At 40.7% G+C, this 72,089-nt stretch overlaps 1 protein-coding gene across 2 annotated transcripts; it reads right to left on the bottom strand.

The window, feature by feature from the left end:
- Window positions 1-30,519: 30,519 nt before the first annotated feature.
- On the bottom strand, window positions 30,520-71,139 carry LOC147631817 (uncharacterized). Of its 2 annotated transcripts, XM_086808346.1 has the most exons (4): window positions 69,991-71,139; window positions 69,804-69,892; window positions 31,038-31,529; window positions 30,520-30,945 (listed from the first exon to the last, which is right to left on the bottom strand). In XM_086808346.1, the coding sequence occupies exons 2-4, from the start codon at window positions 69,807-69,809 to the stop codon at window positions 30,853-30,855; spliced, it is 591 nt and encodes a 196-aa protein (XP_086664472.1). In that variant the 5' UTR covers window positions 69,810-69,892; window positions 69,991-71,139; the 3' UTR covers window positions 30,520-30,852. The 2 variants fall into 2 exon arrangements, with proteins under 2 accessions (XP_086664472.1, XP_086664471.1); XM_086808345.1 differs by lacking the exons at window positions 69,804-69,892; window positions 69,991-71,139 and adding an exon at window positions 31,800-32,790.
- Window positions 71,140-72,089: the final 950 nt, after the last annotated feature.

The following is a 72,089-nucleotide window of genomic DNA, read 5'->3' as shown; positions in this document are numbered from 1 at the left end:
CTTTAATACCGAGAAAAATACCATTGTATATACCGACGTCAGTACCAGGGTATATACCGACGCTGTAGAGCATAAAATCTTTTTTGGGCAGAATAGTGCTACCTGGCTGTTGCCTAACTGCCTGCAATGAGCAGGATCAACAACAGCAAACAGACAGCACCATTCTGTCTAAAATAGAGCACAAAAACAACCGTGCTCGTTTGCATATTTTCCTGATCGACAAACAAGAAATTAAATTAAACATTAATACTCAAGAATGTTTTGATCATATTTCATTAGTTTGAAGGTCATCTTACATCATGGTAATGCCTCCCAATTAACGGTCTCTCCTTCTTCTTCAAGCATCTCAAACAAGGCCACAAGGCCATGTTTGTGAGCGTACTTCTCCTCTCGCCTACTTGGTGGGCGATTCATGGCCAACTCCTGCACACACGATTAACAATTATAACTTTTAGAAATCAACATTTAGCCCACATACATACATTTAAATAAATAAAATTGCTACAAACACTTACTAATTCATGGCGCATGGTTTCGTAACCACCACTCCCGAGATGAGAAGCCCCTACTGTTTGGAGTCTTGCCCTTGCCGCCTCTCTTTGTTGTTGAAACCTGTCTGGTGTCTCGGTGAGCTCCTGAGCAATGGCTGCCCACTCCCTGTCATCTAGCCAAACAGGTTTCTCCTTCCCCTCTCTAAATGCGTCCCTCGCCTCTGACCTACGATGCCCCATCAAAATGCAAGCTGTATATTGTATCCACTCATTAGAGACGATATTCATAGGGTCAGATGGGTGGAACTCTTGCTTTATCTTTGTGCTTATATAATTTTTCTTCCCCTTGTCTTGCTGATCCCATTTAGTCATGACAAAGTCATGAAACTGTATAGTGCACAATTGTCGAATGCGTGTCTTCATTGCCTTCCCTGCACTATCCATTATTGGTGCCCCATCCCTAATTGTGTAAATCTTGCTGTTGTCATGGTCATGTGCACCCCAGGGAGTGGAAGGTGACCCTATGGGTGTGCTATCAACAGATGAGAGCGAAGGACGACGCTCACATGGTGGTGGTGTCACAGCATCTGTGGCACTACCACCACAACAACCTCCCCCTGAAGACCTACTACGTGAGCTCCGTCTATGTGAAGAGGTGGTAGATCGAGCTGTAAGAGGAGTGGAAGGCTGTGTGGTATGAGGTGTGGGAGCTGCTGTTGTACCCACGGGTGTGGGAACTGGCGTCGGGAAGCCAGATGGTGAGGCAGATGTCCCTGCTCCAGAACCCCAATAACTCTAAGCCATGGCTCTCTGCTCTGGAGTCATGGACGAAAGAAAACCATATAACTGCTGGGGACTCATGCCTTGCGGTGTAGGATTAAATGAGAAATCTGGACTGTAGTCGTAGGGCGGTGAGTCACCCATGGCCTGTTGGACAAAAAACCATATGACAAACTTGTGCGAAATGAAAATTACACGGTAAACAATGAATGAAAGAACCATAAGACAAACATTAAGAATGATAAACAACATTGGTAAAACTATATCAACTTGCTCCTACAGTAGTGATTATGATGGTAAACATTAACAATGGTAAACAATGAAAGGACCTTCAATGTCATAAAACTATTACAAATATGTCATAACTATTTGCATAATCATTAAGATACATCATTTTAAAAATCATTATCTATTCTATCATCCTCATTAAGATCAGTAGCCCCAAAGAGATCTATGTCTATGTACATTTCAGCATCCTCATCATTAAAAGTCCCTTGATGAAGGATGTCTTCATCATCTATGTCTTCTTCCTCAACTTGTTCTTGCTGCTCTCCATTACCCTGTGCATCCACATCACCTTGTTGTAGCTCAAATTCTTCAAAAATTTGCTTACTGCGGGGGGCGACTTGAACCACAAACAGCCAGCGTGGATCTTTTGGATCCGCTTTAAAGACAACCTGCTCACAATGCTCTGGGTGCACAAAAGTATCTTGCTGATCGGTCCATACCTTTGTGGAGTCCACTTGGATGAGGCCACTCTTGTCTCTACGTACAGTTGCATGTGGCCCATTCATGATTACCTTGAACCACTTCACATCAAAGATAAACAACTCAAAACTTCTGAAGCCAACCTTTAATATATCTTGAATGGTTCCAAAGTAATCAAGCATTCCAGTAATTGTGTTATCATCACTTGCACTTGCACGACTTTCTTGAACAAACTGTGCTGTGACACCACAATCAAAGGTTGCTCTTCTTTGGTCTATTCGTTCTACTCGAAAATGACGTCCATGTGACCAAAACGCCCCATATTTGTGATACTACAAATAGCACAAAAAGTTTGTTGATGGAGAATCAAACACAGAGACATGTAGAGAAAAAAAAGAGAGACATGTAGAACTTAAACACTTACATGCCAATCGCATCCTTTTGTAAGCTCCTCCTCCTCCTCTGTTATAGGTAAACCAGCACGTTTGGCTTCTAAAATTGTAGCTTCTAGCCATCTACCTGTGGGAAAGTCCGGAAGAGCTTGCATACCTTCTGGATATGGGAGATTTCTTGTAGTGCGATTCCTTCTGAAACTCAAACAATCTTGTACTTGCTGTCGCTTGAGAGCTTCATATGTCTCAATCCACTTCTCCATTACATGAGAGTTCAAGATGCAAAATTTGTTGATTTTTTCCCTCAAAGTGTTATCCATCTTTCTCTTAATGCCTTGGCCTTGAGGTTCCTCACCAATGACTCGCCTGTTGGACTCTTGAGACCATAGTCGAGGTATCTCTGGATCTGAGGAACTTAAATATTCAGTGATGTAAACAAGGGACTCTTGTATCAGCCACCCTTCTGACATAATACCCTCTGGGCGAGCCATTTGGCGAACAAATCCCTTTAATGTCTTCATAAACCTCTCCAAAAAGAACATCCATCTTGAATGGACTGTTCTAGCAACTGCAACCTCATCTACAACATGAACTAGCAGATGCATCTGGATTGTTAATAAACTTGTAGGGAAAAACTTCTCTACCATGCAGACTGCCTCTATGGAGTTTAAACGCGCTGTCTCCAAAGTGTCTCTCTTTATCTCTTTTGAAGAAATCCAGCGCACCAATGTGCCAATCTTATAGATAGTAGCTCTAATGTCTTCAGTGAGGCAATCTTTTATTGCTATGGGTAGCACAAATTATAGAAACTTGTGCCAATCATGACTCTTGAGACCACTAAAATCATCATCCTTTGTAAATGCACTTTTCAAGCAATGCATACAACCTGTAGGAGTCCGAAACTCTGAAATTGTCCTCTTGACTTGTTGTTCCTCCATCTTGCTAAAACCCCATGGGGCTCTTGGAAGTAGCACCTTTCCATTGGGTCTAGTGCGAGCCCACAACTCTTGCATGCAACCAATCTCTTCCAAGTCATCCCTTTGGCCTTTAGTATCCTTTTTTCCTGTCATGGTCTTCCACAGAATGTCAGCTACATTCTTGAAAATATGCATCGGGTCAAGCAAATGGTTTATAAGGAGATCACCCCAATAGGGGAGTTGGTGAAAGATAGAGAGCCTCTTCATCCCAGGACATGCCAAGTTGCCACATTCCTCCCATTTGATCTTCCAATCGCTTGCCTTCAATGCACTTGGAGGAGGTCTTCCTAGATTACCATCCCGCAATTCATGATTTTCTGGAAGATACCTAACATGTCCTTGGTAGACATTCTTTCGTAATGCTTTTGAGTCATCAAGCTTGCTATTGATTTGCACCTGAACATGCTTTTTATCCTTGGGATGATTGGAAAGTGCCTGAGAACCTTTATCGGGACAGCTTCCCCCTGAACATCTTCTCTATATCTGTTAGAGCCACAATGGGGACATTCTTGCAAATGCTCATATTCATGGCGGAAGAGGCAACAATCATTGCGACAAGCATAAATATTATTGTAATCCATGCCTATGGATTTCAATAACTTCTTCGCATCTGCACGAGATGGAGGCATCTCGTTGCCAGGGGGCAATATCTGATCTTTCAAAAGCTTGCAAGTATGGCAATATCTGATCGTTACTATTAAGATTTTCTCAAATACAAGTTGATAATTTATCATTTCAACAGTAGGTGTAATCTCCAAAAAAAGACCTTACTTGAATAGTTCAGTGACACTTGTATTAGACCATCCAAAAATTGACTGCAAATTTAGCATCGTAAGAGATGCACGCAATACAGATATGTTGGCACCATTGTATAATGGAAGGCGTGCAAGTTTACGCATGGCCTCTTCCTCTGGTTCATAATTTGACCGTTGAGAATGTCGTGGTTGATGATCTTCATGTTCATGCTCCTCGAAGAGAGCTTCTTGTTGCTCGATGAAGGCATCCAACATTTCTTCCATTGGACCTTCTTCCATTTCCTGACATTCTTCCATTGGACCTTCTTCCATTTCCTGACATTCTTCCATTCCCTCGGGTGCTGTTAATTGAGCTCCATCTGTCACTCCCTCCTGCGATATCCTCATCCTTTGTTGGGGACGAGAATTCACAGGTGCAATGTTATCAAGATGCGAGTGCACACTTGCTTGGTTGTACGATTGAAACCGTAAATTTTGCAAGCGCTCCATTGGAAGTATGCCAGTGTCATGAACATGCTCGTTGCAAATCCTTCGTTTTCGAAAGATTTGGTACTTACATCGCATGCATGGACACGCTATTCTCTCTTCAAGATTGAGAGGCTCCATCTAGCAGGATAACATGTATATGCAGCTCATTAAACACAAATCATTATGCATTACACAAAGCACTATGTAAACCATGAAACAGGGCTTCTTTTTCCCAGCCGCCGCGAGAGAGATTTTAAAAAATAACATTTAAAGCGTCAAACGGGCATAGTGAAATATATGTCCGAATTAGGATTTTGACGGCTCTATAGAAAGCTAACGGAAGATAGAACCTACCCCTAAAAGCATTTTGATTCAGTCAAAGTGGAAGTATATTCTGTTTGACTTCGACCAAAAAGTCAACATGACTACTTTGACCGAGATTGTGATATCCGATTAAGGGGTTCTATGGCTCATTTGAAAACTCTCAAGGAGTAGAATAGAGTCGTGTAATCACTCGGACCTAATCCCAAAAACCCTAGGACTGAATTAGGGTTTTGTAAAATCCCAAAAATTCCTAAAATTCGGTCCCAAAGCTCAATCCGCTACAAATGATTGGTGTTTCTCCCCTTGGTAGTTGTGAATAACTCTTCAAGTGTATCCATGGGGTAAATCTCCAATCAATAAGCTTGTTTGGCTCCCTTGTTGGAAAAATTCCACCAGAGTCTCCTTTGTAATTGGAACCAAATCTCAAATAAAAATGCAACTTCTCAAATCACAATGCAATAATCTTTGTATCCCACAATGTCATGAAAGATCATATGCACTCTTTGTCCATCAAAGCATTTGCAATATCCACACAATATGACGGAAAAGGGGCCCCATTGCCCAAATGCATCCACAAAGTCGATGGTGAGGATTGTTGAGGATGCGCGTTGAAGCTTACCGATCTCCCGGCCAAGCTCTTCTCACCCCTTCACTGAGTTTTCCTCCAAGGTGAAGGTTGAGGCCATGTCTTCATACCGGTGTACCTAATCCCCCTTTGTACCGCTTTACCAAGCAATCACGGCACAAAGAGTTCAAGCCATTCTCCCCTTGGCCTCTCCAACCAATGCCAAGGTACCCTCACACATTGCTAGATTCTATAGAAACTTGAAGTGGTAGCAATGGTGAGTGTAGGTACAAAATGATGTGGATAATATCAAATGATAGAACAAGTTTGTTGGCTTACAAGTATTGAGCATGACTCATGCCCTTTTACAATTTAGAACTCATCAATAAAGCATGGACTCATGTCTCAATCCATCATCCAAAAGCTCCAACACAAACCAACAATTCACAATGCCCTCACCATGGCATTTGCATAAGCATTTGTTAACCACAATCAAGGCATTTGCAATTGCATTCCAACAATCCCTTTCACATAAGCCTTATGCACACGCTCTATGCATAAGCCTTATGCACACGCTCTATGCATAAGCCATATGCACACGCTCTATGCATAAGCCTTATGCATAAGCTCTATGCGTACGCTCTATGCATAAGTCTTATGCGTACGCTCTATGCATAAGCCATATGCGTACGCTCTATGCATAAGCCATATGCATAAGTCTTATGCATACGCTCTATGCATAAGTCTTATGCATACGCTCTATGCAAGACTTATGCATAAGCTCTATGCATAAGCTCTATGCTATATGCCTTATGCACTATGCTAACCCTTAATCCCATCACCCAATGGTGTAATAAACATGATCTTGTTTTACATGGATAATAGATCTTACCTTGATAACATATATAAACTCTATGAATAAAGAGAATACCTTATGCATAGAAAAACAGAGCATAAGACTTATATGTTATATGTATAAGAGAGTAAAAACATTCAAAAAGCTTTCAACAAGAAGGCTATGCAAGCTCTATGTACAATGTCCATGCAAGCTTTCAAGAAACCTATGCATAGAGATTTTATAAGCTTGTAAGAAACCTATGCATAGAGATTTTATAAGCTTGCAAACTCTATGCATAAAGCCTATGCATAGAGCTTATGCATAGAGATTTCACAAGCTCACAAGCTCTATGAATAGAGCTTATGCATAACGCTTGTTTTGCAAGAAGGCTATGCATAGAGATTGCAAGCTTATTATAGGTTTTATGCATAGATATTAAATTAATCCTATGTGTAAGCTTACAAGAACCCAAAACTAACCCTAAACCATAAAACAGGGATGCAATAATTCATAGAAAATAGCATAAACAAGAAAAATCGAAAGAGGATCTACCTCTTTTTTGCAAAGCTGAAGGAGGAGAGGATTGGTGAAAGATTGGTGAGGTGAAAGAGCTGCAAAATAAAATATTAAACAAACTAATTAGTAAATTAAACATAAGAAAAAGAACTAATACAAAACCCTAAAATCTCTATGCATGCATTAGGAGATCTATGCATACATAGAGAGCTCTAGATCTCAACATGCATAGAGAGCCAAAAAAACACAAAACCCTAAACGTCCTAATTCTTAAATTAAAAAGTAAAAGCAATTGCGAGAACATATTAGGAGAAGGAGAAGAGGAGAAAAGAAGAAAGAAGGAGAAAAGAGGAGAGAGGAAAAAAGAGGAGAGGGAGAGAAAGAGAAGAGGGAGAGAAAGAGACCTTCTTGACCTGTAATGCGCCTTCCCTGCGAAAAAACCAGAAAATAGGCTCTCGGCTGTGAAAAACTTACGAGCGCCGGTATATGCTACGGAATATGCGTCGGAATATACGTCGGTATATGCTACAGAATGTGCATCGGTATACGCGACGATATGTGCGTCGGTATAGGCGTCGGTATACGCGACGGGACACGAAAATTTGAAAAAACCCCGCCCTACTTGTCTCCTCCAACATTACGACGGACATACCGACGTTCGACATTTACGTCGGTATTTTAGCTTCGGTATGCCCTCAAGCTCTTGTAGTGTTACATGGTTAAAGAAATATTTGAGCATGCAATTAGAAATAAAAAATGGCAAGATGCCACAGATAAGGAGATGGCGCCATTGAATGCAAATGCAACGTGGGAGTTAGTGAGTTTTCCTAAAGGAAAGAAGGTGATTGGATGTAAGTGGGTGTATAAGGTCAATCATAATTCGGATAGTAAGGTATATAAGGTTAATCATAATTTAGATAGTAAGGTATATAAGGTTAATCATAATTTGGATAGATTAGTGTGAGTAGGTATAAGACAAGATTGGTTTGCCAATGGTTATGCATAGACCTATGGAATTGATTATGAGGAGATATTTAGCCCAGTAATGACAATGGTAACCACCATGAGCACTGTCATTGATATGATTTTACATTAGATGAGTGTGAATATTGCTTTCTTGAATGACGGTGATTTACAAGAAGAACTATACATGATGAGGCCACCTGTGTGATTGGGTTATGGGAGTGATGCACACAGATTTTTCTAATTCCCGATTTCCATTTTACAAGGTTAAAAAATTGAAGGTATGGTAAACCCTTTTAAGATTTTGACAAAACCCCCTCATGTGACATATCCTTAAATAGCTCTCAAAGGGTAGGTTCTAAATACACATTCTCTGAGAACTTTAGAATTGGTATGCTCAAGATACACCACCAAGTAGATTGAAAAGAAAATTCCTAAAGTAATGGGATTTCCCAAACTCTCTAATATGGTTTTCACTAGATTATGGGAGTGATGTACACCCAAATTTTGTGTGCAGGTTACGTAAAGCCTTGTATATGGCTTAAAGTAGGTAGCTAGAGCATGGTCAAATAAGATCAAGGAGTTTCTTATTACCATTAGATTTTAGATATCTAAAAAAGATAGATATAGAGGGATCATGTTGTTAGCCATTTATGTGGATGACTTGATTATTTCACTGGTGATAGTGATGCTAACATAGAGGATGTTAGGATGCTAACATTGTGAGACCCCAGCCCTCGCTGCACATCGAACTCCGGAGTGCTAGCAGCAGAAGTAGCAACCTCTTGCGTAGGGCAGAGCTTCCCACTCGGGGCCTCGCCCCACAAATGTCCAAGCAAGGGACTAGTCCGGCGGTTCTTCCAAAACCGAAACCGGAAAACTTTCCTCGCCTAGAAAGCACGTGATTCCTCCAGGAAAATCTTCTAACTGGAATTTATCTAATGGGGTAAAGAGCCTTAACTATCCTTTGTATTCCGACCGAGCCCGCGGGTCACATGGCCGAATCAAGGAGGGACTTGCACTTGGTTCATAGAGATCATCGCTTTTTTTCCCTGAAGTGAGGCGGCATAGCCGTTGATTCTTTCCCATAGAATAAGAATTACCATGTGACTTATTTTAACTATCATAACTTGAACATAATCAAACTTTATTGTAAAAATCCACCGATCTAGCCTAAACCATGGGTTAGCCAACCTCCCAAACCACTGTATTGGTGGGATCCCTCTTTAGAAAAAATTGGTTGTGTTTTGTCCCAGGTACCAGGGAAAAGAGTTCCCTAGTCCCCTAGCCAGCACTCTTGCAAAAATATAAAATAGACACACCACTTACGCACCCAATATGAAATTGCCTTTTTTCAAATTCAACTATCTTCAAGATAGAATTGGAATAAAACCATATTGTTTCCATCATAATCCTCAATATTCCAGTTCCATTGTTTTTACAAACAAGTGTCATCTAGACTCTCCGTTGAAGACCAACTAGTCAACCAGCGAGATCCAATTTCATAGTTTCCAGTTCACTTAAAGTTCTCACCAATACATGAAGATCTCCCTTGACATACGCATGAGTATCCTAGCAGCCCCTGAGCCCGTGCATCGCCTGGTCTGAGAACCCTCTAGGATCCTCCATGGTGTCCTAGCACTTCACTCACCGCTTCGTCGGCCCTCGCCCATCGTACCAGAAGCGCACCATTTTTAATCGTACGAGGCTAGTCAAGACCTTGGCAGGCTTTGCCGTAGAGATGTCCTTCGATGACTCCCTGCCAGTTGTTGCAACGTAAACTCTCCTTAGATTAACAATAAACCAAATGCTTTCTCCACAGCATTCTGGCGTAAGACAGTCCTTTACAAAAATGGAGTTTCTATGCAAGTAGGTTTTTCCCATTGAGTTTGATTTTCTCTCACGAAAAGCCATTTCACGAGAAAACATCTCTAGTATTGGTTTCACAAGACCCCTTTTTTCAAAACCCAGACTTTCTCAATAAAAATCAAGAATCTCGTATCTAGGGTGATCCATCCATCAATTACAACGAATTTCTAACTTATTTCTAAACGATTTCGGTTATTAAGGGAAATTCTCTAAATCAAACAGTTTTTCCTTCTTCGTACCTAATGAAATGGGAATGGTTACAAGTCTGGTTTAATTTACGATTCAAGAGATGGGCAGGCATCTTACTGACCCACCTTTCTCAAGTGGTCATGGTCTAGCATTGAATTACTTGAATTTATTCCTAGATTTATTTCCTAAAGATATTTCTCCATTTATCTCATAAAATTTTCTTCAAACAAGGTGATCGTTCTACTATAGATCCATGACATACATCCTAAGAAAACAGAACTTATTCCTTCAAACTCAATATCTAGTGCTCACAATCACTTAGACAACTGGAATTTTTGCAAAACATTCATTATTCATATAAGGTTTATAATATATACATAGAGAAACATGGCTCCAAAAAGTCAATGCCTCAATCATACGCATGAAGTGGCAATACTGCGCTGTGGACATGCCGCGATGCAATTGTGCCCTTACTGCCATTGGTGCTACAATCCTACTCCTCAGAATAAAATAACTACTGAGAAGCTTGAAAATATGACAAGTGATTCTAAAATCTGGAGGTGAGGGGTGATAAAGTATAACAATCCTACTCCTCAGAATAAAATAACTGCTGAGAAGCCTGAAAATATGACAAGTGATTCTAAAATCTGGAGGTGAGGGGTGATAAAGTATAACACCACGAACCACCCCTAGTCTCATCAAAACCATAGCTAAAGAGATGTTTTGACTCAGCCTCTGTTGTTTGCTGATTGCAACAACAGGCATGGACATATTGCGCTGAGAACCACATATGCTGTTGTCTCTCCATTGGGTCCAAAAAATGTAGCTCCTGGAAATGATTAGCAAGACTCGCCTTGCTCGATCAAGAGGATATGCTTAAAAGCAAAGGCAGTCATATCTTGATTCTGGGTAAGGTCGTCGGGGATACCAGATAAGTACGGGGTGTCCATCTATAAAATCCAATTTATCAAGTATAAGTCTTCATCAATGAAGCTTAATCTGAACGGAATTACAACATATGAATGCACCTTTCTAAAATTTAATTATAAATTCCTAACAAAATTTGTCTTCGATTCTTGAGCTTTCAACAAAGATCTGATACCAGTTGACCCCTGCCCTCTCTGCGCATCGAACTCTGGAGTGCTAGTAGGCAAAAGTAGTAACCTCTTGCGCAGGGCAGCTTTCCACTCGGGGCCTCGCCCAATGAATGTCGAGGCAAGGGACTAGTCCGAAAGTTCTTCCAAAACCAAAATCGAAAAACTTTCCTCACCTAGAAAGCATAGGCGATTCCTCCAGGAAAATATTCTAACAGGAATTTATCTAACGGGGTCAAGAGCCTTAACTATCCTTTGTATTCTGACCGAACCTGTAGGTCACATGGCCGAATCAAGGAGGGACTTGCACTTGGTTCATAGTAGAGATCATCGCTATTTTCCCCTAAAGTGAGGCAAAGTCGTTGATTCTTTCCCATAGAACAAGAATTACCATGTGACACTATCGTAACTTGAACATAACTGAACTTTATTGTAGGAATCCACCGATCCAGCCTATCATGTGACTTACTTTAACTATCGTAACTTGAACATAACTGAACTTTATTGAATAGGAATCCACCCCAACTGGCCCATGGGTTAGCCAACCGCCTAACCACTATATTGGTGGGATCCCTCTTTATAAAAATTTGGTTGTGTTTTGTCCAGGGTACCAAGGAAAAGAGTTCCCAGGCCCCCCCAGTCACACCGGCACTGATGCAAAAATATAAAATAGACACACCACTTATGCACCCAATATGAAATTGCCTTTTTTTAGATTCAACTATCTTCAAGACAGAATTGGAATAAAACCACAGTGTTTCAACTTTTTTAGATTCAACTATCTTCAAGACAGAATTGGAATAAAACCACAGTGTTTCCATCATAATCCTCAATATTCTAGTTCCATTGTTTTTACAAACAAGTGTCATCTAGACTCTTTGTTGAAGACCAGCTAGTCAACACACTTTCATAGTTTCCAGTTCACTTAAATAATTTCTCGCCAATCCATAAAGATCTCCCTCAACATACGAATAGGTGTCCTAGCAGTCGTTTTTGCGAGCCCATGCATTGCCTGGTCTCTCAGAACCCTCTAGGATATTCCTAAGGTGTCCTAGCGCTTCACTCAAGGACCACTTCGTCGGTCCTTGCTCATCGTACCCTGGAAGCGTACCATTTTTAACTGTACCGAGGCTGGTTAAGACCTTGGTAGGCTTTGCCTGCGAGAGACATCCTTCGATCTGACTCCCCCCGGCAAGCTGTTGCAACGTAAACTCTCCTTAGATTATAAATCAGACGGTTATCCCTTCCTCGTACACTATTCAAGAGATAGGCAAGCATCTTATTACTGACCCACCTTTCTCAAGTTTATGGTCTAGCACCGAAAGATATTTCTCCATTTATCTCATAAAATAACTGTGATTTCTAATCGTAAGGGTAAACATCCAATAATATGAAAATCTATTCTACTAAAAGAACTATAAATAATTCTACTCGTAAATAATGGAATTTAACAAGGATATCTCTTTTTCTAAATGATCCTTGAATAAATATACATATATCATTTATTAAAATATTCACATAGAAATATTCTTAAATATTTTCTCCATTTGAACCTAGGCATCAACATGCCATAATTATCTACATAGAAATATGATGAAACTTTCTCTTTTTGATACCAAAATTAATTATGCATATTCCTATTTAAGGATACGATGAAAATTCCTCTTTTGAATAAACAAAAATATTTATGTATATACATACCATGAATAAACATATTTAAAATATAACAAAAATCATCTTTTAATATTTAAAATGTCTATGCATAGAATATCGTGCAAATTCCTCTTTTTGGCATCTAGATATTTATTTATGCACATACTATGAATGTATATTTAAAAATGTAACAAAAATCCCTCTTTTAATATTTAAAATATTTATGCATAGAATATCGTGAAAATTCCTGTTTTTAACATCTAGATATTTATGCATGCACATACTATGAATGCATATTTAAAAATGTAACAAAAATTTCTCTTTTAATATTTAAAATGTTTATGCATAGAATATCCTGAAAATTTCTCTTTTGCATTATTAAATTTATGCATAAACATAATTACATAAAAATATGGTGAGACTTCCTCTTTTAATATAAAAATTCTTTATGCATAAACCTAAGCATAATTACATTTAAGCATCTTGCTTATTAAAAACAAATATCCAAATATAACTTCCATATGAAAATAAATTCATAAATGTTATCCTAAGCTCTCTTTCATCATAAATGAAAAAATATAAAATTTCTTATCATAAAAACAAGCTTTAAATAAATTAACCTCATTCTTAGTAGGTTAAAAATCATAGAAATGTTTAATCTCCATCTCTAGCTTGTTAGGCTTAGAGTTTTGGGTAAGAAAATGAGACTAGAATTAAGGACTATCCTTCCAAGAAGGATTTAACCATAAAAGTGAGTATTCTTTCAAAAAGAGAGATTACAAATCAAAAACCATACTTTTCAGCATCAGAGATTAACATTAATTCATTTAAACAACATAAATCAATAAGGGCATGGTTTTATGAAGAAACCATGAATTAGAATGCTTCCCAAGCATGTAGAGAGGTTGGGAAGAAGATTACCATCCAAGAAGAGAGTAAAACATCATTGTTTTAGGCTTACCCTTGGTTTTGGCTTGATTCTTTAAGAAGAAGTGTAGTTGTCAAAGAAGAGGCTTGGCCACCAAGTAGAAGAGGGTAATCTCCAAGAGAAGAAGAGGATTAGTGAAGCTCCAAAGCTTCACAATGGAGAGGCAAGGTAGAGGGATAATGGAATTACACTAAAATGAAAATTACACTAGCATGTAAATACACTAAGATGAAAATACAAAGGAATGGGGTTCTATTTATAGGTAAGGGAGGCCACCAACCAAGTCCAACTGGGATCTAGAGGCTTCCAGCTTCAGTTTGATCCAATTTGGACAAGTTTTATACTAGCTAGGTCCTCTTTTTTTTATCTAGTTTGAAAGAGGTGAGAGGAGAGATGAAATATCTCATTTTTTAAATTAAAAATTGGGAAAATGATGAGGATTCTTGGCGCCTCCTTCATGAGCCCCACTCACCCTCCTGAGGTGTCAAAATTTCCATTTTTATACTATTAAGTAACAGTACTAGTCAACTCTTCATCTTATGTGAGAATTTACTCATTTTTGGTGGATTTTCTTTTATTCTTGCATTTTATTATTCAAAAACTTGGATTAACCCCATTGGCCCATTAGAACACTCTTTGGACCTTAATCCATAATTTTCTGAAAATGGGTACCCTTAGGCTAAGGTGTCCAATGCACATATTCAATTAATTTCTAATGCATATTAGAAAACTCTTTTTAAACTTCTGTTTTAGGGGAATTCATCTTAAATTTAAAGGATAACTTTTTATCCAAAAATATCTCAAAATTGTATTATCTCTCTCTCTAGAATATTTTCTCTCTCTAGACCAAAAACAAAGGAAAACAATGTTTTCTTGCATTCTGAATTAGGGGATGATTACAGGGGACTGAAAGGAGATCTTATACATCTTTAGGGGCTGAGGAGGAACCTTACAAACATACACAATATGAGGATGCTTCTAAAGTTAAATTTTGGGAGAAAGTATTTGGATGAGGTATGATAATTTTTGGGTATAGAGGTGGTGAGATCACCTCATGGAATGTTGTTGTTATAAAGGCAATATGGGTTGGACATGTTGTCTAAGTATGTTATGATAGTATGTAACCCTATTTAAATGCAATTAGAGAAAAACATACGATTTTCATGCAAATATAGATGATATTTTTGAGGGCCGCACTATGTATAGGTGCATTACGCCAAAAGAAGGCAACAAAGATTGGATGAAGCATTACGCCAAAAGGTGAATACATTCTACATTCTAAATAGTCCCATCATGGAGAAGTGGATTGGGAGATACAAGGATGCAAGCAATAGACGAAAGGACGAGAGAAGAGCTTCCAGAAGAGCAAACAGATGCTTTCCATTCTTGCCTGGCTTAGAACCTCTACCGAATGTAATCAATATAGAATGGCTTTGTATGGCAATATTGATGGTATCAAAAAATGAAGAGATGATCAAAAGAGAAGAGCATGAGTATGCACGAGGATGTGACCCTCAAGTAAGTATATTCTTTATCTCTCTCTCATGCTTTGATCGTTATATACTTTGTTTAATGTACTACACTACATGTCATGCTTTTGTTTAATGTTAGTATAAACTATATAATGCAATATGGTTAGAGGGAAGGCAGTTTCGCATAGAGCGTGTGGATTCTAAAAGAAACACATTTGATTGTAGTGTGATGGTAACTTTTGAGCAAGAAAGTCAAGTAAGTAGACATGATAACAATGTCATAGAGGACAATCTTGAGTACTGTGGAACTATTCAAGATATTCTTAAGATTGGGTTTAGAGCTTTAGGTCTATTCATCTTTGATGTCAAATGGTTCAAGGTGATATATAGAGGTGCTCAAGCAACCACGAGCAAAGAAACATTCAAATGGGTTCTTTCAAATTGATTCCAACAAGATTTGGAATGATGAGAAAGATACTTTCGTACTACCTCAACACTGTCAATAGGTTAGAAACCCAACCAATCACACCGGTAATATTGACGTAGTATAATCAAAGTGTGATCCCTTTTCTTTGTGATTTTAGGTTGTGTTTCACGCCGATCGAATTGATCCAAAGTGGTGGTATGTTATATAAGTTTTCCCTCATTCAAAATGTATCTTTTAAGATCAAGATGTTGAGGCCGAATCTCTAGATGAGGTGCAAGTACTACCTCAAAGCGATGAGCTTTTGGAGGACCCTGCTATGTTTAACATTTGTATATATATATTGTATGTGTTCTTTTATAATAGTAAAAGGTCTTCAATGTGATGTGGTATGAGGGAAGGCATTTTCACTTAGAACACATGGATTTAAAGCGAACAACTCATGATTGTGGAATGATGGTGAATTGTATATATATTGATTGTATGTGGTCTTTATAATAGTAAAAGGTATTCAATGTGATGTGGTATGAGGGAAGGCATTTTCTCTTAGAACACATGGATTCAAAATGAACAACCCAAGATTGTGGAATTATGGTAAATTTTGAGCAAGGCAATCGATTAAGTGTGCGACATATCAACATTGTCATCGACGACCAGCTTGATTGGCATGGAACAATTGAAAAGATTTTCTTGGAGTTTCAATTAACAAATTAAAAAATTAAATATTAGATATCAAGTGATTGAAGGTGGTATGTGGAGGTCCTCATCCAACCGTAAGAAGGCATCCAAGTGGGTTTATGGCAATCAACTCTACTAAGATTCGACAAGATGAAAGAGACACATTTGTACTACATCAACATTGTGAAGAAGTAACCATCAAGCAAATCTCTTGTAATGTACTCACATGTGTGTGTAGCTTTCTTCTCCGTGAAAAAGAGTGCTCCATGGAAAAGCGAAACTGTGCACAAGAAGTCCCTTTCATAAATCATGTGATGGAGGTTCAAAGCCATAATCAAAATCCATGTGATTGAAACAATAGTGTTCCACCAAGATAATGCGTGGTTGAAACAATGAGGTTCAAAGACTTTTAAAGCCATGATCAAAATCCATGTGATTGAAACAATCGTTCTCCACCAAGATAACGCCTGATTGTAGGCACATCTCCAAGATGTAGCATTTTTCTTTTCTTTTCTTTTGGCAAGTTCTGGTGGGAGAGAAAAGGTAACCACAAGGATAAGTGCCGAGAGTAAAATTCATGTGTAAAATTCATGAGCCGTGACATTGGGTTCCTTGTTCCTTCACTTTATCAACAATCAACATCACTATAATTTTGTGGCTAGATTCTAGAATGTTTTAGTATACAAGAGCCATCAAAAGAGTTGTATTCTTATTGAGGTCTTTACTATGTGCACTTAATTATTGGTGTTTCGAAGTTCAAAGGAAACCCCATGAAGGTTTAAGTGTAGCCGATTATCATGATCTTACCGGACCTCCGCGTCCCAATTACTTAATTGATTATGTTCTAATTTATTGCCTTGTCTTCTTCATTCTCATAATTATCACTTGGAACACGATAGTTCCATTGCCTTAATTATTATTGGGACAATAGCTTCCAGCGATAAAGCACAATCAACATCAACATCCACATCACTCATCGCCGCTCATGTTTTGCTCTCTCTAAAGTTGTGAAAAAAATGATATATGTGCCCAACCAAAAGGCGACATTTACTTGAGTGGAGTTGTTCGTGAAAAAAGCATGCAATTTTTAAAATTCAAAATGCAAAATATGAAAAAAGCAAGCAAAATATTTACTTGAGTGGAGAGAGGAGGTTGGTGAAAAAAGCATGCAAAAATTTAAAATTCTACTAGAGAGGAGAGGAAGGGGGGCAGGCGTACTTGTTTTTTTTCATGCGTTATTATTCCATTCCTAGTTGCATACCAGAATTTCACTTGGCTATACACACACCATACTACTCACCACACACACACCTGAATACCATAAGGAAGTACGTACCACCCTTCCAAATACTGACTTCTTTGTAGATAGTAGACAAGCCGTGGGACGAACCCCACAAGCTAGTTGCTCGGCTGATTGCAGTGAACACCCTGCATAGCTTTAGCAGAACTGGGCATCGCAAGTTGAGTCGTGAGCTTTGATGTCTATGGTAACCATTGTCCCTGATTCAAAGCATAAGCTTGAAGGGCACACATTACACATAGTTGTTGTTGTAGGATCACCGAAGAGGAGGGTGGAAGCAAATGCCATGATAATCGAACAACTGGTGGCGTGAGGTGTGCGGATGGAAGCCTACATGCCCATGTACACTTAAACACACCCTTAGTATAAGGTGTCCCTAAGAGGATTTGAACCCAAGACCTCTGCCGAAAGTCCAAAGTCTTATCCCCACTAGGCTACGGCCTTGGGGACAAGTTGCTGCTTTTATTTCACTAGCCTTAAGGTGGTTCCCATGTTGTGGATGTCACTTGGGGTTCCCTTGGTCAGTATGGCGAATGGCTACACTTTAGAGAACTCGGTGCTTCTTTTACCTTGTAAAACAAGTTTCTCGAGGATGGTGCAAATATGCATAGTGTCTTCTTTACTCGGGATATATGATTCAACTTCATTCAAAACTGTGTAAAAATTATCCATGTCGTAAAAAAAAATCTAATGAAAGAGAATGCTTGTGTGTGTGCACGCACATTTGCATGTGTGGGAGAGTACATGCCAATGACCATTTTTAAGTGTCTACTTCAGTTGGAAGATACCTTTATATAAATAACTACATAATGCAACTATATTCAACAAAACTATGTGACAAATATCCTTCCTTGTAATGATTTTAGATCTTTTTTCTAAGAATGCTTGTGAACAAATTTGTGTGTGTGTGTGTATGTGTATTGTTAACACGACCACCGACATGCATCAACAATGCACATTTGCATCTATGACAAGCTCAGTGGAAGTGTGGTTGCTCTCACAAGTGGAGACGAGGCATCTACAATAAGCGAGGAGAATGCACAAGAAGTGCAAAGACGCTAAAAGATGTACACACATAATGGGCATTACCTAAAACATCCTTGTCCACCCTTACTTATGTGTTATCTGCCTAAGCGAGAATTAATAACTTGTTCCAATCATTGTATTGTATAATTACACTTAATCATATGTTGAAGGGATGACTGAGCCAAGTGAAAGAGCCGGCATCCACTCAATGTATGCTTAGACTAGCCTAGACAAGGTTAGATAATAAGTGAGCCCAATGCTTTATGGGTATGGACACCCAAACTTATAACTCATGAATTTCTCTAATGAGAAAGGAACATTACCTTGAGTGTTGATTAAGAGTGTGCTCTTGCTCCTTGTGCTCTAGGTCTCTTACCTTGAGTGTTGATTAAGAGTGTGCTCTTGCTCCTTGTGCTCTAGGTCTCTACCCTATCCTCTTGCTCCTTGTGCTCTAGGTCTCTACCCTATCCTCTTGTTCTCTTGGTGGTGCTTATGTGAGGGTGAGTGTTGATTAAGAGTGTGCTCTTGCTCCTTGTGCTCTAGGTCTCTTACCTTGAGTGTTGATTAAGAGTGTGCTCTTGCTCCTTGTGCTCTAGGTCTCTACCCTATCCTCTTATTCTCTTGGTGGTGCTTATGTGAGGGTGAGTGTGTGAGAGTTCTACCCTTTACCTTGTTAGTCTTGCCATGTCTTGCAACAAGTGGGAGAGTGAGAGTGAGCTATTGTCTTTGTGCAGTGGAGCATGGTCTTGCAACAACATGGAGTGCCAAGGTCTACATAGAAAACTTTCGTGGTCCCAGAGCAACACGATGACTTTAGCCATGGTTGGAGAGTGTGCTACAACACCATGTTGTTGCTACACGCAATGTTGGCACTCCCTTAGCAAATGTAAGCATGCACTTCTTCCAATGATACCTCAGTTTCTTTGTGTGTACTCACTGACTGGTAGCACATATGTAATTTTTTGTATGTGTAGGATCAACGACTATCGGATTATATAGATTTGGATGTACGAATATATAGGGCCACAACAGTTGAAAGTCTAATTAATAATATTGGGCAATGAGAGCCTAATATGCCATATGCATTTGTGTCTCCTCCACAATGACCAAGACCAATGCCACCGCTGCTCTGTATCCACTGCCAATCGACAGGGAGTGGATCCACTTTGGAGATTCGCTATCCCTTCGGTGGTAGCAAGCTACTGACTCTCCCCAACAAGAAGAGAACTCCCCCCCACAGCAAGAGTAAGCTTCCCCTACCCAACGATAGTATTCTGCGTCAGCCCATTCACCTTTGACGCAATGTGTAAATTTATATTGACAATGTGTAAATTCTTTGTATTAATTTCTCTTGACATGTACAAAATTTTGTCATGTCAAATTTTAACAAGGAATTTTTGTATCCCCATGTTGCAATGATGATCTATAAGAGAACTTTCTTTACGGTAATGTCTTTACATTAAATGTTCCTTTTGTTTTCCACGGTTCCAAATTCAAGCTATACTAAGTTTGCATTGCTAAAATTTCAGCACACATTACTATAAGACAGATATGGAATAGGGTTCTATATTCGAGCTAGACAGACCTTCTATATTAAATGTTAGTACAACACGATTTACGTTGGATGTTGGCAAGGGGAAGTCTTATATCGTGCTGTACTGACTTACACTATTATAGATGTAGCAAGGTCTATATTGCACTAATATGCAACAAACGGGCTTATACATAGAATTCAAAATAATGTATGCAAATAATAGCTTTAAAAAGATGAAAGAAGTAACATTTATAGAACAACATGTAGACCAAAGATAACTCTTGAAATTTTATTATTGATGGAAAGTTTATAATCTCATGGTTTCCACACAACCTCTAGGATATGTGGTTTGATATAAACAGAGCAGGTTTTGGAAGCTTCACTCCTGCTTCTCATTTTTCTATCATCTAACTTAAAATAGAAATCCCTTGGTGCATCACTACACATCAATTGGATCTCTTGTGTAAGAAAGGCCAATGGCCAGTGGCCAATGGCTTTCTAGATTCACCACCAACGGGTCTCGACCTTGTAATTGGATTGCAACATCGACGATGGAAGAGTGAGTTCCATCATGCATGTCTTGATCCAAGCTTTGCCAGACACCTCTCCATAGTTGCCATCTTCAGTAATAAATTTGCATGCATAATGTTTGCCTCATAATGTAATACCTAGTCATAAAAACAATCAATTCTTAAAAGTAATGGATGTCACCTTAACAGAATTTGCTACAAACACAAACTTTATATTTTGATTTCACCTAAATGTAACATCTGGTTTGTTACTTTACATTCAATAGTATCTTTTACAGAGGTCCTCTTTACATCCCATCCATCCCCCAAAGATTGTTTCATCCAATAATTATCAAGGGACCTCACTTGATATGTTAACTTTGTTTTCTTGACACCCTCACATGATGCAAACATCTGTGCAGCAAAGGTGGTAAATGGTATAAACAAACTCAAATGAATGTCCTTAGAACCTGCTGGTGGTTTCATTCCTTAGAACCTGCTGATGGTTTCATTGCTGCATGTATATCTATTCTTATCTTTTTCTTGTATGCTTCAATGATGTTGCACAAGGACCTCGATTGCACCATTTGGCCACTTGCAGAACTCCACGATCCTACCCTTCCAATGCTTGTTAGGATCACCAATATATTTTCATTTTACATTGAATGCTCCTCAAAGTGCTAGGTCTCATCGTGATCCAGTCTGACTTCCTAAACCATTGAGGGATCCAACTGCTGCCATCAGCATCCTTCCTGTTGAAAAGCTCCACACTTTCAATGCCGCAGATGTGTTTTCTCCTAGAGCTCATATACAAAGGGAAAGAGAACATTATTACCATTCATTGAGCTCTAAAATTTAAATAACAAAAAAAAACTTTAAAGAAATGTTGTGGCCTTATATTATTTTAATGGGCTCTTAAAAGGTCCATTTGGAGCCTAAATTTCCCCTAATGTATATATGTGCTTAGGAGGCTATTTATGTATATGCACAAGAATGAACTTATGCATATACATGAGCTTATGTATGTATATGTACATGCATTAACTCATCCACAATCATGATTACAAGCCATTAAAGGTGGGAAATAACCCTTTTACAAGTGCCCCAAGTCATAAGAATTCACCATCCTAGTGAATTAATGTAGCAAAGAGACAAAGATGTTGTCAATGTTGAGGAACATGTGAGTGTTGTTGAACACTAGAGACATTGAGGCTCATGAGGTGGCGGAACCTTGGAGAGTGAAGACCCCCAACTCTCTTAACAAATATGTAGAGCTCATCAAAATTCACCTCTTGTGGGAAAGTACTGTGGTGTCTCTAAATTATCTCCTAGATCTGAGATTGATGAGGGGAGTGTTCTCTCTATCTCACTTTGTTATTAAATTTGCTACTAACAACTTTGACAAATTTTATGTTTTGTAGGTCTTGCACTGATCCTCTCCTTCGGCTTTAGAAAAAATAGGTAAGCTCTCTTTTTCTTGTAATCGTTGATGCAAGATCTATGTTTATTGCACCCTTAGGTGCCGGGTTTAGGTTTAGCTTAAAGCATAAAGCTTATGCATAGACTTTATGCATAAAGCTTAAATGCAAACTTTATGCATAGGCTCTTAGCTTTACACATAGGCTCTATGCATAAAGCTTATACATAGGCTTTATGCGTATGCATAAAGCTTGCATAAGTCTTTATACATGAAGCTTGCATAAAGCATGCACAGGCTTTATGCATAAGCCTTATGTGTAGGCTTCATGCAAGATTTATTAAATATGCTACTAATCACTTTGTTTAATTTTATGTTTTGTAGGTACTCTTGCACTAATCCTCTCCTTTGGCTTTAGAAAAAAGAGAAAAACCCTCTTTTTCTTGTAAAGCTTTATGCAAGATCTACGTTTATTGCACCCTTAAGTGCCAGGTTTTGGTTTAGCTTAGTGCATAAATCTTCCATAAGCTTATGCAAGCTTTATACTTAAAACTTGCATGGAGCTTGCAAAAAGCTTATGCATAGGATGCATAAAGCTTATGCAAGCTTTATACTTAAAACTTGCATGGAGCTTGCACAAAGCTTATGCATAGGACGCATAAAGCTTTATGCATAATCTTTATCCCCATAAATCTTTATGCATAGTCTCTATGCATAAAGCTTGCAGAAATCTTATGCATAGGCTTGCATGGGTTTTATGTGTAAGATTTATGCATAGGCTTTATGCGTAAATTGTATGCATAGTCTTTATGCATAAAGCTCTATGAATAGGCAAAGCTTAATGCATAAGCTTTATGCATAGGCTCTATGCATAAAGCTTTATATGCATAGGCTTGTATAGGCTTTATGCATAAGGTTTATTATCATAAGCTTGCATACGCTTTATGCATAAAGATTATACATAGGCTTTATGCTTAAAGCATTATGCATAAAGCCTTTGTGCATAGCAATTTGTGAACGTTTTATTCTTTGAGTTGGCCCCTTCTCTACATGCACCTATAGATGTCTGACACCCGGTCTCACAGACCAAATACACAGATTATCTGACATCATTCTAGAGGGAGACTCACAGCACGGACTGGCACTGCTTCATGTGCAAGACAATGCAGACTTGACCTTGGACACATAGCTTGATACGTTTTGGGTCATAACTATTGCATACAGTGTCCATTTTTAGTGTTCTAGTACTCAAAAACGACTCGCTCGTCCTCCTCTTCGAGAAGAGCTATAGACCTCCATATGCAACATTGAGCGAGTACATTCAATTTTCAGTTTTAGCATGAGATTTCTAGTCCCATACTGTTGTTGCTCAGCTGCCAGTGCGTGCCCTACATCAACACATCTTCTTCGTTGTTGACAGCATATCTGCAGGGTTTTCCTTCAGAGTAGACCTTGGGACATCTGCCCACTCTTTGCTATATATCACCAGCATTTTTATCCTCAACTTATGGGATAGCAGCCCTCTCTTCTACACTCAACACATCAGCATTTTTATCATCAGCTTATGGGACAGCAGCCCTCTCTATTATCATCAGCTTATGGGACAACCGCCCTCTCTGTTACACAGAGCACAACAAGAGCACAAGGCTCTGCCCTCCTGGGGGGTAACCTTATGGGTTGGCCCCTTCTCTACATGCAATCCTACATGCACCTAGAGATGTTTTGCACCCAGACTCACAGATCACCTGACATCATTTCCAGAGGGAGACTCACAGCATATACTTGCACTACTTCATGTGTAGGACAATGCAGACCTGACCTTGGACGTATAGAGTGGAACCCAGGCTGGCTCGTCCTAGACTGGGCACACATGGGACCATTTTTTCCACTCCAGGTCGCATGGGTCCAAAGTCAGTTTCCATCGGCATGCATTGGAAGCTACCGGCATGCCTAGGTAGCCTGATACGTTTTGGGTCATAACTATTGCATATACGGTGTCCATTTTCAGTGTTCTGGTACTCAAAACGGCCGGCTTGTCATCCTCTTCAAGAAGAGCTATAGATCTCCATATTTAGCATCATCGAGTAAGTACAATATTTTTTTAATTTTATCTTGAGATTTTTAGTCCCGTGCTAGGGACTACTGCTACTCTACCAGTAGAGCTCCCGGTGCATGTCAATAGCTACCGGCATATTTAGGTACCATCCGGCATGCATTTAAAGATAGCGACTTACCTAGGTAGCACCCATCATGCATTGGCTGCTCCGGTGCATGCCAGTAGAGCTACCGACATACTTAGGTAGCACCTGGCATGCATTGGGTACTTCTTGTGTATGCCGGTAGCCCCCGGTGCATGTCAATAGTTATTCTCATGCATTGGAAGTTGCCAGCATGCATTCGGTTCTCTCGATGCATGCCGGTAGCTATTGGCATACTTAGGTAGCACACTTGACATGCATTGGCAGCACTCTATGCATGTCGGGAGTTACTAGCATGCATTGGAGATTACCGACATGCCTAGGTAACACCCATCATGGAGTGGGTACTCTTGGTGCATGCCCGTAACTATGGGCATACTTAGGTAGCACTCGTCATGGTGCTCCGGTGGTAGCTATCGGCATATACTTAGGTAGCACCCAACATGGGTGCTTCTAGTGCATGTCGATAGTTATCTGCATTATGCATTGGAAGCTGTTGGCATGCATTCGGTGCTCTTGGTGCATGTCGGTAGCTACCGACATACTTAGGTAGCCACCCAGCATGCATTGGGAGCTCCCGGTGCATGTCGGGAGTTATTGGCATGCATTGGAAGCTACTGGCATACTTAGGTAGCACCCCGGCATGTATTCGGTGCTCTCCATGAATGCCTACGCATGCCGGCAACTACCGGCATATTTAGGTAGCATCCGACATGTATTTAAAGATACCTTCTTGCCTAGGTAGCATCCGACATGTATTTAAAGATACCTTCTTGCCTAGGTAGCACCCGGCATGCATTGGGTGCTTCCAGTGCATGCCAATAGCTCCCAATGCATGTCGGTAGTTATTGGTGTGCATTCGAAGCTACCGGCATGCACTCAGAGCTCTTGTAGCTACCGGCATACTTAGGTATTACCCGACATGCATTGGGTGCTCTAGGTACATGTCGGTAGCTCCTAGTGCATATCGGTACTTATCGGCACGCATTGTAAGCTACCGGCATGCACCCCGAGTTGTCGCTGCATGGCGGTAGATACCCGCATACTTAGGTCGCACCCACCAGCATGCATTGGGTGGTCCGGGTGCATGCTGCTTGCATGTCGGTAGTTATCGGCATGCATTGGGAAGCTACCGGCATGCATTCGGTGCTCTCAGTGCATGCCGGTAGCTCTCGATGTATGTCGGTAGTTATCCGCAGGCATTGGAAGTTAACAGCATGCATTCAGTGCTCTCGATGCATGCAAGTAGCTTACGATATACTTAGGTAGCACACCCGACATGCATTGGTGGGTGCTCCCGATGCATGTCAGGAGTTACTGGCATGCATTGGAAGCTACTCAGTACTTAGGTAGCACCCGGCATGCATTGGGATCTCTCAGTGCATGCCGATAGCTACCAGCATATTTAGGTAGCATCCCGCATGCATTTAAAGATACCCACTTGCCTAGGTAGCACCCAGCATGCATAAGGTGCTTTGGGTGCAGCTGGTAGCTACCGGCATGCATTGGGTGTTTGTGGTGCATGCCGGTAGTGCCCGGTGCATGTCGATAGTTATTGGCATGCATTGGAAGCTGCCGACATGCACCCAGAGCTCTCGGTGCATGCTGGTAGCTATCGGCATACTTAGATAGCACCCGACATGCGTTGGTTGCTCCGAGTGCATGCTAGTAGCTCCTGGTGCATGTCAGTAGTTATCTGCATGCATTGGAAGCTACCGGCATGCACCGGAAGCTCTTGGTGCATGCCGGTAGCTACCGGCATATGCATTGTGTGCTCCAGGTGCATGCCGGTAGCTCTGGGTGCATGTTGGTAGTTATCAGCAAAGCATTGGAAGTTATCGGCATGCATTCAGTTCTCTCGGTGCATGCCGGTAGCTCCTGGTGCATGTTGCTAGTTATCCTCATGCATTGGATGTTTGCTACTGGCATGCATTCGGTGCTCTCAGTGCATGCCAGTAGCTACCGGCATACTTAGGTAGCACCCGACATGCATTGGGAGCTCCCAGTGCATGTCGGGAGTTACTGGCATCCATTGGAAGCTACCCGGTACTTAGGTAGCACCCGACATGCATTGGGAGCTCCCGGTGTATGCCAATAGCTACCGGCATATTTAGGTAGCATCCGGCATGCATTGGGTGCTTCTTTTGCATGCCAGTATCTCCCAGTGCGTGTCTGTAGTTATCGGCATGCATTGGACTGGCATGCACTCGTGCATGCCGGTACCTACTACCGGCATACTAAGGTAGCACCTGGCATATGCATTGGGTGCTCCTAGTGCATGCCGGTAGCTCCCGGTGTATGTTGGTAGTTATCAGCATGCATTGGAAGCTACCGGAATGCACCCGGAGCTCTCGGTGCGTGCTAGTAGCTACTAGCATACTTAGGTAGCACCCGCCATGCATTGGGTGGTGCTATGGGTGCATGCCGGTAGCTCTCCTGGTGCATGTCAGTAGTTATCGGCATGCATTGGAAGTTATCGGCATGCATTCGGTTGCTCTCGGTGCATGCCGGTAGCTACCAGCATACTTAGGTAGCACTTGGCATGCATTGTGTGCTCTGAGTACATGCCCGTAGCTCTCGATGCATGTCAATAGTTATCAGCATGCATTGGAAGCTACCCGCATGCCTAGGTAACACCCGACATGCATTGGAAGCTACTCAGTACTTAGGTAGCACCCGGCATGCATTGGGAGCTCCTGGTGCATGCTGGCAGCATCCGGCATGGATTTAAAGATATCCGCTTGCCTAGGTAGCTATCGGGATACTTTGGGTGCTCCAGGTGCAAGCCCGTAGCTCCCAGTGCATGTCGATAGTTATAGGCATCCATTGGAAGCTACCCGGCATGCATTAGGTGCTCTTGGTGCATGTCGGTAGCTACCGGCATACGCAGGTAGAACTCGGCATGCATTGGGAACTCCCGGCATGTCGGTAGTCACCTCACATGAGAGGGCTCTTGTACATATGTTCACTCACGATTATATATAGACTCACTCACCTATTTCATGTTATGTTGTTTTTCTCTAATCTCAATGTAGGGCAAGAAGTAGGATCATACCTAAGTTTCAAAGACTAGACTCGAGAAAAATGTCAATGTAAAAGAGTGGTTCATTGTTGTCCTTGCTAGCTTCTTGTAGTTCCTCTTTTGTTAGGTCCAGCAGCGCCCAGGTGGTATACAGAGAGGTAGGTCTTCGTCCCCCTCATCCTCATCTTCCTCCTCTCATTCCTCATTCACATTAGATGGTCCTGGTCTATCTCCTTGAGGAATCACCATCACGGTGAGGTCAGGATGTGTATACTCCTACTCGATCAATGATGTATCTTCCTGGATATCAATATGGTTGCTATCCTCGCGCAATGAGGCCAGTGTGCTATCAATAATCCATCAACCTCAAGGATTGACTTGCACAATTTGCCACCATGGATTGCTATTTGTATTCTTGTAAAAGAATGCTTGTTCACAATGCATTGGACGAAGGTAAGGTTCTTTGCTACCTCATAGCAACTTGGAGGAGTTGATAGACCAAAAACCCATGGGCTCTCTTTTCACATTAGCATCTTTACCTCTATATTGTGTACGGAACCAGCGAACCTTCAAAATGGTCTATAATAAACATGTTCTTGAATTAGCACCAAATACACCAACATGTGAGAGAAAGAATCAATTTCTAGAATGACTATACTTGTTTCATAAAACGATAATTAACGTCATATATTCTCTCTAGATCCCCAACGTATCCTAACTCGTCATTGACAAGGTTCATGTCATGGGCACTTGTACGAGATTGTTGTTGAAATGATACAATAATGCACGAGTTAGTTATTTTTAGTTTAAAAAACGATGACCTTTAAATCTTAATAAATGCATGACCCGGCGTCCGATTGTCTGCAAACCAACGACCAGAAGAATATCTCGGACATTTTCACTAAAAAACAATCCCCCCTGGGCACTCCCGCACGCAAATCGAGGCCAACGCCGCACAATTTTGGGGACCTCGCCCCCAAAAAGGACCGTACACACTCACCAGGGCCCCCGTACAATGGCCGCGTGAGGACCAAAGAATGACCACCCATTGTATGGACCACACGTACCGCCATGTGGACATCCATGCAGCCTTTGACCAAAAGGGTACATGTGTACCACACCTTTACCTGTGCACCACCACCGTACCTTTCCCAGGCTCATACAGGCCAGTGAGACCGGTACACTTTGATGGTACACCGTCCCTTTCACCCATACTTTGGTCAATACGGCAACCGTACCTTGCACCTATATAAACCCGCTCGGTGCTCCTTGGCCAGTAGCTCATTGTGTAGAGTACAACCTTAGGCTACACTCAGCGCACGAGGCCGTACTGCCAGTCCGTAGTACCACCACTCTGCGCTTGCATGTTGTGCTTGCTAGTACCTATAGTCGTGCCTCACAGCCCTCACCACCTTCCTCTCAGCACCCCCTAATCAGCCATCTCTCAGATACGCCCTTTTTCAGTCACCCCACCCTTGTGAGGAGAGGGTGTCCTTAACTCTTCTCCCCCCATATGAAGAGACTTACAACCCTCATCCTCTTGTAGCCAGCAAAGCGTTTTTGCATTTGGGACATCTCACAATCCCCCCCATTTGCGTAGACTTTAATAAGAGGTTTTTGAGCTTAGAGGAGGTTCACACGCTGCGAGTTTTTGTTCATAGAGTGAACAAACCGTCTCAGAATCGAGATCCGATTGAAGCACTACGATTGCAACACCGAGCACTACGAGATGGTGATCAAGATGGCCTCATCCTAAAAATGCCAAAATGTCACCTCAGGAGAAACACGCAACAATGAGATTAGAGAAAATGCTCCTAATGCGGCTCCAACCCTCCTGTTGCCAGGTTAGCTTGGTTATCATTTAAAAGGAGTTTTAAATTATTCTTTAATATTAGTGTCAATAAATCAAGAAAGAAGATGCAAAATTTTCCTTTGAAAAATGTTAAAAATTCCATGAAGCCATTATTTCAAGTGATGTGGTATTTTGTAATCAATGGTTACTATTGAAATTGCTATTTTTAAGAAAAAGAGTACATGTATTTTCTCCTGGCTTCGACGCTAACTCCGTTTCCATGCTCGTGTAGCCGGCGGGCGGCGTCGTTAGCAAGGCCCGGAATCAGCCCATGGTATCCCTCATACCATTGGGAGAATGAGGTTCACCGATTGAGGCGAGTATTGTGATGTTGTGTAGTTCTGAGGGCCCAGGCTAGTGTGGTGAATAAGCCCATGCTAGTGCGTAGGCATTCTTTTGTGGGGCACGGGAGGATCGAGAGAGCGATGGAGCCGTAGGGTTTTGCGGGCAGCATGTAGAGGCTGGAAGGCCGTATTCTAGATCATCAGCACTATAAAGGAAAAGAATAAGAGAGCCAGTTTGGCTTCTTGTAATGGAATTGATTCTTGTATAAACTTTCTTTTTCATATATATCTTGTCTTTAGCATTATTATACTGTGGAAAGAGGCTGTTTTAATGAACCTTGTGAGAAAGGACCTTAATTAAGAAACATGTTTATTTATGTCAAATAGTGTGGTAGGATTAATTAGAAAATAAATTGACGCATGAATGAGGTGGAAAGTGGGAGGATGGAATGCCCCAACGGCACCATCCTATAGATGGGTGGACCCGATTAGTCGGGTCGCTTTCAACAGATTAAGTGAAAGCCTTACACTTGATAAATAAGTTCTCGAGTAACTCTATTCTAGAAGACTAGGCCAGCGGCTGTGCCTTGGCATGGATGAGGAAAAAAGCGTTGTCTCTAGGAATCAAGATTAGTAGTTGCCCAAATTATGATCAATTACCCTATGGGTGATTTGATTGTTAGAAAACCACGCTCCCCTTGCGGGATAGGACTAGGTCTTACCTACAAATTGTATCCTTGAATCTTTGTATGGTCAAGGTGTCGACGAGTAGGAAATTTTCTCTAAGTTAAGACTTAGTAGACTATCTTAAGCATTTCTCCTATTTTAGAAGAGGTGAACCTTACAATAAGGCCCTATACATTTAGACTTATTCTCAAAGACTATAAATAACAACACATTATATGTAGGGCCTATGCAAAAAGAATTATGCATAAGAAGAAGAGGAGGAAGAAGAAGAAGATGCCTCCTCTGCATCCTCTTCTTACACATAAGAGCTTCTAATTCTTTCTTCTTTTACTACCTGTTTTATTGGTTACTCTTCCAAATTTAAAGATTCAAGCTTTTATCTTCATCTTTGCAGCTCAAGATCCTTTGGTAGCCCCTATCTTAACGAAATGCTAGTTGTGAGTTGCCTTTACTTTAGTTTACTTTAGTGCCATTGTATTGCTTTGTGTGAATCGATAAATACTCCACTAATGCACATGCTAAGCAAATTTCAGTTGAGCAGGTAGCTACATAGAGGTTAAATTTATGCTCTTACTTGTAGGACCATATTTATAACCATAACCGTGAGCATAAAAAATGCCATGGTTGGCCAGGGGGCATGAGAAGATAATTCTCAAAATGCAACCTTCACCTCAACCACAACTTGTACTTGAATAAAGTTTGCTACATTGAGCATAAAAAATGCCATAGGGGGGCGTGAGAAGATAATTCTCAAAATGCAACCTTCACCTCAACCACAACTTGTACTTGAATAAAGTTTGCTACATTGAGCATAAAAAATGCCATAGGGGGGCATGAGAAGATAATTCTCAAAATGCAACCTTCACCTCAACCACAACTTGTACTTGAATAAAGTTTGCTACATTGAGTATTGGAATGATCATGGAAACCTCACTTGAATCACCTCTTCCTTGAACACGTTAGGCTAGAATGTCTCCACCAGTCCTTCATTTCCAGTATCTCATCGGCACTTGGTATGGAATTCTCCCCATCCTGCATTGCCAAGAATACAGATGTGTATGTGAATAGGTTTGATTTGACAAATAGCTCAATGGAAGGGCCTTTTCATGGTGGATCGGTTATACCTTGTATTTTGCCAAAATGTCGACACTGGAATTGTTATTTTCTTCAGAAAATTTGAATTCTACATGGATGCAGTGCAGCTTCTTATCTGCAAGACCACTAATAGCCTTGATAATGGTGTCATTAGCTTCTTCTGGTTGGACAGTCGTGTTCATGTTGATATGAAAAAGAGGCGGTTGTTGACCACCAGCCTGGCTTGTCACCACCTGCATGTCCGAGTGGGTTTCGGGAGAAGACACTGACCGGCAAGAGCCGGTCTGGGGTGAGCTGGCAGGCTCTCCTAAAACAGCGTGTGCAGGAGGAGTAGTAGACTGATCCAGTGAGAGAAAGTACTGTTGGCTAGCCGCCGCTACAGAGCTAGTGTAAGTGTCGATCATGGCGGGCTTTGTAGCCTGTAGCTGCACGCACATGTCGTGCTCAAGCTCATCTACACGGTCCTGGAGTTGCTTGAGGTGTTGGAGAGTCCGCTCAAGGAGAGTCACCTTGTCCGCTTTCTGCCAGACACACGTATTATTACAAAAATTACCCTAATTCAGATGCAATTATATAATTATGCGAAACACTAATTACTCATCACAACACTACTAACCAATTACGCAACTCCCTAACTATGGAGTTATGCAATTTAGATACGCCCGTTATGTAATTAATGACTGCTGACTGCTCATCTCGCTGGTCTCGCCTCTTCGCGCCGCGGCCCCGGACACCACAGCCCTCATCCTTAAAATTCATGCATTTGCTAGATATTGGTAAGTAGTCGTCACCTTCATTATACTTGGCACCACTTTTCTGAGCGCTTCGAAACTTTCGCTTTGCCTTTGCCTCCGTTTGCGCTCTGCTATCATGTGTAGCTTGGCCACTTCCTTTTGCTGCACTCTGCTGTTGCCTTCCTCCCCAGTAGTACCAGTATTGCTATGGTTGAGCTTAGAGGAAATGGAAGGTGCGTATATGCTCCGCAACTCATGATAATTAGTCACTAAATTAGTTTGGCCAATTCCTTCAAAACCACCCGCTGAATATTTCATTAATTGGCCCCTAAATTCTCTACCACTAGCCAGCCTTGGAAGAAACCATGTGAGACATTTCTTCAACAGAGAACAGCTAGACCTCGGAGTACCCTGCATCTGTATATCTTCATTAAATTGCGGTGTCCAAGGCTTGAATCCAACATGAGCGGGTAGAGTTGAGTTGTTGCGGCTGCTGCATGTCATGAGACTTTTTGGAGAATTTAGATCAATGAAACTAGCTGGGAAAATGGGTACTGGTGTTACCAATGAAAGTAGCTGGGCTGATTGGTCATATGCGGTGGCATAACTATAGTGATCCTTCTCAGGAGGATGAGGATGAGGAAGACTATGACATCCAGAGATCGACTTCACTTCTAATTGACGCCCAATTAGTGGGATTAATGAACCTTGGTCACAAGGGGGCGCCAATCCAATATTATATGTATTAGATGGTGCAGCATTAAGGAAAGAAGCATGGTTAGGATAACTTAAAGAATTGCAACAGTAATCATGGTTATAATGGGAGGCAGAGGAAAGACGCTGATCCGATAGGGTAGTTGGGCTCAGTACTGTGTTCATGGGAAGGGGGGATAAAGTAATAAGCGGATTATCATTATGATTAATTTGCCAATAATTCTGTGCAGGATCCATAATTCTGTGCAAGGTAATGGGCTTGATTATCTGCTGCGCATGTAGAGAGCAGAGTAAGCACTAGCAGGGCGCAAGAGCACTGTGATCGGGGGGAAGCGATGGCTTTTGTACTGCTGCACAGGGACGTCACAGATTGCGGCAAACTGTCCAAACGCACACCTTCGACCGACCACGCCGTCGCACCTCTCCACGAATCATAGGTTGCCATATCAGCAAACCTGGCCCAGTCATCGGAACAAGAAGAGGTCATTGCTGGCTGCCTTTAAAGTTTAGGCACATAAGCTATGACGCCACTTGTCCAGTCAAACTTCCCCCCCCACCTAATGACTCAAGCCGTTTTGTACATATTTTTCTTGTCCTTGCACTTTAATTTTATTTTCATCCTTTTTTAAAAAAAATCTGGCCACTAAAAAACCATCTATAATACATACATTATACCATACACAACATAAACACATTTGATTTTGGACTCCACAATATGTAATGACTCATTAGACATAGACCCATCTGCCATGATTTGATGATAGCATCCATGACCCCTCCAAACAATTAGTGGTCAAGGACCCTCAAACATGACCAAAGGACCCTTCATTCCTCCCGATGATAGCATCCATGACCCCTCCAAACAATTCAAAGACCCTTAAAACATGACAAAGGGACCCTTCATTCAATCCCCTTGCTATCAGCTATGATGTTACTTTGTTACATGTGCGCTTTTCCATTACGTTTACAAAATCATTGACACTATATACTATACACATCAACAAACACCTATAATTTTTTACTACACAAATTATAATATATTAATGAGTCATGAGAGTCTTAGACAAAGGGACCCTTCATTCAACCCCCTTGCTATCAGCTATGATGTTACTTTGTTACATGTGCGCTTTTCCATCACGTTTACAAAATCACTGACACTATATACTATACACATCAGCAAACACCTATAATTTTTTACTACACAAATTATAATATATTAATGAGTCATGAGAGTCTTAGACTCATATGCCATGACTTGATGAGAGCAACCATGACCCTCCAAACAAGGACTCTTAATTCATGACAAAGATTTAAAAGGAACCATTAATGCTCTAGAATCATAATTAAATTCAACAACGTAAAAACCTTTTGAAGTCCTACAATGTTTTTTCATGATAAAGAGAGTACCTCCTTAGAACCATGAGATTTAGCACATAACCTTTTTAATTAGGCTATTGCCACCTATTAATTTATGCTACCCAAAACTAGTCCTTTAAAAAACTAGAATACCACTTACTTTTGGAATATGACTTGATCCAGATATATAGGAAAAATAATTTATAATTCATACCATGATTTTTTTCATACTAGGATTAAAACATGTTTATGCTACCCAAATTAAGTCCTCAAAAAACTAGAATACCACTTACTTTTGGAATATGACTTGCTCCAAATATATAGAGAAAATAATTTATAATTCATACCATGATTTTTTTCATGCTAGTATTAAAACATGTTTATGCTACCCAAATTAAGTCCTCAAAAAAACTAGAATACCACTTACTTTTGGAATATGACTTGATCCAGAAATATAGTGAGAATAATTTATAATTCATATCATGATTTTTTTTTCATATTAGTAATAAAACATGTTTATGCTACCCAAAATTAGTCCTTAAAAAAACTGGAATACCACTTACTTTTGGAATATGACTTGATCCAAATATATAGTGAAAATAATTTATAATTCATATTAGTAATAAAACATGTTTATGCTAAACATGTTTGCATCTTGACATAAGATGTTTATGCTAATATTGTTCTAATTTCAATATCAAACTTTGTGATCTTTTAAGAAATGATGTTGAAATACCTTGTGCATGCCACCCTTTCCTCAACACCTCTTGTGAATCTCTAAAACAACTTTTTACACCTTCAAAAAACTTATGGGGTAATTTGACAACACATCAACCTCTTACATATCTAGTAGGTATACAACCAATAAATTTATGAGAACCTTAAAGAAGTTATCTCAACTTTGGTGGAAAATCTCAAGACAAGGTGACTTGCTATACTTGACTCAACTTGGGTGTTTCAATGTGATTGCAATTGTTCCCCTATATGACATTAGCTTGGAAATTCATATTATATTACATATGTTAAATACTTGGCAATAGCTCTTTTGATAAGAGTTGAGTCATTTTCAATCCCTTCTCTAAATTTACATGTCTTTTCTATGCCACACTATTTCTCCATTGTAGTGTTGTCTAATCACTCCATTGCCTAAAAATTCCATGAACCTCTCACCTACTAGAAACACCCCAAATTTTTTCTTATATGAAGTCTGACAATTGACATTTAGTGAAGGATTAATTGTGAAGACTCACAATTTACTTTTAGTAAAGGATTAATTCCATAATGTTTTTCCTATCTATATCAAGTAAGTCACAAGACCTTCTTATCTTTGAGCTAAGTTTATTACTTGTAAGTCTTATCTATGAGATAAGGAGGTTCATTATTTTAGGAGCATTGTAGGTTCATTATCATTATATTTCACCCCAAAAAAAAAAGTTTTTTCTTGATTGAAAGTTTGTTTTATTAGCATGTGTTGAGGTCATGTGAATAAATGTTTTTTGAGGCTAAGCATAAGTGCCTAAAGATTAGTGGAGTGTGACTAATTTTTCTAAAAGGCTAAGCATTATTGGAAGAAGAAAATAATCATCCATTATCATTAAAAACTATTTTTTTAGAAGCCTAAGCATTATTGGAAGAAGAAAATAATAATCCATTAGAGTGAGCAAAGGTTATCATTACATTTCACCCCAAAAAGTAAGTTTTTTCTTGATTGAAAGTTTGTTTTATTAGCATGTGTCGAGGTCATGTGAATAAATGTTTTTGAGGCTAAGAATAAGTGTCTAAAGATCAGTGAAGTGTGACTAATTTTTTTTAAAGGCTAAGCATTATTGGAAGAAGAAAATAATCATCCATTATCATTAAAAACTATTTTTTTAAAAGCCTGAGCATTATTGGAAGAAGAAAATAATAATCCATTAGAGTGAGTAAAGGTTTAAAGGATAAAAGGTTATTTGCAAAATCATTAAGGTTTATCGTAGTTACATTCACCGGCCGTAAAGTAGATGCCAAGGGTACCCACCTTTTTCCCTATATTCAAGGAGAAGATTGGAGAGAGAATAGGAGACATTTCATTAGGAACTCAATGGAGTCTTTTTGGGCCCTTTAATTTGCCATTGCCTAATGGAGGTGATTAAGAAATAGACAAATAGGGAGATTACATGTGGACTGAAACCAATGGTTTGTAAGAGCCTAGAAGGTAGTGGTCAAACTTAGAATAATAGGCTAAATAGGCTCTTTTTAAATTTTCAAAATCAACTAGAACTCAAAAATTTAAAACGTATATGCATTTTTTCCCTATTTTATATAGAAAAGGATAGCTGCAGCCTGCAGCAGCCTGCAGCCATCATTAACTAAGGTCTCTAAAGTGATAGAGGCCCAAAAACGAGTTCCCATGCATTCAATGCACATTCCCCTTCACTTTCCACTATCCCTCTCTCCCACGTTCCCTCCAAAACGCTCTCCCTTCCCCCTTTCTCATAGCAGGGCGTTTTTCACTCTCTAGACTACTTCTTTTAGCTATCTACCTCTTGATCTACCTCTCTCTTCACTCAGAAACCTAGATCTATAGCTATGGAAGCTTAATCTGCAACCTCCTCTTAGAAGCTATGGAAGTTTGATCCTCACTTACATTTCCTTCCTTCATCCTTCTTCCTTGTCCAACCTCCTTTTACAGAGTGTAACAGCAGAGCTTAGCTATGGAAGCTTGATCTGCAACCTCCTCTCAGAGGCTATAGAAGTTTGATCCTCACTTACATTTCCTTACTTCATCCATCTTCCTTGTCCAACCTCCTTTTACAGAGTGTAACAGCAGAGCTTAGCTATGGAAGCTTGATCTGCAACCTCCTCTCAGAAGCTAGGGAAGTTTGATCCTCACTTACATCCTTCTACCTTGTCCAACCTCCTTTTACAGAGTGTAACAGTGGAGCCAAGCTATGGAAGCTTGAGTTGCAAATGCTTTGGCTCTCATAATCTTACTCATTGTCTCCTCTCACCCCCTCCAATATCCTCTTTCAAAGTGCAGTAATAGCACAGCCAAGCCCTTGGAACTTGCTCTACAACTCCTTCTCTTTTTTACATCTCCCTAGTCTAAGTTTTTTTCTCACCATTCTATTTTTCTTTGCCATCAAGGTTTATAATCTCTCTAATATATACATCTGATGTCTTCTTCTAGAGCTCGAAGGCCTCCGATCAGTATTCAATCTCTCTCTTGTAGCAATGGTCAAGATGAGGATGGGCACTGGTGGAACATCAAACAGTACGAGAAGTGGAATTGGATTACGATGCAGCCTAGTACAAGAGGAAGCCACAAGGTGTCAAAGCGATACGTTGATATACAAAGTCACCATTGGAAAGGGTGGATATTGGAGCTCAAACAAGATCGTGATGGAAAAAAGCTAGCCAAGGTCCAACATGTTTACAAGGCAACAGAGTTGAAACTAGCAGACCATGACCAACCTCAACGATTTCCTGCAAATTGTAAGTTATTTCACCACTTTATATTCTTGTTTTTAAATCAATTGTGTGCTAATAATGGTATACTGAGCACTGCTTCGATTGTTCTTGGGTTCCTGTGCGTAGATATTTTTCCCTCAAACTATAGTGAATGGGAGCCTATGGAGGCAATTTCAGGAACCTTTGAAGCATACCATGTGGAGCTTGGTAGTTTAATCTTTGGAGGGTGTCCAGCTGCACAACTTCTTGCACGAAACATCTTCTTCTATGAGGATACATATGTGGTTCCCACGACAGCAAATGGTACTGGAAAATTAGTTCCAAAACCTACGCCAACTCTCACATCTATTGAATGGCCAATTCCAGACAATGCTTCAGTGGCCATGGCTTGTTTGCAGATCAGAAGCAAGGTGCAAAATGCTATGAAGTGCACATATGGATCTCACAAAGCAACCATAATCTGCTTCATACCTCTACACCTCTTTGTGTACCTGTTCCGTACAAGTGACACACATCGTACCCCAACTTTATGGATTGCAAAGGGGGAGAGAGCTCTGACTTGTTTCTTATCACCTGCATGGGATAAAAAAGTTGTTCAACACAATGGAGACACCATCAGATGCGGAGTAATTGTTGAGAAGGTTGTGATGCGCTATCATATTGCCAAGCAACAGTTGTCCATTGCGTTTCCTTACAGGCGATGGAAGCTTACAAATGGAGAATGGGAGGCGTTAGACTCCGACACAACCTCTACAGAACAGGGTGTGCTACATATATCCATGCAAGGTGGGGATGTAGAAGATGTTACTGTGAATGATGACTGGTCCCTTGCCAACTTACGTGACTACTTAGTTCTTCGATTCTCACTCAGTGGTGATTTTGCTTTGATAATCAATGGTAGAGTAGTGCGCAAAAGGCAGGAACGATCTTTTCTTTGTAGAGAAATTACTTTCCCTGGCTGTGTAGCTATCAGATAACCACTGGATATGTAATCTTGAATTGAAGTAAATACAATTTCAAATTTTTTTGCCTCACTGTCTTATTAAGGTTTTTCAATTGTCTTGTGCAGTTTTATTTTTTTGTGATAGTGTAAGGTTGGTCACACAAGCATCTATGGCGTGAGCCACTAGTAAATTGGAAATGACCTTGCGATGGAAGGATACGTTCTTGCTTTCGCATACCATTTTTTTAAAATTTTTTGGTACTTACAAATTTTAAAAGTTTTTAAAAATTTTATAACAAGGTCGCCCATTTATAAACGATACTTTACTCATTTACATCAATTGACAATTATCGTTCTCTCCTAACACTTGCTCTCAATTTCGCACACCTTTCTGTATCACACACTCTCTATTTCCTCCAATCACTCATAGACATGGCACCTCTACTTGACGCACTTATTGCACAGCTAGGAAAGCTTGAGTTACTTCATAGGGTTGATGAGATCGTCCCTATGTTTGAGGGAGCAATTGATGTACGTGCAACAATGCATCTACACGCGGATGCTTTTACAGATGTCATTCAGTATATGGATGAACACATCAGCACGTACTCCATCATGTTTGAGGGTGATGAGGGCTTATGGGTTCCAGTTGACCTCATCAAGTACATATTCAGGGAAGACAAGAATTTTAGATTTTGCCTATCCAGGTTTTTAAAATCCCTCACAGAAAAGGACTACAGAAATGAGGAGGAAGACTTACTCCTGGATCTACAAATGGGCAACATCGGCACTTCTTTCCTAAGCTGGGACATGGTTTTGGTCCTTCTGTTACAAGAGGGTGTGGCGAAAGAAAGTGGCAAGGAAAAAGAAAAGGGCAAAGTAAAGCTAATGGAGCAGGTCCAAGAGGCCCATGCTGAGGAAGAGAATGTTACAGAACAATGGGAGGCCTCAATGGCATTGGTGGCTCTACAAGATAATGTCCCCGAGGAGGTTCCGGACCTAGTTCTAGAGGGCGATGAAGTACTCGAGGAGGTCCTAGACCTTGTTATCATGTCTTTGCATCCAATCATTATTGATGGGAAAGAGTTTTTGTTTTTGGATGACATTGCCAAGACACTCGGGTTTCGTGAGGATGAGGCACTTTCTATTATTGCCGTGAATGCTGGGGGTCAAGACAAAGGAAAAGTGAAAATCTCTTTTGAAGATGACCTCACAAAAGCACTTGCATATGATATTGGTAGCAGTACCTTGGAAGTTGTAGTGGCCAAAGCGCTCGTTGAAATAAAGCAAGAAGTGCAATTCTATGAGAGCGTAGCTGCCTTTGAACCACACATGCCCTTGGTTGCTGGCGATGCTCAAGACCAAGGAAGCATAAACTTGACGAATGAGCAACTAGTTGCAAGTGACGATGCAACTGAGGTATGTCCTTACTTCTTAGTTGTAAAGCAAATTATTTTTAGTTGTATCATTTCACGCTTCCTAACTTCTATATTGACATGTTGACAGACTGCTTTTGAAGTGGACAAGTTTACTATGCGCGTAGGAGGAACGTGGCCAAAGTCAGAGGGTCGAGATGCATCCCTTTGGCACTACATACCTGCCCTCAGAGCCGACATAGTGCGGGTTTTTCATTTAGAATGTGCAGAGATCGCCTATGCCGAGCTCCTAAAATGTAAAGCACTTAGTGCAATCTTGTCGGAGAACCCCTTAGCCTCGAACATAAATAAATGTATTTTGGTAGCTAGGGAAGCTGCCTTGTATTGCTTCATGGGCAACCATCCCGGCTCAGTTTTAGGCCATTGTGCCCTTTCTCAGGCTCAAGGAATCAATGAGCCGAGTGATGTATTCCAAAGCTTAGGCCAGAAACCAGCCTCTAGAACTCTCTCTCCTGAGCTCTTCCAAGAGCTTATTAAAAAGATGTAATGCAAACTTCTCTTCCAAGTTTAATAAATTTTTTTTGTTGTGCATTGTAAGTTGTGATTTTTCCTGGCGTACTTGTGATATACCATTTCAAGCCTCGCAATTTTAAGATTTTGTTCATGTGTTCATAGAAAAAATTGTTTAGGATTTATTTTAATTGAGATCGTGATTAAAAAAAGTAATCGAGATTGGGTTAGAGCGGTATGAAAAAATATTGTATTTATAGATGTAAACACACTCACATATATGTATATATATATGTACATATATGTATATATATACATATATATATGTGTGTGTGTGTGTACCTATATATATATATAAGATTCTGGGGCTATTGAATGATATATATATACATATATATATATAAAAGATGTATAGGATATATATATATATAAGACATAAGATATTATAAGATTTTAAGGCTATTATCAGATATATATAAATATATATAATATCTTATATAAATATATAAGATTTTGGGGCTGTTAGGGCACCTAAAGGGTCTTATGAGCCTCACCAGACCAAAGACATCCAAAAAAAAAAACCATGTGCGCTACTGCGCGTAAATCGACATTTTGACCTGGTCAAAGTACCGATTAACGCGCCGTAGCACACATGGCATTTTTTTTAATTTTTTTTAATTTTTTTGGCCTTGAGGCTCATAAGGAACTCTATAAGGTCTCTAGGTGCATTTATAGGATCTACCTTTTTTGTATATATAAATAAACATATATATATATATGTGTATATGTATATATATTTGCATATGTATATATATGTGTGTATATATGTTTGTGTGTGTATATATATGTGTGTGTGCACCTATATATATATATATAAGATTCTAGGGCTATTGAAAGATATATATATATAATATATATATATATATATATATATAAAAGATATATAGGATATATATACATAAGACATAAGATATTATAAGATTTTAAGGCTATTATAAGATATATATAAATATAAATAATATCTTATATAAATATATAAGATTTGGGGCTGTTAGGGCACCTAAAGGGTCTTATGAGCCTCACCAGACCAAAGATATCAAAAAAAAATAAAAAAAAAATACCATGTGCGCTACGGCGCGTAAATCTCCATTTTGACCTGGTCAAACTAGCGATTAACGCGCCGTAGCGCACATGGTATTTTTATTTATTTATTTATTTATTTTTGCCTTGAGGCTCATAAGGCACTCTATAAGTTTCTCTAGTTGACTTTATAGGATCTACATTTTTTGTATATATAAATATTCATATATGTGTGTGTGTGTGTGTACATATATATATATATATATATGTGCATATGTATATATATTTGTATATGTATATATATGTGTGTGTATATATGTTTGTGTGTGTATATATATATGTGTGTGTGTGTGTGTGTGTGTGTTTTTTCCTGTGTGTATAGTGCTTTTATATTTTTAAATGAAATGTTCATTGGCACTGAGCATACAAAAAAAATGGACTCAACAAAGAATGTAACACAACTCACAAAGTTTTCATTAATGTGTGAAAAAGCTAAAAAGGAATTTGGGAACATTACAAAATTTTGTAGGGAGAATTACAAAGTGGGTTAGCCTATTGAGGTAGAAGGCTACGCTCTAAACATAGACGTAGGGCTAGGGACATATCTACAGGCTTCAAAGTAACTCTCTTGGCATGTACCATAGCCAGCACTGAGTCTTCAAAAACAGAAACTACAATATCTTCAGCAGCTTCTTGAAGAGCTTCAAGAGCTGTGCTCTGTATGCGGTCAACCCTGTCAGAATATTTTTCCATTGTTTCTCTCACCAGTCTCGAGAGAATGGTGCCTTGGGGATGAGAAGATCTGTGCTTTTTTGATATTTCCTAATCTCTCGTAGCGCGACTGTCCCTGGCCTCCATTTTCTCTTCTTCTTTGTAACTGGTGGAGGCGGTGGTGGTCTTTGATTCTCCCACGGTGGTCGTTCAGACCTGAACTTCTTTTTCTTTTGTGCACGCTCTTCCTCTTCTTGTTGGTCCCGAAACTTGCCCTCCATTCTTTTACCACACTTCTTGACTGGCCGTCTGGATGTTGTGGCTGCCTGTGGTGGCTGTGCTTGGCTTGCCCTCCTTGCGTCCTCTTTGGGCTGCTGTCTCTTTTGCATTTCTGTCTCCCAAGCTGCCCTCACAAGAGCAAACTCTTTGTCAATGGTATCTTTCGTGATGCCGTAGGACAAGAGCTCGACCTCCCTGTTCTGTAAGTTAACCTCTAGCTGTTCTAGGGTGTCGGCCTCAATAACAATCTCCGGTGGTTGCCCTTGACCTTCCTCGGCTTCTTTTCGATGCCGCTCTTCTTCTGCTTCTCTACTAGGCTCTGCTTCTTCAGCTTCCTTCCTGCGTTGCGCTTCTTCGGCCTCCTTCCTGCGCTCTTCTTCTCTCATCTCCTTTGCCTCTTGCTCTGTTATGATAGGTAGACTTGTCCTTTTTGTTGTAGCAGGTAGTGGGCCGAGTTGATCGAAAAACCGCAAGTCTTGCTCCTGTTCTTCTGGCATGGCCTAGGTATGTACGAGTGCAAGAGATAGTGGGAGGGCAAGAGAGAGTAGAGCACAAAGAAGAAATTGAAATGTGGTGGCTATAAATGAAAAATGACTTAAATATGTCTATAAATATAATTTTTTAAAACTTTTAGAAAATTTAAAAACACAAAAAGAGATTATAATCAGAGAGTTTAAGCCCATGAGGAACCACACCGACGCTTGCTTGCTACCCACTGCCGTAGTCTCTCCCTAGCATTTGATCTGTTGTATCCTTCAGTTCTTCTTGCATTAACAGTTTTCATTATTTGACGCCTAAGAGACAAATTACCGCGACTTTTCTGCCTTTTTTTGCCAACCAGAACGCGATAGAACCAGTTGAATATTTCATGGAGTGCATTACTCTTGACTTTGCCACCACCATGGCGAGTGCCCTTAAAATACACGGCCTTTGCTTGGTAATGTGATTTCTCCATGCCTTGATTGCTCCAAAGTGCTAAAGAGCCATATCTATCGAGAAAGTATGGCCCATGTGCATACAATATATGCTGCATAGAAAATCACAAAAAGTCAACAAACAGTATGAAGAACATACTACAAGGACACAAGAAATACAACATTACCATGTAGTGAGTAATGTGTGTTTCTCCCCATGCCTCGACCATTTCTTCTGTGAATCTACAAGTGGCTTGTTTAAGTGCCTCAATACCATGGTCATCCAGGTGAGGTCGCTCTAGAAGATCGACCATTTTATTACACACCTCCCATACATGTGCACGTTTTAGGCCAAGCCTGGCATCATTTCCTCGATATGTTGTGACATCACATATCTTCTTCCAAATTTCAAAGTCAGTGTGGCTATGAGAACCCAAGTGGTTTGATAGAAAGTGTCTTGCCTTTGATCCACCCATGCAAATTTTATTAGGGTTGTCTTGTGTAGGGTTTGATTTTCTGTCCTTTGTCAAGACCACTGCTCCAGCATGTAGTCCCATAGAGGAAAGTACACCCTCTAGTGCACGTATTGACTCTTCTTGTCGATCTTCGGGCTCCATGTTCCAGACATAGTTTATGTGGAGCATCAATAGCTTATCCAAAATCCTGAGTCTTGCATGTAATGTGCACACATGCACTTGACATAGTGGAATTTCCAAGATTGGGTTCCAAGCATTGTCCTCCTGGTCACGACTAGGTGGCTTGCTCTAGTCACAACTTAATATGCCATTATGCCATACCTTTGATCCTTTCCTCTGTTCAGCATAAAAACGATTGCTTTTTTTGCACCCACCTGTTTTTGACTTTTGCCTTTGCTAGGTTGTTTCCCTTTTACTCTTGAGTCTACTGTTGTCTTGGAATGACAACAGTAAACACATGAGAATATAGTATTCGCACCTGTTTTACAACCCAACATACACTTTAAGGTTTTTAGATCGCCACCCAAGTGCCATTCAACGTTAAAGCAGCCTATTCCGGGAACATCAAGCTTCTGACCATTGACCTGACAAGAGACGACATGTTGAATGCCAGACCGTTCAAAATACCACCTCAAGGTATCATGGTTCTCTTTTGGGAGGACCCATGCTGCTTGCCACCAGATGTTCTTCTCTGATTGAATGCCGTAGTAGTCTTGCTTATGCCCTTGTCCCCTATTGTTGCTGTCTTCAGTTGCATCCAAGTCTTGGGTCTCTAAAGGCCTTCCTCTAAGTGCTCGGCTCATCAAGGTTAAACTAACACGCTCCAGTCTTTGACCTTTAACCACTTGACATTCACCAGCTTCAAGACAAACACGGCATTTCCACCTGTCTCTTCAAGTGTGAGGCCATAGTACTGAATCATTGCTTTTTGTAGCACTTCCATGTCAATGTAGACATTGTTATATGCATTGTATTCAAAGGGTTTGATTGTTGGCATTGTCATAATATCCTCCACCCACTTGTACCCACCCTCGAACATGGATGCAATATCACCATTAGCACACTTCTTTGCCATCTGCAAGCTATAAAGTGTTGGAAGCAAGGATTGCATAACTCCCTTTGCTCGCAACCCTAAAGTGATTGACCTGTACATTGCTCTGTAACCTTTCTGGCTAATACCTACTGAGTCACATATATCAAGCATCTCTTTGGGGGTGACAATTTCTTTGATTTCCTTCAAGAAATGTTGACGAAGGGTCTCCCGCAGCTTATCATTACCAGAACTTGTTATCATTTCCATAATATCCTTCTCCTAAAGGACATGCTGAAGAAGGGAGGCATTAACATTGTCCTCAGCGTTGTTACATCCTAGTATAGCTGTTGCACAAGCCCTACAATCACAATGGTCAACCATGAGAGATGCTGTATTCATTAATTGCTTCTCAAAGCTGCTATAATTCCTACAAAAATTTTTACCTGGTTGTTTGTTTACGCCTCTTGCATGCGCCTGCTGTCTTAGGAAGCAACCCAACAGCTTTACGTTTTCTTTGCCTTGCGTGATATCCCATGGGAAGGTGAGTGAAATGGTGAACACGACGCCGAAGATTACGAGTGGAGTGTTGAAGACGAACATAATTATCGGTAAATTGATTTATTGTGCGCACACGATCCGCTAGATTATTCTTCTGCACCTCAAGCTCCTCTGAGAGCTCTTTAATCCTCTGCATCAAACTATTGATCTGCTTAGTCGATGCCGCTTGAAGCTGGTCGAAGGCAAATTGTGTTTGCCTCTTTTCAGCTGCCTCATCTAGCCACAACATGTGTAATCTCCTACAATAGCCAAGAAGCCCATTGAAACCATCACCAACAAACATAAGAAAACTTGTAATGCTTTTGAATGGTGGAGGGGCACCAGATATTGGATCTGGTGGATAAAGATTTCCATCAATCCAAAGATCAATGGCCTTTGCTCCTTGCATTCGAAGCTGATCGTATGAAATATTGGGTGCAACATGCCTACTGCGTAGGGTTGCATATTCTGTCTCCAAATCAACCTGAAGGCGGATCTTAGAAGGCTTATTGGTGATGTCTTGTAGTGCCATCTACAAGAAAGTAGGCTTGTAAGCTTGGGTTGAATAGGAGTGGAAGGAGCAGGATATGGTATCAAAAAATAATGGGAAGAATGGAGATGAGGGTTGCTTCTCTAGAGCTGCATTGTGGATCGAGAAAGAAGCCAGAAAGGGAGCCAAAGAAACATAGAGAGGGTTGGCAATGGTGAGACGAAAATGCAAAGGAGACAATGCATCATGGGAAGCTTCTTTAGTGCAAGCTATGGCTGCTAAGCAATATAGAGAGAGAATACTTCATGAAAAGGTTCTTCTGTGCTACTACCGTGGGTTTGGAGAGAGAACCAAGTATTGTAGAAAGAATGCTCCTGGTAAGCTTCTTCCTTGCAAGCCATGGCTACTACTGTGGGTTTGGAGAGAGAAGGCTCATTTAGGAGTACAGACCTGCTAGCTATGGAGAGAGGACCAAGTACTGTAGAGAGAATGCTCATGGTAAGCTTCTTCCCTGCAAGCCATGGCTACTACTGTGGGTTTGGAGAGAGAAGGCTCATTTAGGAGTACAGATCTGTTAGCTATGGCTTTTGGAGTAGAGAAAGACGCTTTTTTCCATGGAGAAGGAGTGCAGGGCATTTTAGAGAGAAGATTTAGAGAGAGAAAGAGATCTGGTGTACACACAAAAAAGGGGGGAAGAAAGTGACAAACTTTTGCAATGTTTGGAGTTCGAAAAGGTTGCTGCAGGCTATGATTACTGACTGACAGCCCATTACAAAGCTTTAAAGTCACCTAGGTGGCCAGATCTAGGAATATCTCCTTTTTTTTATTTTTTTTTGTTTTTGTGAAAAATCAAATATATGCTTTTAGGACTAGGCCTCTAGGCTTGGTCAAAGATGGATTAGCATTTTAAGCATTTCACTAAACGTCCAAATTAAAGGGCCCAAGAAGACTCCATTGAGTTCCTAATGGAAATTAAGTTTTTATTGTAGTTACATTCACCACACAAAGTAGATGCCAAGGGTAGCCACCTTTTCCTCTATATTCAAGGAGATGATTGTAGAGAGAATAGGAGACATTTGAAATTATTCTCTAGCTACTCAAAAACTCAAGTTTTTTCAGCCATAGTGGCTTTCACTTGAAGCCTATTTAAGGCCACCAATTTGTAATAAATGAAGTGCCCTTTCTTCTGGTCATCACTTGTGTCATTAGACTTAATCATTTCTCATAATTATTTTTTACTCTTATTTCTTAGTTGCAAATCTTGCATGGGTAGTGGGGATTGCATAATGGGAAAAGGGATACTAAGTAATCCTACATGCAAAGGAAGTGTGGAAGATGAAAGGACACATATAGTCCAAAGGGGATACTAAGTAATCCCATATGCAAAGGTAGTGTGGAAGATGAAAGGGTATATATAGTCCAAAGGGACTCCTATCTTCAACTCCCCTAAGCTTTCCTTTAGTGGAAGATTAGAGGGATGGTTAGGTAGATCGGGGACATGCCTTAACATGCTAGAGTCTCAGTAGGCCCATGCAGGTGTGTGTGCTTCCAAGGGTATTGTGGCCCTCATGTAAGGGGCACATTGGGCACATATGTTGGCTAATCATCAATTTCTTCCTTGGTGTGTGAACCATAACATATCATGGGTGGTGTGGAAACTCTTAGTTTCCAAGATGGTATCAGAACCTTGGTTCATGGTCCCGAGCCACTTACCTATGTACTTGATTGGAGGGGGTGTTAGAGGTGCAAATCTTACATGGGTATGGAAATTACAATATTGAAGGGTATATATAGTCCCCCAAGGGACATATATTTAACTCCACTAAGAATGTCTTTTGTGGAAGATTAGAGGGCTAGTTAAGCAGATTAGGGAGACCTACCTTAGCATGCCAGGCCCATGCAGTTGTGTGTGCCTCTAGGGGTGCTAGCGCCCTCATGGAAGCGGCACACTGGGCACATATGTTGGCCAACCATCAATTTCTTCCTTGGTGTGTGAGCCATGATGCATCATAGGTGGTGTGGAAACTCTGAGTTTCCAAGATTAGTTTGTTCACCATGCTTAACCATCATGTCTAATCTCATTTCTATCCACCCTTTAAGCTCTCCTCAATCACAACCTACGGAGTGGTGTCAAAGCCTAGTTTATACAAGCCTAGGTTTATTTAGTTGATCTATGCATAGTTGAGCCAAGACTAAGTCTATATTAATTAAAACCATCATTGGTAGCCTAAATCAAGCCCTTTCTCTCTTAGCAAGAATACCCTTCCGTGCAAACCACTTGAGATCTCCCTCTTTCAAGCTTTCTACTTCAAACTGAGGACATATGACTCTAAGTCTTTTCACTCACACCAAATCAAAGGGCATCAACTAGTTCAAATATTTTTGCCATCAAATCAACTCTGCAAGCTACATTACCCATCCAAATGAAAATCGTAAATTCAGTACCTACAATGGGATTGAAGGGAAACCTTCTAGGGATCATCAATTAGGTCTATGAGAAGTACACACATCAAACCTTCTAGGGATCATCAATTAGGTCTATGAGAAGTACACACATCAAATCTTGAAGCATTCCATCCATGATAATTAATCCTTAAAAGTGGGCCTAGTGGCTCTACCATGCCCATGCAGTGAGCATCACGAATGAGTTATCAACCACTCTCCACCTTGATCCATGTCATTATTATAATAAAGAGGCTAGTCCACTACCACAACTAGAAGGGCGGTACTCGTGTGTGTCAATGACACATTATTTTTTTAAGACACCGTGTTGAAAATCATTTGATGTGGAAGAAGTCCCTTTCATGCAATGTTTTGTGTAGTTCTAACTTCTCATATGAGCGAAAAGTATGTGAGAAGAATAATTCCCTTATTCATATGAGGGAAAAGTATGTGAGAAGAATAATTACCTTATTCATATGTGAATTGCAAGATGGATGTGATTGGGTACCTTGTAATTTGTAGGTACATTCTATAATGTTCTAATATAAATTGGCAGGCTAGCCACTCAGCCCTCAAATTTGAAGAGCAACCCCAAAATTTTTCTTTAAAGGGTTCACTATCCTATAAGAAAACAGAATAGCAAAAGCAATATCTTCACAATACAAAGCAAGGAATTGTAGAAAGAAGTGGCAATTAAACAATATTATTTCTTGTAAACTTTGATTACAAATTGATGAGGCTATCAGCCAACCTGTGAAAAGATGCAGGGGAGAAGAGAGCTTGAGCTCTTGTAAGCACACACAGACTCACAAAACCCTAAAAGAGAACACACAAGGTGAGAGGCTGAAAATCTTCTTCTCTTTCACTCAACACTCAACACACCATATACAAAGATAAGAGTACACACTATGAAAAGGTACTCAACCAGATACATACTAGGGTTCTCTATAGTGTGAACCCAACTAAATGAGTTGGTGCTATAACTATGCCAGTCTCTAGAAGGGCTGTCACACATCCTATTCATCGCACTGGCCGCATATCACCCATGATCTCACCAACCATGCCAGTGGTGTAAGTGTGGGGCCTATCCCCCAGGCGGGTCATCAGTGTCCACTGCCTCACTAGATGAGCTCGATATCTTAACACTCCCCCTCGAGCTCAACTCCATCTCATGTACACCAAGCGAAGCCCTGAATCTGTGAAGCTTCTCTGTACCCAATGATTTGGTGAAGATGTAAGCTACCTGATCCTGTGTGCTGACATAAACAGGGTCAACGTCTCCTGCCAAGACCTTCTCTTTGACAAAATGGTAGTGGACCTCTATATGCTTCATGCGAGCATGAAAAACTGGGTTCCTGACCAACTGTATACTGCCAATGTTGTCACAAAAAATGACAACTTGTCTATCCACTAATAGACCCAAATCTGCACAAGTAGCTTTCTCAACCAAGCTACCTCACATGTTGCCATTGCAGCACCTCTGTACTCAGCCTCTGGGTATAGACTGTAGGCTGCTTCTTGCTGCTCCAAGGCACAGCAGCACTCCCCAAAGAAAACATGAAGCCACTAGTAGATCTTCTATCTGAAATACTACCAGCCCAATCAGCATCTGTGTATCCATGTACACATATCTCTGTCTCAGTTTCATAAAATAGTCCACAATGCAAAGTAGACCTCACATACCTTAGTATGCGTCTCAATGCATCCAAATTTGGCTTCCGAGGAACCTGCATAAACTGACTCACCAACCCAACAGCATAGCTCAAATCTGGCCTGGTGATCGTCATGTAGATCAAGCTTCCTACTATGTGCCTATACATAGTAGGATCCTCCAAAATCTCTCCTGAATCTACACTCAACTTGCCATTCTGATCCAATGGCACTGAGATAGGCTTACAGCCTATCATACCATACTTGGACAACATGTCCAAGCCATACTGTCTCTGCAGTAATCCAATACCATGTTGTGACCTAATCACCTCAATGCCCAAGAAATATCTGAGCTCCCCCAGATCCTTCATCTCAAACTTCTGTCTAAGCAAGATCTTAACATCAAAGATCTCTGCATCATGGTCCCTTGTAATGATCAAGTCATCTACATAGATGACAACAAGCACAACCCCTCTATCACCATGTCTCACATACAGCGAGAAATCTGCATTGGCTACATGAAAGCCAATAGTGAGACAAGATATTCAAAAATCTTGTCAGACCATGCTCTTGGTGCTTGTTTTAAGCCATACAAGGCTTTCTTCAACCTGCAAACATGCTCGGGGTGACTCACATCCTCATAACCAGGTGGCTGCAACATATACACCTCTTCCTGTAAATCCCCATACAAGAATGCATTCTTTTAAACATCCATCTGATGTACAGACCATTTCTTTGACGCCGCCACTGCTATCACAACTCTCACTGTTGCCATCTTGGCAACTGGGCTGAAAGTTTCCTCATAATCAATGCCATATATGTGCGCATATCCTTTGGCTACCAATCTAGCCTTGTACCTACTTATGCCTTATATCCGATGGCTTTCTTGCCTTCAGGCAATTGCACTAAATCCCAAGTCTCATTTCCATATAGTGCATCCATCTCCTCATCCATAGCTTTCTCCCAACACACATTTCCAACAACCTCATCAATGCATGTGGGCTCTACAACCTGCACAACCTTTGCCATGTATGCATAGTGATGTGCCACATAACCATCATAGGTAAACCTCTGCACAAGATTCTTTACTCTTCCAGATCTTCGCAGCTTTGCATTCATGGCTTCCATAGCCTTCTTTACACCAGGTGTTCTCATAGCTGGTATCCCAAGCTTCTCATCAAGGCTCATCTCTGAGCCACTAGACTCTCCATCAACATGAGAATGCCCTGCAGAAATGTCAGGCATACTAAGGGGCTCAACCACTTTCTCTTTGCCTTTATGTGATGTACTAATCACATTTGTAGGACTGGTATTATGACGCAGCCTGCCACTCCATGGTCTATCAATTGAACCACTAGATGAGGACTCTCCTGGTCCACTCAAAGACTGTGATTGCTGACTTGCATTTTGTGCAACCACATTTCCACTCACATGAGCCCCAATAGCTTCTTTTTTAGCACATACCAGCTGCTCATCTCATCAAAAACAACATCCCTGCTTACCCTCAACTCATGTGTAGCAAGGTTATAACACTTGTATCCCTTCTGCTCAAGGGAATATCCAATAAACACACATTTTTTAGCTTTTGGATCCAGCTTAGTTCTCAGCTCATCTGGCACATGCAATATGCAATGCATCCAACTTTTAGATGATATAAATTAGGTTTTCTGCTAGTAATCCTCTCCTCTGGAGTTACATCATGTATGGCTACAAATGGAGTCCTGTTCATAACTGTTGTAGAAACAGCCTCAGCCCAATAGCTATGCAGCATATTCTTCTCTTCCATCAATGCTCGTGCAATCTCAGCAATGTGCTTGTTTTTTCGCTCAGCAACTCCATTTTGCTGCGGAGTGTATCTACATGTAAACTGTCTCTGAATACCATTTTTCTTCAAAAATTCAGAGAACTCATTAGAGAAGTACTCTCCCCCTCCATCTGACCTTAGGCACTTTACATATTTCCCTGTTTGCTTTTCAACCATAACTCTGAAATTTTGAAAGTGAGTGAACATCTCACCCTTCTCCTTCATGAAGTATACCCACACTTTCCTTGTGTGGTCATCAATAAATGTCACATAATACCTGCAGCCTCCCATAGACATGGTCTTTGTAGGACCCCATACATCTGAATGCACATCTAGTGCATTTCTGCTCACATTTTTGTTACGTGGAAATACATGCTTTATTTGCTTTTTCCAAATTGGCATGCTTCACATATTCTCTGCATACCTTCAACTTTAAATTTTGGCAGCCTTGTCATAATTCCTTTAGTCTACATAGACTTCATTCTCTGCACATTCACATGTCCAATTCTTTTATGCCAAATGTCTGTGTCAGCAACAATTCCTGAACCATTTGCAAACATTGCAGCACTCACTTCAGGCATGTTTACATTCAATGTACACATTCTACCCACTCCGATGCCTTTTGCTATATTAAAGTCTTTAAAGTCTTTTGATGATTGTTATATTAAAGTATTTAATATAACAACCATCAAGATTAAACCGAACCTGCAAACCCTGCTCAATCATCTGGCCAACTGAAACCAGATTCTTTATTATGTTCGAAACATGTACATCTGCAAGGTACTTCACTTTGCCATCCTGCATAGACAATGGCACATCTCCAACGGCACATCTCCAACATGGGCAATTGGATGAGCAGTGTCATCCCCTATCTCCACAAAACCTGATCTTTCAAGGTTTTTCATCTCCTTGAACCACTCCCCATGACTTGTCATGTGGTTCGAAGCACCTGAATCAACATACCATACATCATCTTTATGTGCTGCTTCAACATTTTCAGACATGGCATTAGCGACATGCTGCATAACAAACAACCTTTCATTATCCTCATTGTTTCTGCTCGAGGATGCATAGTTATTTTGCTGTAATTTTCCATTTTTCATGCCAGCCTGCTTCTTATAACAATCTGCCTGCACATGTCCAGGCTTACCACAATAAAAGCATCCACATGTATCATTATACTGCCTTTGCCAATTTCCATGACCTCTTTGACTCCCCCTGCCTCTGAATTGGCCACTTCCACCTACGTGTTGTTGTTGTTGTTGTTGTTGTGAATTCTGGGACTGTTGTTGTTGCTACTGCTAGCCATAATTTTGATTACCTGTTCGGCCACCTCCTTGACCACATCCACGGCCTCCCTACCTCGTCCTCTTTCTGAACTTGTGTAGAAGTCCTGTTGCTCTCTAAATTGTTTTTATTTTGTGAAGATTGTTGGTCTTCACCCAAGCTCTTCTCTTCTGTAATCAACATAGACACCAAATCTGTAAAATTGGAAATGTTTTCCCGAGTCTGAATAGACATCTTGAACGCCTTGTATTGTGGCCCGAGACCACGTAGACAGACTTCCACCTTATCATTATCATCTACTGAAACACCAATAGATGCAAGGGATTCCACAATACCCAGTCATTCACAGACATACTCTTTTTCTCCATAGTGTGAAGTTCATTCTTCAACTATATCTTTCGTGCCTTGGTATTTGTTTCATAGAGTTTTACCAAGGTGTCCCACGCCTCCTTGGGGGACTTGGCATCCTGTATGTGCCCAATCATGGTGTCCTGTATACTGATAGAGAGCCAATACATAACTTTTCTAGCTCCTTGGTTCCAATCCTTGATCTCTTTCACATCTGCAGCAGTCGGATTGATCTCCAGTATCTCTGATGCCTCTTCATGCTCACCTTCTCTGTAGTCGGAATAACCCTTTCCCATGAGGAAATTCGTCAACTTGAACCTCCAAGCATGGAAGTTGTTCTTATCAAGCTTCTCAGCAACAATCTGGTTTATGCCATCATTTGACATCTTGCCAGACACATAAATTTACCAGAAACAGCACTCTGGTTTGTCCTGCACAAACTGCTATATTTTTTGCAGCGGTACTGTAGTACACTCAAATATCATAACCAGTGACCTCAATGTGCATACATACACCCAATGGCAGCTGTTGACCTCCTTGCAGCAGCACACATAATGTCTGCACAACCAATCTGTCTTCCTGCAGTTCTTAAAACAGAGTTCTGCAGAGAATCGATGACTTACCCACAGTGCTCGAAATCGCCGGCTTTCTGAAAAACGGAGGTCGTAGCGCACCCGAAACGCATTTTCGGCCAAAAAAATGTAGTCCGATAGGACAATATAGTTGCCCTATAGCTTTACTCCCACGAAGAAAGCTCCTCAATCAGAGATCGTTTGTCGGTGCCTCCTGTAGAGCTCCCGACAAGGGTGTAGTCGCCAACACAAATAGGGAAGAGTAGTTGAAGCTCTTACCCTTGTACCGCTTCTTGTGCTTCTCTTGCTTGCAGCTCAGCCCTTAGTATGAACCAGGCTCTGATACCATGAAAAGATGTAGGGGAGAAAAGAGCTTGAGCTCTTGCAAGCACACACACACTCACAAAACCCTAAAAGAGAACACACAAGGTGAGAGGCTAAAAATCTTCTTTTCCTTCACTCAACACTCAACACACCATATACAAAGATAAGAGTACACACTATGAAAAGTTACTCAACCAAATACATACTAGGGTTCTCTATAGTGTGAACCCAACTAAATGAGCTGGCGCTATAACTATGCCAGTCTCTAGAATGGCTGTCACACAGCCTGTCATATCCCACTGGCCGCATATCACCCATGATCTCACCAACCATGCTAGTGGTGTAAGTGTGGGGCCTATCCCCCACAGGTGGGTCATCAGTGTCCACCGCTTCACTAGTAGATGAGCTCGATATCTTAACAACCTGTGTGCTCCATGTAAGGAGATTTGATGGAAATCTATACAAACTCTGGATGGAGGATTTCTTGCATTAGAAGAGTGCTTAAACAAAATGAAATCGATGTGATGACTAGGCTATACATAGTACCCAGCAGGGTCAGCACATGGACAAAGGTTAGCCATGTCGGCCAACCTTTAACTTGGTCCAAAATGACCAACCAACCATATCATCTGACTATTATCATAGAAACTCCCACATCCACTAAGACTGTTTGGACCCTCAAACAACAGGACCCATAACCCGAGAAGAATGTCCTCAATTTGTTCTCTCTAATAGTCACTATTTTAATCACATAGCCCGTATAAGCATGCATCCTACTTGGTGGAGAGCCAAAAAGGATGCACTCACTAATGCAGTCGCATAGCCTACACAAGCATGCATCCTACTTGGCAAAGGGAAAAGTCTACATAAGCCATCTTTTAATTATCTGGCCACATTTGCAAGTGTCTAAACTAGGAAGTGACAAGTGCACGGGTGCGTATCACCATAATGGATGTCCTCACATAGGGGACCTTATAAAGTAGAGCAAATATAGTGTCTAAATTGGGAACTCTTGGGTGCGCGAGTGCTCACTCACAATAGCTACTCCTCATCTAGGGGGCCTTACAAAGTAGAGCATATATGTCACCCACAATAATAACACATGAGGGTGGAGCATTGAGCAAATGATTTTTCAACACCCCCGCCCCTCAATGTCAACCCATAGGTGAACTACCCCTTCGATCTAACAGCAAGTTGATGAAGATGTTGCTCCACCAAATCTCTCCCCATAACCTTTGTGAAAATATTTGTACAATTCTTTATTGTGAGGTAATAGACAAGCTCCACCTCTCCATTCATGATAAACTCACATGTATAAAATTATTACTGTATCTCAATGTGCTTCATGCAAGCATAAAACACCAGCATCTTAGCAATCATCATGAAACTCTGATTGTCGCACAATAATACTATCGCTTCCTTTTGAGAAACACCCATGTATTATAAGAAAGTGCCAATGAAGGCTACTTCTTGTTTATCTAGGATGTAATTCTAGATCTAATATAGGAACCAAATTTAGATTTTTTGATATGACAATCTCCTACCCAATCTAAGTCATAAAATCTAGTTAACAAGTTGCCCAATGTATAGATGATTCCATACCTAATGGCACCTTCCATGTATTCTAACACCCATATCCTTACCTTTCAATGATTCTCTCATGTCAGTTGATTTGAGAACTTGCTAAGGACACTAGCTGCAAAGATGATGCCAAACTATGTATTGCACAAAAAGATCAAACTTCCCACTAATTTTCTATCCTCTTTTATATCCACAAGTGGAAAAAAATATTCCATAGCAAGCTTCCCATTAACCTCCATAAGTGTAAGCATTGAAAGTCGTTCAAAATTTCTCATGCATATTTTTGCTAAGAAATGAAGATTCCATCTAACTCTTGCTAGACCTCAATCCCAAAACAAAAATGCATAATCCCAATGTTTGTCATTTCAAACTCTAATGTTTCCTATGTTTACATGGCTCTCCTCACCCATAATGAGGTTGTCCACATATGGGATAGTGATCATGTACCTACCCTGCTCATAGAAAATATATAAATTTTCATATGACGGGATTTTAGAAAGACCAATACTTATAAAGAAAATATCTATCCACTGGCACCATGCCCTAAGGGGCCCATTTCCACTTATGCAATGCCTTGCAGAGTCACACTTTGTATTCTCAACCAAGTATCTCAAATCCGGGTGGCTATGCCACATAAACCACCTCCTTGACCTATTTGAAACTTGTGCAACCTCTTTCCTGCCTCATTCTCTTCTAAGCTATGCCATATTTTGAATTTCTCAAAAACTTCAACCTTATCCCAAAGAAAATACGCACCCATCTTCCTACTATAGTCATTGATCAGTAAAACAAGAAGTAGGAAGAACCACTTAATGCAGTGATTTGCATTTCACCACAAAAATTTTCCTATGTAAACTCTAGAGGAGCCATTGCACGATTCTTGATTTCTTTGTAAAAATGCATGCCGATGATGCTTGCCCATCATACAAGTTTCACACACCTTTGACATCTCTTAAAATTCTTGTAGATATGTCACAATCCCGGTCCTTTGTATCTATTTTAAAACTATAAAGCTCAGGTGTCCAAATCAATAATTATATAGCTTGATCGCCCCAAGATCAACTCAGGCTAAAAAAGCCAATATATCATGTCAGTTGTTACACCGGATTTCTCTCTCAACAATGATATTTTCATTGGCATCTATGTGATAATTGCACCAACCTAATGGAGGAGTACCCTCAAGTCATGGTCGGCTATGGCCACAATAGATAGCAGCACATTCCTCTTGAAAAGGAAATCAGGGCAACTTCTTAGTATCACCATTACTCAAAACAAAGAAAATTTAGTATGCAAAGCTTGGCATTTGGCATTGTTCCTGACCACTACTAAGATGGACTCTCCCATAGGCTTGAAGGAGGTATACCAGCCCTATTGATTGCGTATTATGTTGGGATGATCCGTTATCAACAATGATCTAATTAACCATTGAATGATGAGGAATGTTTTTCCTTTGTATAGATTTCTTGTATTTCCATAAACAGCTCCAATTCTACTTTAGCACTATTTCCAAGCTCCTTCAAAGTCTTCACATTAGGACCTCAATGGAAGGCTTCTTGGGCCCTCTTATTTGGCAGTTTAAGGAGTCAAACCTTTTCTCTTAAGAAGAAACGTTTTCTAATTAGAAGCTTCAAAACGGCTACTTTATTCGAATTTGAATTTTGGGAGGAAAATGGAATTTAAAATCTAGCGAACAAAACCATATCATGTAACATATCTATGGAAAGCTCTTGATGCGTAGATCACGGATCTATAATCTCCGCTCAAATCGGAGCTTGTATGTAGAAGTTATGGTGGTTCGAAAATTGTAAAATTGCCTCCCCCCCCTTTTTTGGGGGAAAAGTGCACCCTTTGACCACTCTTACACCTCTCTTACAAACCCAACATTTCAGTCCACATGGCAACCCCCCATTTGGCTATTCCTTAATCACCTTGATTAGGCTTGGGCAAATTAAAGGGCCCAAGAAGACCCCATTCACTTCCTAATGAAGTGCCATTCTTCTCATCTGCTTCGTTCAGTCTACATGATTTGCGCACATGACCATGCTTGTCATATAGTAGAAACACTTTACCTTTTTTTTCTTCTGATTAAGCATTGGGATGACCAAAGCCCTTCCCCTTACATTTCTTTGCATTTACAGAGAATGCAATGTCGCTACCATCTCTTGCTTTAAATGAATCCCCTCCACCACTAGAATTGTGCCAAAATCCTCACAATAAATCTCATAACTTTAGTCAATTTTGAGGTTTATTAGCACATTATTATCACACTATACAAATATATAACCCTCACAAATTGTGAGGGTTATTGTGACATATCAGTATGGAAGCTTGTAATGATGCTTACTATAAGGCTTTAAACTTGACTCATTTTTGTAGTTCATTCAGCCTTGAAATAACCCTTGCTAAACCCTATACTATATTTGTAGTAACAGAATTAGATACTTATAGTGAAAATGTAGGCTTCACATGAAAGGAGAAAGATAAGGGGGAGTTCTAGCTTGCAAAGATGAACAAGCAAAGTGGAAGGGTGTGATCCGACTTTCTAGTTTAATGGTTCTAATGAAGACATGGTTAGAGATATATGATGAATATTGAACCAATCACATTGGTCGACGAAGATTAAACATGGTCATGAGAGGTTTGAATGAAGACATGGTTATAGATATATCGTGAAGACTAAACCAATATGAAGATATAGTTGTGATGATAAAGCTTCTAAATCTTGCACAATGGTTTGACTTCGATGAATACTAGAAGATAGTGCTTCGTTTACTTATTCTTACTTCTATTTTTCTATCAAGGTAAGGTTTTTCACCTGACCATACACAATTTCACAAACATTTTAATGGATTTAATGCTAGAATCAATCCTTAAGGTAGCTACTAGAAAATACAAAAGATTATAGGAGAGTTTAATAAAAAGGAGTTTGATTTTCTTGCACATGGATTTGTAATAAAAGTACAAATAGAAGGTTTTTTTTTTCCTTTTGAAAACAAAGACAATTTACAAAAAAAGGGCACCTTTATATTCATCTCAAAACTTAACAAAGGGTGTAACTAGAATTTGCAAACCTATTGGTAGGGAATTTTTAAATAACCCTCTAATGGACGTGATATAAGGGGTCTTCACATAATGCCCATGAGAACATAAAATGAATTTTGATTCTTAAACAACCTTCATCTCAGTATAACTACTAGAAAATACAAAAGATTATAGGACAGTTTAATAAAAAGGAGTTTGATTTTCTTGCACATGGATTTGTAATAAAAGTACAAATAGAAGGTTTTTTTCCCTTTTGAAAACAGAGACAATTTACAAAAAAAGGGCACCTTTATATTCATCTCAAAACTTAACAAAGGGTGTAACTAGAATTTAAAAACCTATTGAGGGAATTTTTAAATAACCCTCTAATGGACGTGATATAAGGGGTCTTCACGTAATGCCCATGAGAACATAAAATGAATTTTGATTCTTAAGCAACTTTCATCTCAGTATAGAACTTGTAGTTTAAAGAAGTATTGGAATCATTAATGATGATTAATGAGGCCATATGAATTCACCATCTCATCTCTAGCTAGGAATGAGAAAGATCATGAACTTAAGGTGGTGAAAGTGGGAATACGGAATATGGAGAGTTATATTACACATGTGATGTGCATGACACCGTACACTAAGAAGGTTCCGATCACTAAGCACGTGTGATGTGCATGCACGGTGTGGTGAGTCAAATGGAAAACACATGGGAACAGGAGAGAGTGGAGGGCTCTAGAAAATGGGGGGACTGGGAGATGGAGGACCCTAAAGAAAATGAAGCGGTTGTGCAAAGTGGAAGATGGGGAGAGGGATGTAAAGAAGCTAAATCCGGATTGGATTGCAACACGGCTCAATTCACAACCTCAAAAATCACAAATGATCTCGTGTAAGGTATGCATGAGTGTCTCTCTAGACTTGATTAGAAAATAGGTAGGTTGTAGTGCCATAGTTGTAGTGCCATAGTGTTCTGCTATGGTAAACCGCCATATAAAGCTAATCTTGGCAAGTGGCTTCAAGAGGATATCTTCCATGACAAGGTGGTATCCTAGTTTTTCTATCTTGGTAAGGGCTTCTTCAAAAGGCCAGGCGGTATCTGAGCTATTTGCGATGGCGTCGTTGTTCATGGATCAAAGACTTGTGAATGCCATTCCTTTTGATCCTGTATTTGATGTGAACAAGATCATGCAAGAGGCTTGTCCAGTTTGGGTAGAGGTAGTAGGTCTGGCACCTTGGCTAAGGTTGGCATTGGGTGAACTTATGTGGGAATGGATTGCCAACCTTAACATTTAGGGCCCCTGTTTCTTCTAGGGGATTTCAATATTGTTAAAGACAGCTGGATAGGTGTGGGGGAGCACTATCCTGATGAGTTAAGAGAAAAGGAGATGGGAAGAACTAAGAGGGAAGATGAGACTAACTAATGTGTGGAACATGGAAGATTGGGGGTCTGATCCTAGACACACTTATTTCAGCCTCCAACATTTTGGTTCATCCTTTAGAATTGATAGGGATTTTTTTAATCAACAAGCAGCTTGGGTCCCTCACACTTTAAAGATGGTAATTGATTCAAGTATTGCTCTCTCTCTGACTATATGCCTTTGAAGGGAGTGGCACGTCACTGACTAGGAAGAGGATAAATTGAACCAATTCCCAGAAGGAAATTTAGGGTTAACATTTTTTTGCTCAGAGATGAGTTATTTATTGCTAAGACTAAAGAAGCCATTGAAAAACTTCAAAAGAGAGGGATCTAAGGGATCTTGTGATCCTTTGCCAATGAGACGCAGGGTACGATTAGGGGGGTTGGGAAATTGAGAGCCCATGCGAGAAGGCAAGAAAGGAGGAGATGGAGGGAATTAATGGAATCTCTATAGAAGAAGAGGCAAGTTAGGAACCTCACAGAAGAAGAAACTAATCTTTATCTCAGGTTTCAAACATGCCTGAAATGTGAAGATGAGAAACTTTCTAGGGAGAAGGAAAGAAGGCTAAAATGGAAACTTGTAGTAGCAACAAAAAAAAACTTGATAAATACCTCTTCAGGTTGATAGAAGAAAAAAACAATAGGGAAGTAGTGGGGCTGATCAAAGATGAAAGTGGGCAAAGATTGGGGGGAATAGATCACATAGCCAAGAAGTGGGTAGAATTTTTGGGCTCTACTCTAAGCTTGAAGGAAGACTACTCAAGTAGAAGGTTCCAAGATGAGAACAAGCTACTTAGTCTAGGGCTAATTACTCATAACGTGGATACATATAACGCCACGTGGGTAGAGAGAGAGTTGGATGTAGAAGAATGTTGGCTGGCTCTACAAAAGTTGGGGAAAGAGAAATCCCCTGGGTGGGATGTGGACTATCTCTTGAATTATTTATTACTTTTTGTCCATCCTTAAAGGACCTGGTATGGAAAATATGCAGAGAAGCCTTTAACACTGGTAACCTAGATAAAGATCTAAAACAGGGATTGGTGAAACTTATTCCCAACAAATAAGCAGTATGCAATAGGTTTAATCATTGGAGACCCATTACTTTGCTGACTGTAATAGGTTTAATCATTGGAGACCCAATACTTTGCTAGTTTTAATATATAAATCTTGGCTAAAGTTATTGTATTACAAGAAATTATATCCAAGAAACAATATGACTTTATAAAAGGCAGGTCTATTTATGATAACATTTTTGCAAGGCTCCATGCTAGGGGGGGATGTGGCCCCTGAAAATCCATCAAAAATGCATACTACTATAACTTGACTTGGAGAAGGCCTATGACAGGGTTCATCAGTCATTTGTAGCCAGGGTAATGGAGAGGTTGGGCTTTAGAATTAGGATGGCTACTTATATCTACACTCTCACTATGTGTGAAAGTGTAGATGGCTACTTATATCTACACTCTCACTATGTGTGATCACTCTCAGCTGTTGAATGGAAGAGTGGTGGGAGGATTTGAGGTTAGAAGATCTATGAGACAAGGTTGTCCCCTTGACCCCCTATTATTTGCTATTGCCTCCTATCCCTTGATAGTGGCTTTGGAAGATGCATATGCAAAAGGAAGCATGACTGGACTAAAGCTGAGGAATGGTGAGCAACTGGTGATTCAATGTTTTGCTGACGACTTACCACTTTTCTTGAAAGTAGAGAATGACAATCTGAGACAAGCCTTATCTATTATTCAGGAATTTGTAGAGTCTTTTGGGTCCAGATGTAACATACATAAGTCCAAGATCATTAGCTTGTCTGAAGATAATGATTTTGACTTGGAAAGATGGGGGTGTGAGGTTATTAAGAGGGGTCAAATTGTTAGATATCTAGGAGTTCCCTTTGGTGTGGAGGTTACAAATAAACAACTGACTAACTAGGCTTTATTTAGAGAGGTTTAGCTAGAAGTTGAAGACGTGGGAGGGTATTAAAGTTCCTTTTCATGATAGGGTGGCAATTTGCAACACTGTTCTAAATGCTTACATCATGTTTTTATGTCCTATATTAGATTTTGGCAAATGCCATTAGAAGAAGATTATGGGACCTATAGGGATTTCTTATGGAGGAATGGGAAAACCAGCAAAAAAGTGACACCTTGGCTTGCCTAGGACAAATTATGCCTACCCAAGAGTGAAGTCCAAGTATTGGTATTTTGCATTTTAAATTACCTACTCAAGCTATAGCTAAGATTGCTATGCACCTTCCCAAATGTCTTCAATAAGACGAGAATCTGTGGACTAAGTTGGTAAGGGTGTTGGTGGAAGACTCTCATGTTCAGTTGAAAGGAAGGTGGCTGGGATTAGGATGGAGAGATAAGATGTTGTCTTATGCCCCCCCTAAAGTTACCGGATCTCCCCTTTGTAAGCTCTTATGTAGCAAATGGAAGGAGACTCTAGGGCTAATGGTAGGGCTAATGGTCTGGGATAGATGTTATAGAGCATCAAGAAACTCTTTATTACTCATAAATTCAATCCTCCTCTAGCCCTCCAAGACATCAGCTTGGCTAAGCATAATAAAGGGCTAAGAAGGCTCGTAGACTGCTAGGACTGGTCATTAGTGGGATGGAAAGAATTGGAGCAATTAGAAGAAGAGTTTGGACTTCTTCCAAGGGAAGGACAATTAGTTAGACAGGTGTTGGAAGAAGTGCAGAAGGACTAGGTCTCCACAATATTTGATGAGTCTTGTTGGGTTAAAGACTGGGCCTTGTATAATGGAGTAAGACTAGATAAAGGGGCAAATAGGGACCTGTACAAGGAACTAAGGAGAAGTGAGGTGAATGTAGATTACTGTAACAAAATTTCGAGGGTAAATTGGAAGCCTAGTAATTGGAGGAGGAGATGGAAGGCAATATGGGTGTGAAGTCTCAGGTCTTCTTATGGAGGGTATGTATGTGGGCCTTACCTATCGAAATCAAGCTGTTGTAGAGAAATTTCACTACTGGATGCTGCTCTAGATACAGGCCTACCTTGGAAGATGGGAGACATGCCTTTTGGGAGCTCTTTGGGAGTGTCTTGCTATAAGAGGGACATAAGGTAGAATAGGGAAGTGGGTCTCTTGCAGTATAGGGATTCAAGGCCACCAGTGGGGGGATTGTGGGAGATATGGAATACCAGAAACTACATAATTTTCCAGAAAGAAACTACTCTTGGGATTGATGCAGGGGGGAAGAGAGCTTGAGCTCTTGCAAGCACACACACACACTCACAAACCCTAATAGAGAACACACAAGGTGAGAGGCTGAAAATCTTCTCCTTCTCTACTCAACACTCAACACACCATATACAAGATAAGAGTACACATAATATGAAAGGTACTCAACCAATACATACACGGGTTCTCTATAGTGTGAACCCGACTAAATGAGCTGGCGCTATAACTATGCCAGTCTCTAGAATGGCTGTCACACAGCCTGTCATCCCACTGGCCGCATATCACCCAAGATCTCACCAACCATGCCAGTGGTGTAAGTGTGGGGCCTATCCCCCAAGCGGGTCATCAGTGGCCACCGCCTCACTAGACGAGCTCGATATCTCAACACTCCCCCTCGAGCTCAACTCCATCTCATGTACACCAAGCGAAGCCCTGAATCTGCGGAGCTTCTCTGTACCCAATGCTTTGGTGAAGATGTCAGCTACCTGATCCTCTGTGCTGACATAAACAAGGTCAAGGTCTCCTGCCAAGACCTTCTCTCTAACGAAGTGGTAGTGGACCTCTATGTGCTTCGTACGAGCATGAAAGACTAGGTTCCTAGCCAACTGTATACTGCTAATGTTGTCACAAAAAATGACAACTTGTCTATCCACTGATAGACCCAAATTTGCAAGTAGCTTTCTCAACCAAGCTACCTCACATGCTGCCATAGCAGCTCCTCTGTACTCGGCCTCTGTACTCGATAGAGCAACCGTAGGCTGCTTCTTGCTGCTCCAAGTCACAGCAGCACTCCCCAAAGAAAACATGAATCCACTGGTAGATCCTATCTGAGATACTACCAGCCCAATCAGCATTTGTGTACCCATGTACACATATCTCTATCCCAGTCTCATAGAATAGTCCACAATGCAAAGTAGACCTCACATACCTCAGTATGCGTCTCACTGCATCCAAATGCGGTTTCCGTGGAACCTGCATAAACTGACTCACCAACCCAACAGCATAGCTCAAATCTGGTCTGGTGATCGTCATGTAGATCAAACTTCCTACTATGCTCCTGTACATAGTAGGATCCTCCAAGATCTCTCCTGAATCTGCACTCAACTTGCCATTCTGATCCAATGGCACAGAAATAGGCTTACAGCCTATCATACCATACTTGGACAACATGTCCAAGCCATACTGTCTCTGCAGTAATCCAATACCATGTGGTGACCTAATCACCTCAATGCCCAAGAAATATCTGAGCTCCCCCAGATCCTTCATCTCGAACTTCTGTTTAAGCAAGATCTTTACATCAAAGATCTCTGTATCATGGTCCCCCGTAATGATCAAGTCATCTACATAGATGACAACAAGCACAACTCCTCTATCACCATGTCTCACATACAGCGAGAAATCTGCATTGGCTACATGAAAGCCAATAGTGACAAGATATTCAGAAATCTTGTCAGACCATGCTCTTGGTGCTTGCTTTAAGCCATACAAGGCTTTCTTCAACCTGCAAACATACTCGGGGTGACCCACATCCTCATATCTAGGTGGCTGCAACATATACACCTCTTCTTGCAAATCCCCATGCAAGAATGCATTCTTTACATCCATCTCTGATGTAAAGACTATTGCTTTGACGCAGCCACTGCTATCACAACTCTCACCGTTGCCATCTTGGCAACTGGGCTGAAAGTTTCCTCATAATCAATCCCATATGTCTGCACATATCCTTTGGCTACTAATCTAGCCTTGTACCTGTTTATGCTTCCATCACTGTTATGTTTTACTTTGTACACCCACTTGCATCCAATGGCTTTCTTGCCTTCTGGCAATTGCACTAAATCCCAAGTTTCATTTCCATATAGTGCATCCATCTCCTCATCCATAGCTTTCTCCCAACACACATTTCCAACAGCCTCATCAATGCATGTGGGCTCAACAACCTGCACAACCTTTGCCATATATGCATAGTGATGTGCCACATAACCATCATATGTAAATCTCTGCACATGGTTCTTCACTCTCCCTGATCTTCGCAGCTTTTCATTCATGGCTTCCATAGCCTTCTTTACACTAGGTGTTCTCATAGCTGGGATCCCAAGCTCCTCATCAAGGCTCATATCTGAGCCACTAGACTCTCCATCAACATGAGAATGCCCTGCAGAAATGTCAGGCATACCAAGGGGCTCAACCACTTTCTCTTTTCCTTTACGTGATGTACTAATCACATTTGCAGGACTGGTACTATGACGCAGCCTGCCACTCCATGGTCTATCAACAGACCCACTAGATGAGGACTCTCCTGGTCCACTCAAAGACTGTGATTGCTGACCTGCATTCTGTGCAACCACACTTCCACTCACATCAGCCCCAATAGCTTCTTTTTCAGCAGCATACCAGCTGCTTATCTCATCAAAGACAACATCCATGCTTACCCTCAACTCACGTGTAGCAGGGTTATAACACCTGTATCCCTTTTGCTCAAGGGAGTATCCAATAAACACACATTTTTCTGCTTTTGGATCGAGCTTAGTTCTCAGCTCATCTGGCACATGCACATATGCAATGCATCCAAAGACTTTCAGATGAGACAAATCTGGTTTTCTGCCAGTAAACCTCTCCTCTGGAGTTACATCATGTATGGCTGCAGTTGGAGTCCTGTTCATGATGTATACTGCTGTAGAAACAGCCTCAGCCCAATAGCAATGCGGCATATTCTTCTCTTCCATCAATGCTCGCGCAATCTCAGCAATGTGCCTGTTTTTCTGCTCAGCAACTCCATTTTGCTGCGGAGTGTATCTGCATGTAAACTGTCTCCGAATACCATTCTTCTTCAAAAATTTAGAGAACTCATTGGAGAAGTATTCTCCCCCTCCATCTGACCTTAGGCACTTGACATATTTCCCTGTTTGCTTTTCAACCAAAACTCTGAAATTCTGAAAGTGAGTGAACACCTCACTCTTCTCTTTCATGAAATATACCCACACTTTCCTTATGTGGTCATCAATGAAAGTCACATAATACCTGCAGCCTCCCATAGATACAGTCTTTGTAGGACCCCATACATTTGAATGCACAAGATCTAGTGCATTTCTGCTCACATATCTGTTACGTGGAAACACATGCTTTGTTTGCTTCCCAAATTGGCATGCTTCACATATTTTCTGCATACCTTCCACTTTAAATTTTGGCAGCCCTGTCACAATTCCTTTTGTCTGCATAGACTTCAATCTCTGCACATTTACATGTCCAATTCTTTTATGCCATATGTCTGTGTCTGCAACAACTCCTAAACCATTTGCAAACATCGCAGCACTCATTTCAGGCATGTCTACATTCAATGTAAACATTCTGCCCACTCTGTTGCCTTTTGTAACCAACCTGCACTTGTCTTTAAAATCTTCAACATAACACCCATCAGGGTTAAACCGAACCTGCAAACCCTGCTCAATCATCTGGCCAACTGAAACCAGATTCTTTATTATGTTTGGAACGTGAAGTACATCTGCAAGGTACTTCACTTTGCCATCCTACATAGACAATGGCACATCTCCAACGTGGGAAATTGGATGAGCAGTGTCATCCCCTGTTTCCACAAAACCTGGTCTTTCCGGGTTTTTCATCTCCTTGAACCACTCTCCATGACTTGTCATGTGGTTCGAAGCGCCTGAATCCACATACCATACATTATCTTTTTGTGCTGCATCAACATTTTCAGACATGGCATTCACGACATGCTGCATAACAAACAACCTTTCATTATCCTCATTATTTCTGCTTGAGGATGCATAGTTGTTTTGCTGCACTTTCCCATTTTGCATGTCAGCCTGCTTCTTATAGCATTCTGCCTGCACATGTCCAGGCTTACCACAATAATAGCATTCACGTGCATCATTATACTGCCTTTGCCAATTTCCACGGCCTCTTTGACTCCCCCTGCCTCTGAATTTGCCTCTTCCACCTGCGTGTTGTTGTTGTTGTTGTTGATTCTGGGACTGTTGTTGTTACTGCTGCTGGCTGACCATAATTCTGATTACCTGTTCGGCCACCTCCTTGACCGCGTCCACGGCCTCCTCTACCTCGTCCTCTTCCTGAACTCGTGTAGAAGGCCTGTTGCTCTGAACTGTTTTTGCTTTGTGAAGACTGTTGGTCTTCACCCAAGCTCTTCTCTTCGATAATCAGCATAGACACCAAATCTGTAAAGTTGGGAATGTTTTCCCGAGTCTGAATAGACGTCTTGAACGCCTTGTATTGTGGCCCGAGACCACGTAGACAGACTTCCACCTTGTCATCATCATCTACTGACACACCAATAGATGCAAGGGATTCCACAATACCCTTTATCTTCAACGCATAGTCATTCACAGACATGCTCTTTTTCTCCACAGTATGAAGTTCATTCTTCAACTGTATCTTACGTGTCTTGGTATTTGTTTCATAGAGCTTTACCAAGGTGTCCCATGCCTCCTTGGGGGACTTGGCATCCTGAATGTGTCCAATCATGGTGTCCTGTATACTAATGGAGAGCCAATACATAACCTTCCTGGCTCCTTGGTTCCAGTCTTTAAACTCTTTCACATCTGCAGCAGTTGAATTTATATCCGGTATCTTCGGTGCCTCTTCATGCTCACCTTCTATGTAGTCCCAATAGCCTTTTCCCATCAGGAAATTCGTCAACCTGAACCTCCAAGCATGGAAGTTATTCTTATCAAGCTTCTCAGCCACAATCTGGGTTATCCCATCGTTTGACATCTTGCCAAACACAATTTTACCAGAAACTGCAATCTGGTTTTTCTGCACAACCTGCTGTATTTTCTGCACAGCGGTACTGTAGTACTCTCAAATGTCACAACCAGTGACTTCAATGTACATACATACACCCAATGGCAACTGTAGACCTCTTTGCAGCACCCACAGTGTCTGCATAGTCAATCTGTCTTCCTGCAGTTCTTAAAACAGAGTTCTGCAGAGAATCGATGACTTACCCGCAGTGCTCGAAATTGCCTGCTTTCTGAAAAACGGAGGTCCAGACGCGCCCGAAACACTTTTTCGGCCCGAAAATTGCAGTCCGAAGGACTGCGCCGAAAATTTCAGTCCGAAGGACTGGGCCGAAAATTTCAGTCCAAAGGACTGGGCCGAAAAAGTCAGTCCGAAGGACTGTATAGTTGCCCTATAGCTTTACTCCCGCGAAGAAAGCTCCTCAATCAGAGACCGTTTGTCGGTGCCTCCCGTAGAGCTTCCGACAAGGGTGTAGTCACCAACACAATAGGGAAGAGTAGTTGAAGCTCTTACCCTCGTACCGTTTCCTGTGGTTCTCTTGCTTGCAGCTCAGCCCTTAGCACGAACCAGGCTCTGATACCATGAAAAGATGCAGGGGGGAAGAGAGCTTGAGCTCTTGCAAGCACACACACACACTCACAACCCTAATAGAGAACACACAAGGTGAGAGGCTGAAAATCTTCTCCTTCTCTACTCAACACTCAACACACCATATACAAGATAAGAGTACACATAATATGAAAGGCATTCAACCAATACATACACGGGTTCTCTATAGTGTGAACCCGACTAAATGAGCTGGCGCTATAACTATGCCAGTCTCTAGAATGGCTGTCACACAGTCTGTCATCCCACTGGCCGCATATCACCCAAGATCTCACCAACCATGCCAGTGGTGTAAGTGTGGGGCCTATCCCCCAGGCGGGTCATCAATGGCCACCGCCTCACTAGACGAGCTCGATATCTCAACATGTGGCAGAGTTGATGCATAAATGTATATATATGTGTTGTTATGTATATCATGTGAATAAGCTGAATGAGGATGGGGTGGTATAGCTAATCCAGGCTCTGCAAATTGGGATGGCATGATCTGTGTATCAATGAAGGAGACTCTTATGTATACTAGGTTTTCCTAACATGTGTTCTTATGTTTCAAGGATATACAGGCCTAGATGTGAAAGCAAGCTATTGAAATTTGGGCCAAAGAGAAAGTGGTGGTATCTAAAAGAGAGGCAACCTGTTTACACTTATGTGGCACTTATTGAAAATCATGTGGGGACTAGGTCAATGGTGAAAATTTGGACAAGAGGAGAGAGGCACTATGCCAAAGGTTGTACTTCTAAAGCTATGATTGAGGCATGCATGCAATTGGGGTATCAAATTTCCTGGGAGCAGTCTTCTTTTGTGTGGGAAGATGAAAGGCTTCTTTTGTGTAGGAAGATGAAAGGTGGAATCTCATATGTAGCCTACTTAACAAAGATACGTAAAGAAGGGGATAGAGCTTTGTAGCTGGATGTATGTAATTTGGTGAGGGCCATATTGTAAAGAATTTTTGGAATATATATATAATTATTGTTCCCAAATATATAAATATAGAGCTTTGTAGCTGGATGTAATTTGGTGAAGGCCCTATTGTAAAGAATTTCTCGAATCTATATATATAATAATTGTTCAGAAAAAGTATTGAAATGATCATGGAAACTATTAGAAGCATGAAGAAAAGCCAAATTCTCAAGCATGTATAAAAGCCAAATTTGGAACTTACTTTCATGGTTCTTCCGTAGCTTTTCAACAAATTAGTCTCCACCACTCCTTAATTTCCAGCATCTCGTCGGCACATTTTTTTTCTCCATCCTGAATTTTCAAAATCAGATATGTACCTGTAGATATGATAAGAATAGCTCAATAATATTCTAATATCTTTGAAAGGCCATAATTTGGTGGAACAATACCTTGTATTTTGCCAAAATCTTGGCACGAAATGGCTGTTTTCCTCAGAGAATTCGGACTCCGCAGCTTCCTATCTTTAAGAGCGCTTATAATAGCCAGCTTGACAATGGTGTCATTAGCTTCTGCTACCGAGCTGTGGGACAGTTCTGTCGATGTGAAAAAGAGACGGTTGGCCATTGCTCTCAATACGCAAAGAAATCTCTGCTGTGTATTAGAGGAGATCATAATATTCGAACCCATCAACGTGCCCTTAAACCTATGGATCCTGCGCATTATTGTTGGCCGATTGCAGAAGCTTATTACTTAATCAGCGAGCTAATAAAGCAGGATTATTGCATCCCTCAGAAGATCCTTTTTCCTTGCTCGTGCGTTCTTATTGATGTTGTGTTAACGTTTGTATACAATCCTTTGTGCCGGCGGTTGACGAGGATGCATCGATTCAGGTAAGTAGACGACGTTCCAATTATACACGATTCCATGACAACAAGCTCAGCTTCTGGCTGCTTTTGAGATTGATATGCTCAAGCAATTGCAAACGGAAGCAAATGCGCAAAGACATGAACAGTACAGTGAGCATAACTGCAGCTAGCGCGAACCTCCGCCTCCCATTACAATTACGATTACTGTAATTATGCAGATCTATTAAGTAAATGTAATTAGCATGCTTCTCCCATTAATGGCGCTCTACCATCTTGTATACATACATATACAGGATGATTGGCGCCCTCTTCTGACCAAGAAATTGTATAAATCAACTGGGTCTAGCTGTGGGTTAAAGGAAGACTCAATCCCTGCATGTTTTAGTCCTCCTCCTCCTAATGATCGGCTCATCTGCTATCGTTATGGCTACACACATGACCAATATGGGGCTGGCTATATTAAATCATCAACACCAATCAGCCCAGCTAATTTTGAATTAAGGGGGCCAATTACCCAAATCAGCTGGTGAAGTAACTAATTAGTAAGGGGGAGTTTACCGAGCTTTTTATTTAATTAAGGAATTATGAGTAAATGCACACCGTCCATGTCCTCTAAGCTTAGCAAATTAGGGAGGGCGCGGGCATAGCTGTGCTACCAGTGACGAACAAATACATAGATATCAAGGCTGAGGGGCAAGCTAAGGCTATGGTGGGTATGCTGCTGTCTCTCACAGAGTTTCAAGGCTGAGGGGGCGAGACCAACTACCAATCATACGCTGCCATGCCAGCAAACCGACCTCAGAAATGTAGTCATCGATGACGCCAACCCCCGTCTAGCTAGTCCATAAGCTATGACGCCTTTTCACATTCTAAGTAGATCTCATCTTTGACTTCACATGTACATAATCATGTCTCATTACTTGACTTCATCATCCATGATCTCTCCAAGCTCCGTCCTAGTGCGCCAAAACAAAAACATATTTTTCAACCCATAAAAATATCTGCTTTTTGTTTCCTGTTTCATAACTTAAATATATTTAGTGATAAATATTTAAAAAGCCTTCCTTAAAATAATGGCTACTTAAAATCTCACCCAGTTTTTCTTAATCCTCTCGCCTTTAAAAATACACTAGAATGCGATTTTTTTCCAAGCACCGATGAGGACCCTCGGGCCTATCATGACACAGACCTAATTCATTTCAACAAAGAACATATTAAAACTGTAGACATTGGGAATACTAAAACTATTGATAATTGGAATACTAAAATATTAGGAGGTCTGCACAACAACACCATTCAGCCCAGCTAATTCGAACTTTCAATAGGTGTACAATACCTTGTTCTTCCTTTTGTTGCACTTTCAAAGGCTGAGATTATTCCACATAAACTAAATTTAATATATGTTATAGACTTAATTGCATGTTTTTGTCTTCTTTTGAAGTGAACACAATGATTACAATTCACTTTTTATAAGAAAAGATAATGTTTTAAATCTCAATGCACCTTGGCCTTGTAGAGGCACCTATACATAGGGAGGTGGATCCCTTTATATGTACTAGAGGGCAACCCGTGCTTCGCACGTCTTTTGAGACCCCAAATTCAAATTCTACCCAAACCTCTTCTTACCCTTCCCAAACTTCTAAATTTTTGCCATGTGGCAGCTTTGTGAAACTCTTCCTTAA

This window comes from Cibotium barometz, chromosome 14 (assembly GCF_041138505.1).
Source record: "Cibotium barometz isolate CiBa-2024 chromosome 14, ASM4113850v1, whole genome shotgun sequence".
Taxonomy (NCBI): Eukaryota; Viridiplantae; Streptophyta; class Polypodiopsida; order Cyatheales; family Cibotiaceae; genus Cibotium; species Cibotium barometz.
The sequence above is the reverse complement of the archived record's forward strand: the minus strand, read 5'-3'. Positions and strand labels throughout refer to the sequence as shown.

Excerpts from the sequence above, each read along its gene's own strand:
- LOC147631817 (XM_086808345.1), bottom strand. The coding sequence starts at position 32,693 with ATGGATCCTGCACAGAATTATTGGCAAATTAATCATAATGATAATCCG. Across the intron at positions 31,530-31,799 it reads TGGTGCCAAGTATAATGAAG|AAAGCGGACAAGGTGACTCT; the intron begins GTGACGACTACT and ends TGTGTCTGGCAG. Across the intron at positions 30,946-31,037 it reads ACATTTTGGCAAAATACAAG|GATGGGGAGAATTCCATACC; the intron begins GTATAACCGATC and ends TTGGCAATGCAG.